The sequence below is a fragment of the Engystomops pustulosus genome, chromosome 6 (genome assembly GCF_040894005.1).
Source record: "Engystomops pustulosus chromosome 6, aEngPut4.maternal, whole genome shotgun sequence".
NCBI classification, from domain to species: Eukaryota; Metazoa; Chordata; class Amphibia; order Anura; family Leptodactylidae; genus Engystomops; species Engystomops pustulosus.
In genome coordinates, this window is record NC_092416.1 from 157,979,758 (window position 1) to 158,051,846 (window position 72,089).

Genomic DNA, 72,089 nt, shown 5'->3' on the forward strand with positions numbered 1-72,089 from the left:
GCGACCAGAAGCAAAAAGTAGCCTAGACATTTGGTAATTACAGGGCTGTTTATTTACATAGATACGATTTATAGCGCTCACAAGCTGCACAGGGGAGCAGCTTGGTGGAGCTATGTTGAAGAATATCTGCCATCGGGTGGACTGCCAAGGCACCAAAGCAGGGCCGGATCAAGGGTGGTGGGGGCCCCTGGGCGCAAACTGGTGGGGGCCCTTCCAACAATGTTTTTGGAAGTATATAGACAGTCAGCCCCTGTAGTATATAGCCTGCCAGCCTCTGTATATAGCCTGCCAGCCTCTGTATATAGCCTGCCAGCCTCTGTAGTATACAGCCAGCCAGCCCCCTGTAGTATACAGCCACCAGCCCCCTGTAGTATACAGCCACCAGTAGTATACATCCAGCCTGCCCCATGTAGTATACAGCCACCAGCCCCCTGTAGAATACAGCCACCAGTAGTATACAGCCACCAGCCCCCAGTAGTATACAGCCAGCCCCCAGTAGTTTACAGACCCCAGTAGTATACAGCCGCCAGTCCCTAGTAGTATACAGCCACCAGCCTCACTGACACATCTGACATCCTAGACCCCTATGTGCGATGTGCTGAGCTGAGTCCCTGACTGTCAGAAACTGGTGGGGGCCCCTTCAAAAGTGAAAGTGGTGGGGGCCCCGGGGCTCAAGCCCCAGCAGCCCCTCCTTTAATCCGGCCCTGCACCAAAGTATGGTTGCAATTGATTCTGGCTCAAAAACAAGCTTGTCCCTTTCCTGGGAACAGCCCCTCCAGTGGGGCCTAAAGCCCTTAGGGGCGTGCTGGTCCTACAATGAGGGTCCCTGTCGCATTGCCCCCTCTTGTAAATTTAGACACAAGTGCTCTATCTCTGCTTTACAGTGTTTCCAGTGAGCTGAGACCAGAGCTAAAGGTTTCTATATTGCTCCCAAAAGTAGTTCTGTCATGTTGTAAGCTTACAATCTTAAATCCGTACGAGAGAACTTAAGTGCAGCTCGGGAAAAATTGTTGAAGGAAGTAGAGGTGGGGCGTGGTTAGCATTGGTAATTTACAGCTGTTTATGGATTCCACTGGTAGTTTTGGTTCAGAGCAATATTTGGAGACAGGTGGTATAGCAAGCCATGGCCTGACAGTTGGGCGGATTTCAAGCTAACTAAGAACTTTACTTTGCTAGAGTTGTTCCCCATAGTAGTGACGGTGGAGTTTGTTTTTGTTTTTGGTATGAAAATATGGCTGTGGTGCAGGCTGTGAATAGTTTGTCTTTGGTGCCTTTACCAGTGTCAGCATTGCTTTGACATCTGGTCCTGCATTGCTTACAACTTAACATGACGCGTGTGCCGGCATTGAGAATAAAATGGCTGATGCATTGTCACATTTTTAGTTCCCTCTCTTCAGGAGCTTGCATTCGGGGGCCCAGGGTCCGGGGGAACAAGGCCCCGAGCTGTTGTGGGAAGTGGTTATGGCCAATTGATGCCATTCGTACAGACATCCGTGGTGTAGCCATTGTATGTCATGGGAGGAGTGGTTGCAAGTTGCCGGTGGTAGTCAATCTGGCGATGTCGCAGGTAGATTCCAAGTTACAGTATCCTTTTTAGCATCCTTGCGAGAGGAACTAAAAAAATTGTCATTCAGCAAGGTTGGCTAAAGTAGTCCATGATCAAGGATAATCGGAGACATGTGTCATTTGCCCTCCTTGAGCATCTCATGGTAGCAACCCAGGCAGTTTGCAGAGACTATGAATGCCTGTTGTTGAAGATTGCTTTATCTCTGGCGTTCTATGCGACGGTTTAACTTTTCTAGTGCATGCACATGGGTCACCATTAACTACGTTTCAGTTTCAAGCAGTGTTTAAAAACTGTTTGCAGATGATTGGTTTGAAGGAAAGTGAGTTTGGCACTCATTAGTTTAGAAGCAGATCCTCTTGGTTTTGGGGAGGATGGCATCAGAAGGCTAGGAAGGTGGTGGTCTGTATGTTACAAATATTACATCCTGCCGGATTTGGTGGTTTCTTAAGTCGCTGCTTTTCTTGCTACTTCTTTTGTGCCTATTTTAATTTGTGTTTTTGATTATCTGTTTCTTCTTATATAGAGTTCAATCTGGCCACAAGTGTGGTTGTTGGGTCATTCTTTTATATTTTCAGCTGAGAGGAGAGCAGCGGCATGGCTAAGCGGATGGGATTTTGGTCTCTCAGCAACTGATTTCCATTGGTGGGCTGTTCAGGCTTTGAGGTGGGTCCAGTTGTTGGCTGAAGTAGTGGCCATAAGAAGTCGTTTGGACAGTTTTGGTTTCCCATGCAGGAGGCAATGATCTGGGCTGTACGAGAATTCATAGCATTGATCAAAATGTATCCATCCCGTTTTCAGGATTTGTTTGCGGACTGCATTATTGCATGGTCCGATGTTATGTTATGTTACGGTCTGGAGAGGAGCCAGAGGTGTAGGGGCCATTGAAAGGTCTTGGCGTCTAATGAATTTGAGATTGTCCAAGCATGTGCTGGCAATGGGCAGTGTTTCTATTCTGCACAATTTACTGGAGGGAGACAATGGCACTTCCGGATGGAGCTACAGGAAGATGGTAAGGCAATTTGGTGGGGGTGGTAGGCATCTTGTGTAGGCTCAGGCTGCTTCCTCGCCGGTTGGCAGCCTAGTCTTCTTGGAAGATAGTAAGCAGCTTGGCATCACGTGCCAGAAGAGCATCAGGGCAAGCTCCTTACAGGAAGTTTCAAATTTGGTTCAAAGACAAGGTTTTACCAGCTGTACCTGCATTTTTCAGTTAAAGGTAAGTAAAATCCCTGCAGTATTCTGAAATTGATTTGGTACAGATGCGGGGCAAGCTGAGTAAATTCCTCTAGTGGGCCTGTCATTGTGGTGGTGGCCATTTTATATATTCAGCACTCAGAGCAGCAGAATGGGAATAGGGAACTAGATGTATCTAGATGTTAGATCTTCTCTTACAGTGATGGCTTCAGGGAGTTTATTGGTCTCATTGCTGAGGAGATACTATGTAACTTAGATTCATCTGATAAAATATATTAAAACTTACTGTAAGTCTAGAAGTTTGCTCAGGGTTATAATTACCAAATGTTTATATGTGCAATCAGGATGAAGATCCGGGTATCAGGAGGCAGCGTACATCAACATCTAGCCAGTGCACAAGATCTGAAGAGAGGATAAAAAGGCTATGTACATCAATATGAATGCATAAAAACCTTTGGTACCAAGAAGTAGAGCTCCGTTACTTATATTTGATAGTGACTTGATAGTCAACTTCCTCTCACTCCTTATGCAGAGGCCTCAGCTACGTATGCCAACTCCTGCCACATGGCCCCCAAAAATTTTACTGTTTCTCCCTTTTGCACATCTAACATCACTTTTTTGAAAAGTAGACGTGATGGACGTTATTTAAGAATAAAAAAGTTATAGATTTTTGAAGGTGGGGAAATGAAAAAACAAAAAAGGGTCAGGTCGTTAAGGGGTTAATACCTCAGGAGTGCTCCCTCCTATTCCATTTCTTTGGATATTCTAGGAGATATCTGACATCTGACACAAAATTGCACTCAACAATTTTTGTGATTTTGATTGAAAGTTATAACTTTTTTTTTAAAAGAAAATCATAACATTGGATTTGGGCAGTTAAAATTGTGCTCGAAGAAGAAGAAGTTGAATACATGCAGACACTTTAAATAGGACTAATTCTAGATTTATGTATCTTCAGTTTTTTTAACTTCTTGCCATAAAACAGTGAATTGTTATGTTGTGATGCAGCAAGAAATGTATGAAGAGGGATAACAGGCTTTAGCACCTTCCTACAGACCAATGGGAGAATAACCTTCATTCCATTAAAATTGTTCTGGAGTCTGGTCCAGACATCTTTTGTTCTTCTGAGGCACTTCCGGCTGGGCAGGTGGCATTGGAGATCACATAAACTTCACATGACATTCACTGAGGCCCACTGAAGCCAATGGCACATCAATCTTCCTCCCCACGTGGCTACTATGACCCATTGGGTGAGTCTGTGCAGTGGGGTGCAAAGGCGTGAACACCCGACCCGCTGTTTTTACTATAGCAGGAAAATTTTCCAGAACAGGTCTAACCTGGCGGAGATTGTGACCATATTTACTAACATGCTAGAGCCTAGTTGTAGGTGCCGGAGCACTGGCTAGGGAATTTTTAAGATTGGCGTTTAAAATTGAATTCCCCCCAATGAATGGCCTGTAAGTGCTGACACTTGTGGCCTGGTTGGTGAAGGCGACGAGAGTGATGCTAGAACCACGAGACTGAACTGGCTACCTAGGTTTCTCTTTAAAATCCTGTCTATAACCATTACAGGTACGGGCTTTATTCTCAGTTACTACCTCTTTGAATTTTTCATTTTCAGATTCACAACTTTTTGAGCGTCCAGTAACAGGTGGCATTGTATGATTTCTTGATGAAAATTCTGTGTGATGGAATCTGCAGTCTTATTTATGAGGCAGGTGGAATATCTGTGGGTAGAAAATGTGCCATGTTTCCGTTATACCCTTGAAGTCATATACAGTCACTGTGGTATTACCTATGTCTGTGCAGACAGTCCCACGCCCGTCGGGACAACACTTCTGATCATCTGCGCAATCGTCGTCTCCATCACATCCAATTATGCAGACTCCCAGCATTCCTTTTTCTTTAATAGAACAGACAGCGGTGTTGGTGTGTGATTGAGCTGACAAACCTAGAACGAATAGTAGACAATAATGGTTTTAATTTATGGGAATTGGCTGGAATGAGCTACCATGACTGGCTTGTAAATCTTCCTCAATACCTATTATTTAAAGGAATCAAAAACCTACACAGAAAGACAAGATGCAGATGCAACAAATTCAAATCTTTGCAAGTTCTGTTGGGTTGTTCAGATTGGCGCAATACTATTTAGCTTATGAGTGTTACTTGGATATGTCGCTGGTATCGAGGGGTAGTGACCTACAGCCGCCCTGTTTATTGGGTCCCTTGCTAAAAAGGATCCAATTTTAAAAGTATTATAAATGTGATACCTGCGCCAATATTGGGGTATACATGTGGCTCAAGATAATTGGTTTTGCCCAACAATAAGATGTAACAGTGTGTCCAGATACTATATAGGTGGCTATATGCAGATTGGTGGTGTATTATGCTACTATAGCTCTAATGAAAAAAACTATACCTGTATCTGGAACATTTCTGATTCAAGGCACAGTACCGGACTGTTCAAAGTCGTGGAGTGCTGGTTGGTATCTTTGAGGGGTGTTGTTTCAGCCCAATATGAAATCCACATGTAGATGTATGGTCCGACTTGATGCGACTGTTGGCACATAAAAAAGATAGAGCCCCGGCCGGTGGCTGCTACCTACGTGCACAGTTCAGTGTAGTTCCGGATGGTGACGTCACCAAACTACGATAGATCTAATGGGACAAAATTCCAACGCGTTTCAGAGACGTACGCTGTCTCCTTCGTCAGGGAATCCGATTGCTGTGCAGGTGATGTGCTTTATAGTTTTGGATCAAGTAGGTATGTGGATCGTGAGTTATCATATTGGTTGATTCTTGGGTTATTACGCGGGTTATATATTAGTGTGTCTCAGATGTTCATCTACTGATTTATTGGTTAAAAAAGGGGGAAAAAAGTTTGTGGAATTCATTCTACTTGGAGATTTGTTTTTTAATATTTAATGTCATAGTTAAAATGTGTATATAGGTATCTAGATAACGTCCAGATGCTAGGTTACCTATAAGAATGTATGTGCATTAAATTTATGTAAAAACCGTCTAAAAACATTATTTTTAGCAAGCAGTTTTCTATTGATTTTTTATTTTCTTATTATTTATTTATTTTCCATTTATTTCCATTGATTTAAAAGACAATAAAAAATATAATACAAAGCAAAATATATATATATGAAATATATGTAGTGGTTAGGATATTTCCCTACATAAATCCAAAGAGTTCAATCTCTTTATTCAGTCCAATATAAATAGCAATCTAAATGTCACGGTTGCTTACACAAACCACGTCAAACAAATAGCACAAACGTAATATATAGCAAATATTTTGTCTTAGCGATGTCTTGGCGCCATACAACCTGCTGCTTTACTTTCTGTGGACCTCCCTTGGTTTTCGAGGTTGGACTGGATGACCATGAGCACTGTCAATATTTTGTTTCAGCAATATTTTTCAGCTTTATCTTCTGTCGCCTGTTAATTCGTGAACCTCATTTGATTCTGAGGTTGGTTTTAGGCACCATCAGGCATAATTCTTTGTTTCAAGACAGACTTACCTCTTTATGGCTGTGATTGTTTGACTGCCTCTCCATATGTCTGCCCTCCTCTCTGCATCAGTTCTGTTGTTTGATAATGTATTGATACTTATTTGACCTCAAACACGATTACTTATATTTGTCATTTGTTAATTTCTAATTTAGTATATATGTTTGTCATTCTGTTATAAGATTGATTTTTACTGGGAGGTTGTATATAGTGATTTCTTGGGGCTGTCAGTTTCCTGGTGGTGGTCTGCGGGCAGGGACATTAATGCTCAGCCCACTGGATTAACGATAGTCTCCGCCAACTATAGCAGAAAACTCTGCCAGATCAGATTGGTCTAAACAGGTCTGACCTGGCAAGATTGCATCTGAATTTTCTAAGACACCAGAGCTTGGAAGCTGATGGCAATTTTAAGACTTCTAGTATTATTAAATCCCCCTCAATGAATTTCCTGTAAGTGCTTGTGGCCTAGTTGGGAATGTTGTTGAAGAGGTGACAAGAGAGCGATGCTAGACCCACCAGCCACAAGAGGCTACATACACTTTTTTCCCTTTAAAGTCCCTTTAATAACCATTACTGGCTTTATTCTCAATTACAGCATCTCCCCACTTTCAATTTATCAAATCAAGATTCCACAACTTTTTGAGAGTCCAGTAACAGTGTCTGATTGTGAGACAGGGAATCCGGTATATCTGTAGTCTCATTCATGAGATTGACAGATTGGGGCAGATTTACTTACCCGGTCCATTTGCGATCCAGCGGCGCGTTCTCTGCGGTGGATTCAGGTCCGGCCGGGATTCACTAAGGCAGTTCCTCCAACGTCCACCAGGTGGCCGGGCCGAGTGAAGGTAAGCGTGAGTCCCGCGACACTTTTTTTTTTTTAAATGCGGCGGTTTTTCCGAATCCGTCGGGTTTGCGTTCGGCTACGCCCCCCGATTTCCGTTGCGTGCATGCCAGCGCCGATGCGCCACAATCCGATCGGGTGCGTCAAAATCCCAGGGCAATTCAGGGAAAATCGTCGCAAATCGGAAATATTCGGGTAACACGTCGGGAAAACGCGAATCAGGCCCTTAGTAAATGACCCCCATTATCTGTGGATAGAAGATCTGACAATATGCTAAGTTTCAGCTATACATAGACCGTCATCGTGGTATCTTTATGCAGACGTTTGTCCCACACGCATTGGGACAGCACTTCTTGTCATCTGCGCAAGGGTAATCTTCATTGCAATCCATGGCGCAGACTGATTCTATTCCTTTCTCTATAGGAGGACAGACCGGGGCATCAGTATGTGATTGAGCTGACAAACCTAGAACAAATGGTTGATATTAAGAATAATAAAAATGTACTGTATATAAAGCAGCCATTAGCAGTAGAGGATTAAGGTTTAACATATACTCAGAATAAGCAGCAATGATCATCAATTACTCGGCCGCTCCATGTCATATGTCTATGTAAAATACTGCTAAAAATACCTATAAAATAACCAGCCTACATAATATTAATATTAGACTTCCTACATAAACTGGACCTTCATTATACCCCCCTTCCATTTTGCATGCTAAATGCCCCTCCTCTATTTATTTATCTAGTATTTATTAAATATTTAGCAAATTTAGGAAAAAATTTCTAAAGGGTAACTTTTTAAAGGTAAAATGTGTTGCCCATAGAAACCCATTACAGCACAACTTTCAATTTTTATAGAGCTTTTGAGAAATAAAAGCTTCTCTGTGATTGGCTGAGAAGAGCTACCATGACAGTCTTGTAAATGTTCCCCAATATCTATTAGTTAAAAGGATCCTGATGTATAAATGTTGCTTCAAGTAGTCTCCTATATGGTGTAATGCAATCTCTATGACCTATACTTGGGACCTATAATGGGAAGCCATGTTCACTTTCTTAATCCTAAGTGTAAATGCACACAGCGGTATTTGACAAAGATTTTCAGCTGGAAAATCTGCACATAGTAACATAGGACATTTTTTGCAAGTGGTGTTGATGACCCAACAGCTCCTCTCTGCTGGAGACTACTGCTTTATAAAACTTTATTTCAGGTTACCTGTGCAACATCCCCCATCGGGGCCTAGCCTTTTCTTGTGGGCCTGGAGGCAGCCGGGGCCCAGAATACCGGAGTGGCTTGCGGTTGCGGCCTTGGGCACGCTGTGGTCACGATGCTTGGTATGGGTACCGGAGGGCTGTCCTATAGCCTGGCAGGTCTCCAGCAGGTGGTGTGTGCAAGAAATATGGAGGGAGAGGCTGATGTACTGATTTCTCCATGAGTATCTCTAAAATAGGTACCTGCGCAGTGGATGGGGAAGCCTGTGGTGGTAGAAAGCCGTATCAGGGATCAGACGGAGGCAGCGTTGTGCAAATCAACTCAATGTTCTTTATTGAACAACAGGTAACAGGCAACGGGCCTAAACTGTCAACAGCAGATTCTGGTACTGGAGTGGTCATGGAGAGGGTCCTCAGGAGTAATGCACCAGTCTGGTAGTAAATGTAGACTGGGAGAATTGAGATGGAGCTGTGTCCAAACTGTGGAAGCTGCAGCTCTGTGTTAGAGTCTCCTGACTTTGTTCGTAGGATTGGTTTCTGTGATAGAACTGAAGGTGTGTTACACACTGACTCTCTGCTCACTCGGCCCATGTGCTAAGAGACCTTGTGGTAAGACCGTTGACAGACTTTACTCTGTGGAAAGACCATGAGGTCTGGCCCACTTGCTCCCACTACCCAGGGGTTTTATACTCCCCTGGTCAGGTGGTAGCACCTGTCCAATCACACTCCAGTTTACAATACAGGCAACTCATTGGATTAACTATTGCCTGTCCAGGCAGAGGCTACAGCTGCAGATTACCTGAGATCTCCCTGCATTATCCTTTGGGTGAGTTGATCAGGCTCACTATATGGATTCTGATAGGTAGAGGGCCTTATTCGCAACTACCCCCTTGCCTATACCATGGCAGGGATGTTGCACCTGGCTCACTGCCAACAGCATGTGGTGATTCCAAAGGTGGGGGGCAGCAGCGGCCTGTGTCTCAGTCTCCTCATGTACTCTTCCTTTCCTCCACACCATTCTCCTGTCTGCTCAATGCACATGACAGGAAGTGGGGATGATCAAGGGAGTGGCAATATTCAGAATGCTGACAAAAGCATTTGAAAACAATATAGCATAGGCTATGTATAGACTACTTTTGGTTTTAGTGATTTTCTAATAAATACATCAGGGGTCCTGCAATTTTTTAATATGGTGGAATGCAAAATAAAGGAAACACGGACATTTTATAATTATTCATTTTTGTTATCGTACAGTATAGGATATACACTCACCGTCCACTTTATTAGGTACACCATGCTAGTAGCGGGTTGGTCCCCCTTTTGCCTTCAGAACTGCCTCAATTCTTCGTGGCATAGATTCAACAAGGTGCTGGAAGATTTTGGTCCATATTGACATGATGGCATCACACAGTTGCCGCAGATTTGTCCGCTGCACATCCATGATGCGAATCTCCCGTTCCACCACATCCCAAAGATGCTCTATTGGATTGAGATCTGGTGACTGTGGAGGCCATTTGAGTACAGTGACCTCATTGTCATGTTCAAGAAACCAGTCTGAGATGATTCCAGCTTTATGACATGGCGCATTATCCTGCTGAAAGTAGCCATCAGATGTTGGGTACATTGTGGTCATAAAGGGATGGACATGGTCAGCAACAATACTCAGGTAGGCTGTGGCGTTGCAACGATGCTCAATTGGTACCAAGGGGCCCAAAGAGTGCCAAGAAAATATTCCCCACACCATGACACCACCAGCCTGAACCGTTGATACAAGGCAGGATGGATCCATGCTTTCATGTTGTTGACGCCAAATTCTGACCCTACCATCCGAATGTCGCAGCAGAAATCGAGACTCATCAGACCAGGCAACGTTTTTCCAATCTTCTACTGTCCAATTTCGATGAGCTTGTGCAAATTGTAGCCTCAGTTTCCTGTTCTTAGCTGAAAGGAGTGGCACCCGGTGTGGTCTTCTGCTGCTGTAGCCCATCTGCCTCAAAGTTTGACGTACTGTGCGTTCAGAGATGCTCTTCTGCCTACCTTGGTTGTAACGGGTGGCGATTTGAGTCACTGTTGCCTTTCTATCAGCTCGAACCAGTCTGCCCATTCTCCTCTGACCTCTGGCATCAACAAGGCATTTCCGCCCACAGAACTGCCACTCACTGGATGTTTTTTCTTTTTCGGACCATTCTCTGTAAACCCTAGAGATGGTTGTGCGTGAAAATCCCAGTAGATCAGCATTTTCTGAAATACTCAGACCAGCCCTTCTGGCACCAACAACCAGGCCACGTTCAAAGGCCTCAAATCACCTTTCTTCCCCATACTGATGCTCGGTTTGAACTGCAGGGGATTGTCTTGGCCATGTCTACATGCCTAAATGCACTGAGTTGCCGCCATGTGATTGGCTGATTAGAAATTAAGTGTTAATGAGCAGTTGGACCAGTGTACCTAATAAAGTGGCCGGTGAGTGTATAATAAGCAGAACAGGAAAGTTTTTTTAGGGGCAAAGCTGCTACATTTACATGTGTGTGTAGGAAATCTTACAAGAAGGAGGCAATAATAGAAGGGGTTAAAAGGATTTGTGTTGAGTTTAAATAAATGACAATGGCCGCAGGGAATGTTGTATAAATTAAAATGAAGGTTCAAGTAACTTCACTGTAACCTAGGTGCCTAACTCTTACATCTATGCTACATAGGTAATTATGGTTTGAATTGCTGCACAGCAGCTTGACTTATACCACACTTGTGGACTTGACATTTACTTGATGATATCTTTTTTTGCTGCTGTTACGTTTTTCCTGATTATAGCTATTACTTATTATTCTATAGGCACGGGGTCTACTGGTTTGTTTTAGAAAAATAAAACAAGATTTTGGAAACTAAAGATCAGGCTAGTTGTTCAGAAATGACGGCGCAATGAGAGAAGGGAAGGAATGGGAGTCCAGTATTCCTTATAGTCACAAATTGTCTAAGAAGCTTTTCCCTCTGCATCAACGTCTTTCAGGTATTCAATGTAGATGTGGGACAGTACCTTAAATCTGGTAAGTGATGTAATAACAAGGTAAGATCATCAGGTTCTCCATGTGTCACTGGCTCTGTGATGTTCACGTGGATCCCATGTTTCCACTTGCGGTATGCAGCGGGCGGCTGTGTGAGTTACTATTTCCTCCAGATGGAAACTCGATCGCAGCGCTTTTGGTTCCGCTTTACTCCGTAGTGGTCCGTATAGGAAAGAAAGGGATACGGAAAAAATAGTGCAGCAGAGCTTCCGACTCGAGTTTCGCCAGTAGCGGCTTCTTCCGGGATGTTTTAGCACTGGTAGTGCTTTTTAAATGTTTTTAAATGTATGTGTTTTGATATTTACCTATAATAAAGCTTTCATAATCTATGATATATTATGGGCATCCCTGCTTTTTTGTACAGTTTGCATCCAAAATAATATGTAATGTTACTAATAAATCACTGACTGGTCATTTATTTCTGCACTGTTGCATGTGATGATCATTGGGTGACACTCGACATGCTGTCCATTTCCTTCTGATCATCCTTGAGATGTTTCTACTCAAGTTCTGCTGTGTTTAATTAAACTGATTGGACTTGATTAGAAAAGGCTTACACTTGTCTATACAAGACCTGACAGCTCACAGTGCATGTCAGAGCACATGCAAATCATGAGATCTAAGGAACTGTCAGCACCTGTCCAGCAAACCGCGCAACCACAACCAGGCTTGGCGCTAGCTGTCAGACTAGGTAAGTGGTGGTGAACTCACCCTGCGACGTCCCTGCGGGCTAAGGGGCTCAGGCCCTGCCTAAAGCAGATAAACCGCCCTGATAAGGGCGAACCCACTATCAGGAACCTAACTGACGGTCCCTGAGTGACCCTACAAAGTGACAGAAAAACCTACTTCGTCTGGCAGCTGCTGGATGGTGGAGCGGACAGGTAACCGGAATACAGGAATAGACCAGTGTTCACACTGGTGCACAGAAACCAACACAGGACTGAGACAGGTAACCGGAATACAGGAATAGACCAGTGTTCACACTGGTGCACAGAATACAAAATAAGCCCTAAACCAGCTCTGTCAACCAAAAAATATTACATTATGTTATGTCTCCGAAAAGATGGCGATACAAAAATAAATGAGATTTTCTCTATATTAGTTTTTCTTCAGTAAAATTTTATATGTAATTTTTGTGGTACGTTGTATGGGCTGAAAAAAAATACAAAAAGAAAGGAAACCAAAGTTGATGATTTTCTTTCCCTATATTCATTCAAGAGTTAATAAAATCTCATCAATAAGCTACAGACCCACAAAATGAAGTATTTGTAAAGTGTATCTAATGTCACAGAAAATAAGCCCTTATATGTCCAAATTGCCAAAAAAATAAAGATTGTATATCCAATAAAAAGTGACAATGCATAATCTGCTCTGAATGGCGCAGCTTCCCTTTGATGCCCTGGCGTGTGCCCATACAGCAGTCACCACCACATATGGGGGATTGTTATACTCGGGAGAGATTAGGAGTCAAAACTTTGAGGAGCGTTTTGGTATTTTATGCACTGAGAATTTGTAAATTTTTTGAAAAACTGAGCCCTCTCCATAGCCAGTAAGTCTTTGCTGCATATTGCAGCAAAGACTTACCGGTAACACCAGCGATCTGTGCCGGCTCTTCAAAAAGATAGCGCCGCGTGGGCGCCGCCATCTTGCCTAGGTTCATTGCTCCCCGTGACATCATAGGGGAGCGGCGATCCGTCGCCATGACAGCCTCGGGTCTTCCGAAGACCCGAGGCGGTTTCGTTTTCATCCCTTCATTATAATGTGCTGATAGCAGATTGTAATGAATGAGGAGGAAAATCCCCATATACTGCCATACTGTAGTAAAATATAAAAAAAAAAAAAATCTATAAAAAGTGATCAAAAGGTTGTACAGTCCTAAAAATGATATCAGTGTAAATATTATCTAATGTCGCAAAAAAAAAATGACACCACCCACAGCTCCGTACAAGTATAAAAAAAAAGATATTCACGCCAGAAGACGGCAAAATAAAAAGAAAAAAAATTTGTACAGGAGGTTTTCATTTTTGTAAATGTATGAAAACATTATAAAACCTATACAAATTTGGTATCCCCGTGATCATACCGACCCAAAGAATAAAGTAGACATGTCATTTTGGGCGCACAGTGAAAGCCGCAATATCCAAGCCCACAAGAATATGTCGCAAATGCGTTTTTTCACCATTTTCACTGCATTTGGAATTTTTTTCCTACTTCCCAGTACACGGCATGGAATATTACATACCATTAATATGAAGTGCAATTTGTTACACAGAAAACAAGCCCTCACACAGCTCTTTATGTGTAAAAATAAAAAAGTTATAGATTTTTGAAGGTGGGGAGTGAAAAATGGAAATGAAAAAACAGGAAAGGGCCCGGTCCTTAACCGATTAAAGGAGGGAAGCAAAAAAAATGGAAACGCAAAAACAGCGGGAAAGGGTCAAGACTATTGGTCGCTATACCACCCAATACACTTCATGAGTTGTGCAATGGGAGTGATGGCTGAAATCAGTTTGTCACACCAGCCTTATATATGACAACTTATATGTAAATATAAACTTTTGCTACAAAACTACAACTCCCAGCATGCCTTGCTCCTGTCAGCAGTGCAAATACTAATGAGACCGCTGGAAACAGGACATGGCGGTGGTGACTCGCACGAGGCTTCAGTCAGGAATCAAAATAGGAATAAGAGAAAAACGCACAGCTCCGTCTTCACACGAGGAATTAGTCGTTGCGTTTGTTGCCTCCACCAACATGGCGGAGCGAGCGGGACGTCCCCGTGTAACGTCCAGGACCTCTCCCAGGATGCAGCGCGCCGCCAGCCACGTCTAGGATCAGGAGCGATGCCGGGGAGGAGGAGGTAGTAGCAGGGTCCGGGGTGTGTGACCGGCGGAGTTGTCATAGGGGCGCAGTGCAGGGGTGGACCCCGTGCTGTATTGTATTGCACCCTATGGTCATATGTTATTATCCTGTGACCGCGCTCAGAGCCTCAGCCATGGTGGACACGTCCCATCTGTTGCAGGATTGGGACTAAGAGTTTGCAATCACATCAGTCTAGTCCTCAAGACTGTCAGACGGGTAAGGGCTGCTGATAGGAAACTCGCTACTTCCCCCAAATTAAAGGGATCATTGACTTTTATCAAAGTTATGTCTAACTTATAACTGCGGCTGCAGGGAGACATTGGGGTAAGTCCTGAGTTATGGGGGTCCAGCAGATGCTGTTACTTGCAGGTGCTGATCATGGAGGGACATCACCCTCATGCTGAATGCAGAAAAATCTTGTGTTGGTGTCATTCACATCTGCTGTGACTCATTTATTTCTAATCAGGGGCTGCTCCGAAACTACAACCCCCCCAAGTGACATGCTAGGAGTTGTAGTTTTGCACATAAAATGGAGAACATCTACAACATCTTGTGATAGTATCCAGAGGGAGTGCAGTAGGAGACTTGTCATGTTTTCTTAATTTCTTCCCAGCATTGACACAGATTATGGAGTGGACCCTTAATATTAGTGGTTCAAAGTATGTGTGCCGTCTATGGCATGTAACTCATTCCGCTCTGTTGGTGGCTATTGATTATTCTTTACTGACTGTCTATAAGGCCTTTTTCAAAAATTTTATTTTTTTAAAATTGACTTACAAAATATATTAAGATTCAACTTCAAAAGTTGAAAAGGTCTTTATTTTTGGTCATTTGTATGTGATTTTTCATTCATTCCTAGCAGTCAGACCCCCCAATGCTGAGCTTGTTGTTCTCTATTTTGCGGGATAGGGGATAACCTTATTAGTTGGTACATCCTCTTTAAAGGAGTTTTCTAGGAAAGTGGTCACAAGGCCTGTTTTGGCCATTCTGTCCAGGTCTCGGTACATGACTACCACTGATGTAACAAGTGGCCCCATAGGTGAATAGACTGGGCTAAGTGCGTTCCTTTTTCTTTTGGCCCCACTCTCCGAGCCCTTTCCACTTTCAGCAAATAAATGTTATTATTTGTATAAGAAATAGATATACAATGTTCCAGTATACTTTCTGTATCAATTACTCACAGTTTTTTAGATCTCTGATTGCAGTCACTCTATAGCTTCATTGTTTACTTCCTGTGGATAAAAGAAAAACAGCACCTGGTCATGTGATGTCACACAGGTGCACGGCTCAATATATCCCTGGCCATGTGATGTCACACAGGTGCACGGCTCAATATATCCCTGGCCATGTGATGTCACACAGGCGCACGGCTCAATATATCCCTGGCCATGTGATGTCACACAGGTGCACGGCAGGTTATATCCCTGGTCGTGTGATGTCACACAGGTGCACGGCAGGTTATATCCCTGGTCGTGTGATGTCACACAGGTGCACGGCAGGTTATATCCCTGGTCGTGTGATGTCACACAGGTGCAGGGCATGTCATCATGCAGCTCTGATTTTGGAAGCAAGCCCTGTGCACCTGTGTGACATCACATGACTATGGACTGTTTTTTTTTTTTTTTTATTCACAGAAAGTAAACTATGACATTTCCTATAGAATGACAACAAGCAGAGATCTAGAAAATTGTGAGGAATTGATACAGAAAGTATAATGGAAAATAGAATAGCTTTTCATCACAGGAACAATATCAATTATTTGCTGAAAGTGGACAAACCCTTTAAGGGGTGGATTCCAATATGAGATCGGTTATTGTAGCTTTTCCGCATTTTGTTGAATTGAAAGAAAAACTGCAGCTGCTATTTATTACACTCTGCGACGATGCGTTTCCGGTCTTCCTTTCAACCATGAAGAATTTGTGACTGGATGTATCATTGCTTTTTGCTTGTATTTTAGATGGAGGTACCATGATTTTGGATCCTATACCCCCTGCTTTGTTTAGGTTTTAATTCCTTTCAACCAGCGGATGGCTTTCATTTTGTAAACGGTGCAGAAGTGAATAAGCTATGGGTGACAAGACCTGCTCAGTAATAATCTGCGTGGACACAGGCTGTCACAGTGTTACCGAATTCTTATATCCTAGTAATGTCTACATGTTTTTGATTGCAGTTTCCCTCTCAGATGCCACATCTGAAGACAGACAACAGATGGTGTTCCTGGGAAAATGGCGTTACCTTGCTGGGCCGCAATATGGAAGATTCTTCTCACTGTGGGCCTGGTCCTGTTCTACTACTCTTTCTCCATTGGCATCACCTTTTTCAACAAGTGGCTCCTGAAGGTAGGGGTAGGGGGTTCATACCGACATATGACCCAGCAGCACATCCATATGCTACGCCCAGGTTCCGGCCCAGACATAGCATACATTTGGGTGTAAGGGGCCTGAAGTCCATGATACATGAGCATGTTTGATGTGTGGTTTGGCCATATTTCCCTGACCGAAACCTATGTAAGAACCTTGACCTACAGCATCCGTAGTCATCTGTAAGTCATTGCCTATCCACAGGACTACTCCCTCCTACTAGATGTTGTGATGCCAATAGTCGCACTTGGTGGACTTGGTCCAGCAGTCTTAATATGTTGCGTTATATGTTATTTCCTTTTTTTTTACAGAAATTTCACTTCCCGCTGTTTATGACCCTTGTTCATCTCCTGATGATCTTCATTTTATCATCATTGAGTAGAACACTGATGACCTGTGTCAGTGGTCGGGCACGAGTTATCCTATCATGGTCAGACTACCTCAAGAAGGTGGCCCCCACAGGTACAGTCACATTGCTATCTCCTGATTGTTTCTAGAGCATTTATACATCTGGGGTCATGATTATACAGCCTGCTCCCTGTATATGGCTTCAGGGAGATTGTGGGTTTACATTAGCTGAGGAGTTACTGTGTAATTTAGCTTCATAAATATAATATATTAAAACACTTGAGGCCTAAAGAGAAACTTTCAGGGTGATTTGGGACACTAGGCGGTTTATTGTATTAAGTCGCCCTTCAGCCAGTCCCAATGTCCCAATATGTCTGCTATGATAATAAAAACACCTTTATACATACCTTGCTCCTGCTGATCACACAATGAAGCCGAGGTACTACACCCTGGCTTCACCTCGCATGGTTCATGGGTAAGGCTCTGGCCCAATGAAACCAGGACGTTCTTTTTCGGCTTCATTGAATTTCAGCAGAGATACAGGAAGCATCAAAGATGGGTCCACTGTGCCTCATTGGACCCATCTCTTGGTAAGCAAAAAGGTTTTTTCTTTTATAGCAGGCCAAGATGGACCTGTTGGTCGTTTAGTGTCCCAATTCACCCTACCTGAGGGGCTGCTAGTTTAGTTCGGTAAAATCTGGTGACGGGTTACCTTTAGGGGTTGTTAAGAGCTGTAATTGCTATACAGGCGACTAGGTATAAAATCGAGAAGTTTCTTTCGTGCTTATAGAACTAGAGAAAACAAAAACCACGGCTGAAGCCAAGTCTTGGGTCAGATGTCAGAGATAACCGAATTGGTTCTGGAGGAAATCTCATCTTTGTCCTATGGGAAAAGCAGCCTGCTGAGAGGGGGGAGCAATTTAGACTTCTTTGTAACATCTAGCCACAAGCGCCTTATATATAGATCTATATTGCTGGGACAATAAGACCTTCGGTAATGGTCAGTGTTTTGTATTCTCAGCACTGGCCACTGCTCTGGACATTGGACTTTCCAACTGGAGCTTCCTGTACATCACGGTGTCTCTGTGAGTTGGTGGTCAAGATCTAGTCATGGTGGGAGAATGTATAAGAACCGTAGTAACGCACCTTTTGTGTGGTCACCAGGTACACCATGACCAAGTCTTCTGCTGTGCTCTTCATCCTCTTCTTCTCACTGATATTCAAGTTGGAGGAACTGGTGAGTCTCTAATGTTCGAGTTTATTGGGTTCAACTTCTTCTTCAGTAGAATCTAAATTACCTGTTTGAAATAATCTATATATATCTGCCAGATTTATTAGTCATTCCTCCTCCTAGTATTTTGTGATGCCAATAGAGGTTTATGGTAATATATAGGAGCTCATGAGGGTGGGCATTGGGTACAACGGTTCTGGAAAAGTACCAGGAACAAAACTGTATTTGAGGGCTTGTTCTTAAAGTTCTCTGGGAATGTTTGGATAAGTTATCACTTGTTATTTATCTGGTCTTATATAGAAACCGGCTCTGATCCTTGTGGTGCTGCTGATCTCTGGAGGCCTCTTCATGTTCACATACAAGTCAACGCAGTTTGATGCCAGAGGTTTTTTCCTGGTTCTTGCTGCGTCATGCCTGGGTGGGATCAGGTGGACCCTTACCCAGATCCTCATGCAGAAAGCAGAACTAGGTGAGTGCCAACAATAGAACGTGTTACTAATATACAGCTCAATAGTAATGGCAAATATAGACATAATGTTGTTGGGGGTGTGTTGGTTGTTGTGTTTTTTTTTTTTTTTTTAAACAATGTGACCATAAAAGTTTGGGCGCTCACTGGGGTTTTTTTTGGCAATATGATTAAGAGAAAATATATCAGCTGTATATGATGGTCACGTGCAGAAGAAGTATGACACAGGGGAGGGGCATGTGCTATAAATGGTGGCATTATACAGCTGATATCTGCAATTCTCCTTGAATATATAATTTATATATATATATACACTCCTCTTTTTTTGTAAAATAAATTGAAAACATTAAAACTATTCATAATTAAAACTAAATTGCTTATGCATAAACAAATAACATTATTTATTCCATGTGTTAAAAGGCTAATCTGCTTTTTGGACCTCTTGCCGCCCCATAAATGAGTTAATCAAAAATGAATGTTTACCTCAAAATAGCAGACCTTATAATAAAATATGTTTTAAGTATTGCAAGTATTTTATATATTTAGCCCCAGGTAAATGCTCTTTAAGGCAAAACTCTTTTTCCTAATATGTTTTATGAAATTCTTTAAAAAAAAAAATATCCAGCAAAAACAACAAGCACAAGCTCTCATTAGGTTTATTAATAAATAATTGAAAATAAAGTTCTGCTTCTTGACAATCAGAAGGTATACATTGATAATTGAATTACCGTATATACTCGAGTATAAGCCGACCCGAGTATAAGCCGAGACCCCTAATTTTACCAACAAAAACTGGGAAAAACTACTGACTCGAGTATAAGCCGAGGGTGGGAAATGCATTGGTCAAACCCCCCCAGTAGTATACAGCTTGCCATCCCCCAGTAGTATACAGCTTGCCAGCCCCCAGTAGTATACAGCTTGCCAGCCCCCAGTAGTATACAGCCTGCCAGCCCCCAGTAGTATACAGCCTGCCAGCCCCCAGTAGTATACAGCCTGCCAGCCCCCAGTAGTATACAGCCTGCCAGCCCCCAGTAGTATACAGCCTGCCAGCCCCCAGTAGTATACAGCCTGCCAGCCCCCAGTAGTATACAGCCTGCCAGCCCCCAGTAGTATACAGCCTGCCAGCCCCCAGTAGTATACAGCCTGCCAGCCCCCAGTAGTATACAGCCTGCCAGCCCCCAGTAGTATACAGCCTGCCAGCCCCCAGTAGTATACAGAAGCCCACAGTAGTATACAGCCAGCCTGCCCCCACGGCCCTTAAAAAAATAAACTTTTATACTCACCCTCCGATGTCAGCGCGACTTACCGATGTCAGTGCGTCCCGTCTTCTTTCTTCTCCGCGGCTCCTCTTCTCGCTTCCGGCATGGACGCGGCCATCTCTTCTTCTAGCAGGCGCATACTATGACGCGGCCGCTGCTGACATCCTAGTATGCGTGGCCACTAAGAAGACATGGCCGCGTCCATGACGGAAGATAGAAGAAAGAAGAAGAGCCACGGAGAAGAAAGAAGACTGGACGCGCTGACATCGGGGACATCGGTAAGTCGCGCCGACATCGGGGAGCCGCGCTGACATCGGAGGGTGAGTATTTAAGTTTATTTTTTTTAAAGTGGGTAATTTTTTTTTGTTATAGAATCGTGTATAAGCCGAGGGGACGTTTTTCAGCACATTTTTTGTGCTGAAAAACTCGGCTTATACACGAGTATATACAGTACCATTCACCATTCAATGGTTGTTCTCATGGTGGTGCTACATGGGGTGTTCCACCTCTTGTTCATTATTGGTGCAGTGGTTACTAATACCTGCATGTTATCTTCTAGGTTTACAGAATCCTATAGACACCATGTTCCATCTACAGCCCCTCATGTTCCTCAGCCTGTTCCCACTGTTTGTCGGCATTGAAGGTGAGATTTGGCAACTTCTTTGCAATTGTATGTCTAGTACAATCCAAACTAATATTCACAACTACAAAAAACATTGTATTCCGGTGACATTTCTGTGTCTGTATTATTGCCAAATGTCCTGGCCCAAATATAGATTTAAAGACTCAAGAATATAATGGTAATGATCCCTATGATGGGGACAGTAAGGGGTCATTAAACCTCTTGTCGGGCAAAGACCATTGACCATCACATGGATACAAAGCAGTGCTCACAATATCGTATTGTGTACTTGGGCTTGCATGTTTTTGCTTTTGTGAGTTTCTTCGCTTTTCTATCTAAATTCTCCTAATCCAATGAAGTGCACTTCTTATTGTGGCTCTCTGTTCTTGCGTTCTCTGTTTGTTTTAGGTCTGCACGTATCCACTTCAACACAGCTTTTCCGCTATCAGGATGTTCACAGCCTGCTCATTCTATTAGCCACCCTTGGTGTAGGAGGACTACTTGCATTTGGCCTGGGATATTCCGAATTTTTACTGGTTTCTAAAACATCCAGTCTCACTCTCTCCATTGCTGGCATTTTCAAGGTACAGTTCTAGTTATCTTCCTATTGTAAGGTTGTCCATGCATAAATCCATAAATCATTGATAGTTTTCAGAGGTGGTAAATTAAATAAAAATCTAATGAGATTTATTGAGAAATCTATTGAGTGGTCAGTCCATTTCCACAGAGCAAGCGTGTTTCCTCTTTCCCTTCATGATGAGGCCGCAGCTAAAAGCTCACACAGTCAGGACATCAGATACACACTCTTCACATTACATCCAGGGGCACACCAGCCATGAGGCAAATTGAGAACCTAGCCTCAGGCGGCGCGCCTCCTTAGCCTCAGGCGGCACGCTGTATGCGTTTTATACTACATGGCGGCACGCTGTATGCGTTTTATACTACATGGCGGCACGCTGTATGCGTTTTATACTACATGGCGGCACGCTGTATGCGTTTTATACTACATGGCGGCACGCTGTATGCGTTTTATACTACATGGCGGCACGCTGTATGCGTTTTATTCTACATGGCGGCACGCTGTATGCGTTTTATTCTACATGGCGGCACGCTGTATGCGTTTTATTCTACATGGCGGCACGCTGTATGCGTTTTATTCTACATGGCGGCACGCTGTATGCGTTTTATTCTACATGGCGGCACGCTGTATGCGTTTTATTCTACATGGCGGCACGCTGTATGCGTTTTATTCTACATGGCGGCACGCTGTATGCGTTTTATTCTACATGGCGGCACGCTGTATGCGTTTTATTCTACATGGCGGCACGCTGTATGCGTTTTATTCTACATGGCGGCACGCTGTATGCGTTTTATTCTACATGGCGGCACGCTGTATGCGTTTTATTCTACATGGCGGCACGCTGTATGCGTTTTATTCTACATGGCGGCATGGTGGCACGCTGTATGCGTTTTATTCTACATGGCGGCATGGTGGCACGCTGTATGCGTTTTATTCTACATGGCGGCATGGTGGCACGCTGTATGCGTTTTATTCTACATGGCGGCACGCTGTATGCGTTTTATTCTACATGGCGGCATGGTGGCACGCTGTATGCGTTTTATTCTACATGGCGGCATGGTGGCACGCTGTATGCGTTTTATTCTACATGGCGGCATGGTGGCACGCTGTATGCGTTTCATTCTACATGGCGGCATGGTGGCACGCTGTATGCGTTTCATTCTACATGGCGCTAATGTTAGGAGGCAAAAGATTGTCACCCTGATCACATGACATGCTGAGAAGAGGCATTGGACATGGGGAAGGGTAGATGGAAGGGTCCATCTAGCTAGCAGAACACACCTTCTCTGATGCAAGCGAATATAACATAAAATTGATTTTTGTGGATGTAAGGGTAACTATTTTTAGCTAAAGAAGGGTGTCGGTTAGTTAATAGGGCTCTATAGCTGTCACTAGCTGTAATTAAAATGTGGTGACGGGGTCCCTTTAATTTACTACAGGAATTTAGTTTATAATATCAGTTTATTGATTTTTTTATTTATTGCACAAAGTTGTCCAGTACCTTAAACTCTTTGAGGAACTGCATCCTTTGGAATATAAAATAGTCTGACAATGTGATTCTCTTGTCAGGAGCTCTGCGTGCTGTTATTGGCAGCACATGTCTTTGGGGATAAATTGACCCTACTCAACTGGTCGGGATTTGGCGTCTGCATCTGTGGCATTGCCCTGCATGTTGCTTTGAGGACAACCCATACTACTAAAGGTAACTTTCCTCAGAGGGGGCAGCTACATATAACATAGAAATGTACGGTAACTAAAATATAACGTTATTCTCATTGTCTCTTTTCCCCACAGAACACAGAGTGGCTCTAAGCACAGATATGGAACTTCTACTCAGAGGAGGTGAAGATGAAGACGATGAGGAGACGTGACTGCTGGACTGATGATGGACATGGACCTTAGTCCAGATTTCCCTGAGAGAATTGATCATGTGATTGATTGACCTGTGAAGAGAGGTGAACGAACTACATGTTGTACCTCGGAGAAGACGGTTATGGAGTGTGGGAAGTTTCTGACATGATGACCCTGAGAGCTGGTTTCTCCTTCTGCTTCTCCACATTAGGGACCTGCTACCTACCTTCACCACAAAACCACTTTTCAGCTTCTTATTTATTAGGTTTACACTGATCCTTCTCCTAAGTGTTGGAGTTGAACACCAGGGGAACCACAAGTCACAATTTATGTGAAGACTGGACTTTGCTGCCTTTAGTGACAGACGCCCCCTGGTCACTGCCACATTTTTTTTATCCTTATGATCAGCCCAATTATAGATGTTTTCCATTGTAGAGGTGGATGTGCTGAGGTGACATAATCTAAGAGGTTATTGTTCCTCAGTTTACATATAGAAGTAATCTACTTGCATAGGTGAGTGGCACTGTAAGTGCATTGCATTACTTGTTTGGCATACTCCAGAGCTGTATTCATAATTCTGCCAGCTTCTGCACCTTCCTTGCTAAATGTATGTATAGAGCTTTTCTTGTTTGCTTTTATTCTTAAAATCATAACGGTAACGGATGAGCTTATCCATGATCCATGAAAATATAAAAATGTAAAAGATTTGTCCCTCAGCCCATTTTTGCTGACGTGGATCACCCCTTGAAATGAGAAAATGGACCACATGTAGAATGATTGTTGTTGTCCTCCAAAGAAAAGCAATAAAATAATACAGGCAGTCCCCAGGTTACATACAAGATAGGTTCTGTAGGTTTGTTCTTAAGTTGAAATTGTATGTAAGTCGGAACTGTATATTTTATCATTGTAATCCCAAACAGAACTTTTTTGGTCTCTGTGACAATTGGATTTTAAAAATGTTGGGAACCAGGATTAACACTAAAGCTTCATTACAGACACCTGTGATAACTGTTACAGCTGATCAATGTAGCCTAGGACTAAAGCACAATAGGTTACCAATATCCAGAGGTCTGTTTTCAACTAGGGGTCGTATGTAAGTCGAGTGTTCTTAAGTAGGGGACCGCCTGTAGTGTACTTGCCCTCTTCCGGGTCCTGGGTTGTTCCAGAACTTCTGTTTTTCAGACCTTCGTACCTTTTTCGGCCACAAACACAGAGACTGGCTTTGGCCAATGCGTAACCTCCTCAGACCTGCGGACATAAGAGAAAGTAACGTCCCATGGACCTTGGAGGCCACTTATTGGCCATAGTGGGTCCCATGTGATCACCACCACTAGGAATGAGGCTAGAGTAAAATAACTTTTCTGCCCCTCTACTCTGGTCTTGTAGAAGTTTTCCAAAATTTCTGGAAACAGAGCTAATCTGTTTGGGATGCGTATGTGTGTTGACAAACTTGTTCACTCTTTGTTATAGCATCCAGCAGAAGTGTGACTGCAGCTCTGGGGTATAACCACTCTGGACCAATTTATTAAAGGGTGAATCCATGGTTTTTGTATTGTAATATTTGTATGCGTCCATGTAACTTTATGGACATCTCTATGGCCACTGGTTTCTGGAGCCATAAATATCACTTCAGGCATTATCCTGGGAAAGAGGGAGACAGGTGGAACTTTCTAGAAATATAGACATTTAATACAGAAGACAAGGAGGGATATATTCACAGGGTTATACAATCGTTTTTTGGGGGGGTTACAGAGGGGAAGCTTCGGGGACTCAAAAATCCATACTGATTTCCAGGACAGTTCATGCCAGAGGTTTGAAAGTAATAATTTTTGATGTGAGAGATGATTTAAAGAGCAATATGAGCTTCACTTTTTTCAGCCATTTTTTTTCTCTCCAACCAGTGTGCAAACGGTCTTATCTTCAGTAAAACCGTTCTGGAGACTGGTCAAGTTTGGGTGATCCAATCAATTTTAAATCCACTTTATAGGAAACTTTATTTTTGGGTGTGTTTACTAGTACAGTACCTGTACTTCATTCACATCATTCTCAGAATATGGTATATATGATTACTGCTAATAACTGAGCTACACCTGGACTTCTAATAGAAAACATTGGGGTAACCCAACATTGCTACAGTCACCAACCAGGCCCATGCTGTGTGCACCCTAAATGTGCTATTACCCTAGTGGCAGTATCCACCAATAACAGTTGGGATTTCCCTTTAGTTGTCAGGTTGTATTCTCTAAAGGATGTACCACCAGGATAAAGGATCATGGATGTTAATGGAGGCTGGAGCCCCTCAGGCCTAAACCTTTTTTTCTTAAAAACAAGGGCATAAGAACATTATAGAAGATCCTGCCAGAGGGGGCACACACACCAGGATGTCAGTGTGCTTGGTTTAAAATCTTTCATCCTGGATGTCCTATGAAGACAAGGCCAGGACATAACCAGCATTAGCAGCCTCATTGAACATTTGTAATAGCAGTCTTCTGACAAAGGGGTTTTCTAGCGCTCTTGGAAAACTTCCAGGCAGGAACCTGCTCCCAGTTTCAGCGTTGACTATGCCCCTTTTTTAAGTCACTTCTCGTTTGGTCAGAAGTAATGGCAGTCATGTCAACTTTGTTCTAGGTCACAGAGGCTCAAGAAAGCTAACGATTGGTCTTTAAGTTGACGCTTGTGGCCTAGCATAGAGTGTCGGTGAGGAGAAGTGATGATAGAGCCCTGAGCCAGAACAGGCCCAGGCCCTAAATTACTGGAAAACTCCTTTAAAAATCATTGTGTTTCTTAGGTGTCTTCTCAATTCCTACATGATATACATTTAGTTTTTATTTTTTAGAGTCCAGTAACATGTGGCTTAATATTATTTACTGATGGTGTTATTGTGCAGGGTGGTATCCGGTATGTCAGTAGTATTTCCAGATGTTGTAGGCAGATCTGTCGATGGAATATCTGTGGGAAGAAAAAAATGTGACATTAAGTCATGTTTCCGCTATACACTTATAGCCACATCCAGTCCCCGTGGTATTACCTATCTTTGTACAGGATTTTTGTCCACACATGTCTGGACAGCACTTCATATCCCCGTCACAGTTGGAGTCTTGCTTGCATTCTTTGCCACAGATACCCAACGTTAATTCCTTTGTCGGAGGACAAGCGGGGTCATATGATGGAGCTGGCGAATCTAGAACATATGGTAGATATTTAGGGTTGTTTTCATTTATGGGATGCAAATCAGGGCATTGTTTTCTGGCTGCTACACAAAGATGAAGCAGGATCTAGAAAGCTTTGTTCGTATTGTATCGACTGGTGCAGCTCTCGTTTACCTCTAACCCCCTTGAGTATTGGATATTGCTGTAATTGGCAAAGTTACAATTGCTGTTCATAATCCATCAGGAAAGAGAGTTAATCAAACAAATACAGGCAGTACCCGGGTTACATACAAGATAGGGTCCGGAGGTTTGTTCTTAAATTGAATTTGTATGTAAGTCGAAACTGTATATTTTATAATTTAAATTTTAGACAATTTTTTTTTCTTTTGCCCCAGTGACAATTGGGAGTTTCCAAATTTTTGCTGAAATGGGACCAAGGATTATCAATAAAGCTTCATTACAGACATCTTACAGCTGATCATTGCAGTCTGGGACTATAGTAACATCCAGAGAGATCACCAGAGATCACAGTGGGCAGAGGGGTCCGTCAGTAACTATGGGTTGTCTGTAAGTCGGGTGTCCTTAAGTAGGGGACCACTTGTACTTGTAACCTATAAATGTGCCACGTGGGTTTCACATAGGATCAGAGGTCATAAGATCATGTAGATCTGTGAAGTCTTGTTCAGATATGTTAGACCTGTTACTGATTGTTAAACAGGATAGAGCCTAACATGCTGATCGGTGGAGGCTCAGTGATGAGACCCCCACAGATTACGACAACGAGGGGTCTGATGGGGTCCCAGTTACCTCAGTTGGACCCCTTGTCGCTCTTAGAGATTAATGGAGCAGACAACGTTCTGCTCCATTCATCTCTATGGAGAAATGTCCGAGCGCAGCTGAAACTGCCATTAATCCTGGGCAAATCCTTTATCATATTATTGCTTTGTTTATGCCCTAGTTGAAACATGGGCATTTTTACAATGTAAACATAACTCCCAACAGTCCCAGATTTCGGGAGGCATGAGGTATGTCCCAGGACGCTGATAGAGTTGATTACAGTGCAGGGAGCCCTCAGCGCGCTATAACTGTGTGTAGCAGAGCCGCCAGGCGCAATGTGATGGTGTCACCTGCCTGCTGGTTTCACAGGAGAAGGAGAGGAGAAGGTAAATAACTGTGGGTTTTTCATACCTCCCAACCGTCCCGTTTTTGATGGGACAGTCCCGTTTTCTGGGCACTGTACCCGCGTCACGGGCGGCTGGGGGAATGTCACGGATTCCCCCCCTCTCCCCCGCCTCCTACTGGCCCCGTAGATAAGAGCAGCAGAAGCATCGGAGCCAGGAGGAGGCGGGACCAGCCCCTGCTACCTCCTCACATGATGTCTGCTGCTGAGTCATGTGAGGAGGTAGCTCCGCCCCCGGCTGGCCCCGCCCCCTCCGCGAGTCAAGTCGGAGCCCGGGAGAGGTAAGCACCTGAGGGGACTGGGGCACAGGAGCAGGATAGAGGAGAGGGAGAGCTGGAGGACACAGGTGAAGGCTAATGCGGACAGGTGGAGGCTAGTGGGGGACAGGAGGAGGCTAGTGGGGGACAGGAGGAGGCTACTGGGGGACAGGTGAAGGCTACTGGGGGACAGGTGAAGGCTAATGGGGGACATCGGAGGAGGCTAATGGGGGACAGGTGAAGGCTAACGGGGGACAGGTGAAGGCTAATGGGGGACAAGAGGAGGCTAATGGGGGACAGGCGGAGGCTGCTGGGGGACAGGCGGAGGCTGCTGGGGGACAGGCGGAGGCTGCTGGGGGACAGGCGGAGGCTGCTGGGGGACAGGAGGAGGCTGCTGGGGGACAGGAGGAGGCTGCTGGGGGACAGGTGAAGGCTAATGGGGGACAGGTGAAGGCTAATGGGGGACAGGTGGAGGCTGCTGGGGGACAGGTGGAGGCTAATGGGGGACAGGTGGAAGCTAATGGGGGACGCTGGAGGACAGGAGGCTACAGGAGGAGGCTGGAGGACAGGAGGCTGGAGGACAGGAGGCTTCAGGAGGAGGCTGGAGGACAGGAGGCTACAGGAGGAGGCTGGAGGACAGGGGGCTACAGGAGGAGGCTGGAGGACAGGAGGCTACAGGAGGAGGCTGGAGGACAGGAGGCTACAGGAGGAGGCTGGAGGACAGGGGGCTACAGGAGGAGGCTGGAGGACAGGGGGCTACAGGAGGAGGCTGGAGGACAGGGGGCTACAGGAGGAGGCTGGAGGACAGGGGGCTACAGGAGGAGGCTGGAGGACAGGGGGCTACAGGAGGAGGCTGGAGGACAGGGGGCTACAGGAGGAGGCTGGAGGACAGGAGGAGGCTGGAGGACAGGGGGCTACAGGAGGAGGCTGGAGGACAGGGGGCTACAGGAGGAGGCTGGAGGACAGGAGGAGGCTGGAGGACAGGGGGCTACAGGAGGAGGCTGGAGGACAGGGGGCTACAGGAGGAGGCTGGAGGACAGGAGGAGGCTGGAGGACAGGGGGCTACAGGAGGAGGCTGGAGGACAAGAGGCTACAGGAGGAGGCTGGAGGACAAGAGGCTACAGGAGGAGGCTGGAGGACAGGGGGCTACAGGAGGAGGCTGGAGGACAGGAGGAGGACAGGAGGATGATGGAGGACACAGGAGGAGGCTGGAGGACAGGAGGACACAGGAGGAGGATGGAGGACAGGAGGCTACAGAATGAGGAGGATAGAGAACTGGGACCACACCATGTGAGGAGGGGTGGGGGTAGGAGTACAGATAGGATTATGTATAAATTTGGGAGATTAAATAAAAGTGGAAAGTCCATGGGGGGGGGGGGGGGGGCAAAGTAAGGGGCATTGTTCTATGTGGGGACCATCAAGGTCAATATTATACTATGCTTGTGGGTGGGACAATGGGCGTGGTTTAGAAAAAAGGGGGAAGGGCTTTTTGTCCCTCTTTCTCTCGCCCAAAAGTTGGGAGGTATGGGTTTTTATTTTTGTTATTAGGGAGCAACAAGGAAAGAAGGAGGTGGGGAGAGGCACAATAGGAAGGGGACATAATATGAGGGCAAGCTGCAGAGTGGGGAAATTATTTGAGGGGCAAAAGGGCAAAAAGCATTGATTAGGGCAAAAATTTCTGGCACATCTTATGTCTCTCCTATGAAAGTTGGGTTTCCCTATATAGCAGCCACTTAGATACAGCGGCTCAGCTCTATATGTTAGGTGGATTGAACATCTAAGCTTTATGTACCATAGATCCCTATAAAATGGCGGTTTAGATACAGCAGCTCAGCTCCAGGTATCATAGTATCATAGTATATAAGGCTGGAAGGAGACGCAAGTCCATCAAGTCCAACCTTTAAGAATTAAATAAATGTTTTATCCCCATAACCCATGATATTTTCTATCTCCAGGTCTATCCAGGCCTCTCTTGAACATGTACATAGAGTCGGCCATAACAACCTCCTGCGGCAGAGCGTTCCATAGTCTCACTGCTCTTACAGTAAAGAACCTTTGTCTATGGTGATGGTAGAATCGCCTCTCCTCTAGGCGCAGAGGATGCCCCCTTGTCCTGGTCACAGGCCGAGGTATAAAAAGATCTTTGGAGAGATCCTTGTACTGTCCGTTCAGGTATTTGTACATTGTAATGAGGTCTCCCCTCAGTCGTCTTTTTTCTAAACTGAATAATCCCAAATTTTTTAATCTGTCAGTGTATTCTAGTTCCCCCATTCCCCTAATAATCCTGGTTGCTCTCCTCTGCACCCGTTCCAGCTCTACTATATCCTTTTTATACACTGGTGCCCAAAACTGTACACAATATTCCATGTGTGGTCTGACCAGGGATTTGTATAAGGGCAAAACTATGTCTCTATCATGAGAATCTATTCCTCTCTTGATACATCCCATTATTTTATTTGCTTTAGCAGCAGCCGCCTGGCTCTGGTCACTAAAATTAAGTTTACCATCCACCAATACCCCCAAGTCCTTTTCAGCTTCAGTTTTACTAAGTAATTGACCGTTTAGAACATAATTATACTTTTTGTTTCCATGGCCCAAGTGCATAACTTTACATTTATCTACATTAAACCTCATCAACCATTTCTCTGCCCACTGCTCAAGCTTCCACAAATCCCTCTGTAATGCTAAACTATCGACCTCAGTATTTATTACTTTACACAGCTTAGTATCATCTGCAAATATTGAAACCTGACTGTGTAAACCCACTACAAGGTCATTAATAAAAATATTAAAAAGAAGTGGCCCCAATACTGACCCCTGTGGCCTCCACTGGTAACATCAACCCAATCTGAGAATGTGCCATTAATGACCACCCTCTGTTTTCTATCACTAAGCCAATTACTTACCCAAATACACAGATTTTCTCCTATTCCCAGCAGTCTCATTTTATATATATAATGTGTGGGGGCACATTAGCTACTGGGGGGGGGGCTGTGTGGGGGCACATTACCTACTGAGGGTAGCTGTGTGGGGGCACATTACCTACTGGGGGGGCTGTGTGGGGGCACATTAGCTACTGGGGGGGCTGTGTGGGGGACATTACCTACTGGGGGGGCTGTGTGGGGGACATTACCTACTGGGGGGGGCTGTGTAGGGGCACATTAGCTACTGGGGGGGCTGTGTGGGGGCACATTAGCTACTGGGGGGGCTGTGTGGGGGCACATTAGCTACTGGGGGGGCTGTGTGGGGGCACATTAGCTACTGGGGGGGCTGTGTGGGGGCACATTAGCTACTGGGGGGGCTGTGTGGGGGACATTACCTACTGGGGGGGCTGTGTGGGGGCACATTAGCTACTGGGGGGGGGCTGTGTGGGGGCACATTAGCTACTGGGGGGGGCTGTGTGGGGGCACATTACTTACTGGGGGGGCTGTGTGGGGGCACATTACTTACTGGGGGGGCTGTGTGGGGGCACATTACTTACTGGGGGGGCTGTGTGGGGGCACATTACTTACTGGGGGGCTGTGTGGGGGCACATTACTTACTGGGGGGCTGTGTGTGGGCTCATTACTTACTGGGAGGGCTGTGTGGGGCACATTAGCAACTGAGGGTAGCTGTGTGGGGGCACATTACCTACTGGGGGGCTGTGTGGGGGCACATTACCTACTGAGGGTAGCTGTGTGGGGGCACATTACCTACTGAGGGTAGCTGTGTGGGGGCACATTACCTACTGAGGGTAGCTGTGTGGGGGCACATTACCTACTGAGGGTAGCTGTGTGGGGGCACATTACCTACTGAGGGTAGCTGTGTGGGGGCACATTACCTACTGAGGGTAGCTGTGTGGGGGCACATTACCTACTGAGGGTAGCTGTGTGGGGGCACATTATTTACTGGGGGGCTGCGTGGGGGCACATTACTTACTGGGGGGCTGCGTGGGGGCACATTACTTACTGTGGGGCTGTGTGGGGGACATTACTTACTGGGGGGCTGTGTGGGGGCACATTACTTACTGTGGGGCTGTGTGGGGGACATTACTTACTGGGGGGCTGTGTGTGGGCTCATTACTTACTGGGAGGGCTGTATGGGGGCACATTACCTACTGGGGGTAGCTGTGTGGGGGTACATTACCTACTGGGGGGCTGTGTGGGGAGGATAACACTGTCCAAGATATAGGGACAATGGGGAACATAAGATGTGGTGATGTCTAATGGAGAAGATGGAGGACGCGTCACCTGCAGTCACTGGAGGGAAAAGGTAGGGATTTCTCCTGTGGTTTCTGTAGCTGTATACACCGTCAGGTTGTTATTGGCACAAGCACATGTGAGGGGGTTATGTACAGGGGGTCATTACTAAAAGTCTGATACACATGCATTGGGGCCCGTGCCCCGGATCTTTTTCCACCCTAGCAACGCCCCTGGAGGGGGCTATTTAACTGCATGGGAACCACTAAATTTCGTAATAATCTGTGTGGTGATGCTAAGGGGGCGCATTAGACTGTGTGGGGTGCCTTAGCGGTGTGGCCCTAATATGTGTCAATTTTCAAGTTCCTTTGTGGATGGAGATAAGTATCATTGGTAGCAGAACCCATTCAGTAAATGTCTGGGGCAATGTGACATGATTCCAGGATTATTCTCTCCCAGTTTAGCTCTGACCTTAGGTTTTGGGTAATCGACTTGATTTGTCCCAGTGTAATCCAGACTCCGATAATTAAAAATGTTTCCTCTTAGATTAGTGAAGAATATGAAGTATCTGAGGTAAAACTTTATATCTAGGTTAAAGGGAATCTGTCAGCAATGTAATAACATACTCACAGGAAGGTAGTGTACAAATCTAGCCCAACATACTCACCCCTATTGACCTTCATTGCAAAATAAAATTGTGACCCCAAAATAGTCCTGAACTATATTTCATTTATAGTGCCCATTATCACTATAGATGAATCCACTAATGGATCATGTGGATCTATTATTAACCCCTTTCCCTTATCTTCACATAACTGAAGTGTGACATTTAATAGGGGAAAATGTGACACTTTGGAAAACATTGGAAAAGCTAGCTGTATCCTTAACACCTCATCACCGACACTAGTTTTTAGCTCAATGACCAGACTTGATTTTTCAAATCTGACATGTATCACGATAAACTTTAGAATTTTTTTGGAAAATACATTAATTTAGGCCAAAACTGACAGTTTCATAATAAATAAAATGATGAAACGCTCTGCAACGTTTGATGCCCAATTTCTCCCGAGTTTACTGATACCCCATACTTGGTGGTAAACTGCTGTATCCGCGCACGGCCGAGCATAGGATCAAAGCAGCGCTATTCACAGCAGATTTGTATTGTCACATTGTACAAGCTATAAATTTTAATTTTTTTTGGTAATGCGAACATATGAGGGCTTATTATTTGCGTGGTAAGATACAATGTATAGATAATTCATTTTGGGGGTCTATAGCTTATTCATGAGATTTTATTAACTATTTCAAGGGCGACACAAACAAAATCATCAATTTTTATTTTGGATTTTTAGCATTTTTTTCCCCCGCTCGTCGTAACGTAAAAATAATATTTTATCTTTATTCTCTGGTTCACTACGATTGCGGTGATACCTCATTTATATCGTTTTTCTTATCTTTGCTCAATTTTCCTGAGCAAAACCAATATTGGAGAAAGTCGCATTGTTTTTACTATTGACAAATTTTCAGGGCCATAACTTTTGTATTTTTCTGTTGTCAGATCTGGTTGAGGGCTTATTTTTTGCGAAAAGAGTTGTTCTATTCAGTGGTATCATGTTAGGGAACGTAGCTTTTTTTGATCACTTTTTAGAACATTTTTTGTGATTTTGGTGTTTGATGAAAAAATTGTATATTACGGGAAGTTTTTCGTAGTTTTTTTTTCGTCGTTCACCGAGCGGGTTCAATATTGATTTAGATTTATTGTACAGATTAATACGGACGCGGTGATACCAAATATGTACATTTTTCATGTGTTTTTGTGTTTTATATACTGTATTTGCATTATATGTGTAACTGGGGAGATTATGGGACTTTTTATTTATTTAATTATTATTATAAAATGATTTAATCTTTTTTTTTACTGTCATACATTTTCCACCTTTTGGCTTGAACAAGCGATCATCCGATCACTTGTTCAAGCCTCTACACTGCAATACACTTGTATTGCAGTGTATAGTGTAAGTAACTGAGCATGCTTAGTTACATACAGCCGGGTCCTGCCAGGAAGGCAGAACCCGGCGAAAAGAGGAGCCGAGCCGGAAGCCTCGGGTCACTCGCCGGGGGGGCAGCGGTAGGAGGGATCAGATCCCCCGGTAAGCACATCGGGGGGGGGGGGGGGTCCGATCCACGTGGGACACACTTGCACGCCGCTGTCATACTGGACTGCAGCGTGTAAGGGGTTAAACACCCGGGATCTGAGTTTTTCCGATCCCGGGTGTTAGTGCCGGGTCTGGGCTGTGATATCACAGCCCAACATCGGCACTATACTGACCCGATGTCCCGAAATCTTCTTCTGACGCGGCGCCGTAGAAAGGCGTCGCGTCAGAAGAAGTACCCTTAATGACCGACGTAGATTCCCGATAGGGTGGTCATTAAGGGGTTAAGGGATGATTGTTGTTAGGAAAACCCATTTAAGAATCAACGTGCAAAAGTTGATTTTAAAGGGAACCTGGCACCACATTTTTTCAAAATACTGCTAATTAGGGGTTCCTATAGAGCTCTATTAATTAAATGCCGCCCTTCTTTTAACTAAAAATTGTTTCCCTCACGTCCCCATGAAATCAACTTTGTTATTCTATCTGGCATCAGAGGGGACATGTCCTGCTCTGCAGGCCCCCCATCTACTTTTCCCCTTGCCTTATGCCACTTCTCCATTCAGCACTTTATGTCATGTGACCAGAGTGATGTCATCTAAAGTCCTTTATCCTGTAACATTTGCAGAGTCTACCTCATGTATTGATCTGATTGCATGAAATCCCAGCAGCCTCCATTGACTTTTACTCCTCCCAATCCTCCGTGGCATGTTACAGGGTAAAGCAAACATTACTGGGTACAGGACCTTAGGACCTTAGATGACATCACCCTGGTCACATGACATGAAAACTCAATTAAGATTAATATGTCTCAGAAGTACAGATGACCTTTCACTTCCTTCAACAACTCTAATTCTCTTGATAGGTAATACCAGATTCTGATGAAGCTCTGACGGCAACCAGCGATAGTGAGCCAAAGGAAATGCTGTTTTGTGATACGACATATTTTACATGTAATATGCTGTGGTACTCAAGTCCTGTACAGGGATAGAGATTCAGGAAAGGTCCAGTGTTGGGATGAAGAGCTGAAAGAGTTCCTCAATGAATATTTAGAACCTGGGGAGGTCCTTTCTTGGGATGAGGAATTAGCTGAGATTCTTTTTATGAATTAAGAAGATAACACCTAGAATAGAGAATTGGAATGGAATTGGAATTAAAACCCGGGAGAGATCCTGTCCTATGAAGAAGAATTAGATGAGATTCTTTCTAATAATTTAGAAGATGGTGATATCTAGTATAAAAAGCACTAGGATCTAGAACCTGGAGAAATCCCATATTTTGATTTAGAAATGAGAGCAAACTAAACATTAGATTCAGAACCAGGAGAGATCCTGTGAAAAACAACTTGAACATCTAGAAGACATCCTGTACTAAGATTAAGTAAGGAAAGGTCCAGTGCTGGGATGAAGAGCTGGAAGAGGTCCTGATTTTGAACCTGGAGACTTTAGGTCCTGGGATCAAAATTTGATGAAAATTAATTCCATGGATTTTGTAAATGATGATATAAAGATCATCATTGCAGTTAGAATTGGGTGATATATCCTCACTCTATTTAGGTATGGAAGGGATTCCTTAAAGGAAACTCCAGGATTATTAAATGACAGATTAGGGCGGAGGCAGGCAGGAGTAATCTACTATCAGATCTGCTTGTGATGGGAGATTCCTCATTGTAGGTTTCCTTTTAATGAATTTACATCTGGAAATCCTCACTGGATTTGGAAACAAGGGAGAGCTCATTATTGGATTCCGAATTAGGGAAGAACCCCTCACTGGGTTCAGACATGGGATGAAGCTCTATCCTTGGATTTAGATCTGCGACAGAACCTACACATATAAACATGTGCAGGAGTTCCAGTTCCAACTTTAAGTTTAAATTAATAATAATAAAAATTCCTTTATTTATATAGCGCACACAGATTACGTAGCGCTACACAAAGCATGTCAAATCAGCCCCTGTTCCCATAGGGCTCATAATCTAATCAACCTACCAGTATGTTTTGGAGTGTGGGAGGAAACTGGAGTACCCAGAGGAAACCCACGCATACACGGAGAGAGCATACAAACTCTTTGCAGATTTAAAATATTCATGAGCACTGGTAAATTGAAAGCTGAGCTGTGATTGGTTTCCATGTGCAACTAAGAATATTCTGACTTTCAGACAGCTTGAGAAATCTGCCCCATAGACTGCTCACAAGATGTGAACAAATGCTTAGGACCAACTATCCTTAGGAGGCTCCCAATTATATTAAAGGGTTGGATCTGCCAAAGTTTGGTCCCATCCCATTACACATCTTTGATTTTTTAAAGGCACTTTTTTTACCGCCAGTTTACACATAAAAAACGATAAATTCTCCTTTAAATGTTACATATTTTCTAAAAAATCTAAATCCGATTCTACTTATATTTTCAGGATTTTCTGTAGAATAATTTTGGAGAAGACACCTTATTTGCACTTCTTTTGTGGGTTGAATTATGATGAGATGTTCCAGTAAAATCTCTCCATTCATACAAGCTTGACATTTGGTTGTTAGGATGTCTGTCTCTAACTCAATCTCCTGCTCCCCCAAAAGACTAGATTGGGTTTTAGACTCAGCAATACAATGGGGCAGATCCTGCGGTGCATTGTCCGACGAGGGTTCGGGTCTGCCACGATTTACTAAGATCGTGCGCCCGAGTTCTTGCATCCGTCGCTTCTGCACCCAGGTCCGCCGGAGTTCTTCCCGGAGCTTGTAAGTGCGTGTCTTGCGACACATTTCTAAATTTTAAATCCTGCCCATTGCTCGAATCCGTCGGGTTGTACGACGCCCTCCTCCCATTTCTGACACGAGCAAGCCGGCGCCGATGCGTGCACCAAAATCCCGGGCAAAACGGAAATCGTCGGGAAACCCAATGAAAATGCGCTCCGCGGACCCTTAGTAAATGAGCCCCAATGAGTAATATGCTTTGAGTTATATGAGTCTCAATACACAGAATTGTAGAAATAGGCGCTCATTTTGTGTTGGCCCACATACTTAATATCACTTCTTCAAAAAGTACAATCATCATCATCTCAAGGTAGTGGAGAACCCTTCAGACATCAGTGATCTGCCAAAGAATGGTGAAGCAGCACTCCACACAGACAAAATAAAACTCAACTTCTTATGATGGGATTTTTGAGATGGTTGGGGGTTCCAGAAGGCAAATGTTTAGAGTTTTTTTTTTTTGAGGAGGGAGGGAGGGCAGGGTAGAAGACCATTTTTATATCCCTCATTTCAAGAGTTTTTACCCTGGGCAAAGAAGGAAGCCAGCCACTCGCGTACCAGAGGAATGCAGCTTCCCCCACGAGAAAAGATTAGGCCCCGGAGGGAGGAACATTGCAGATGCAGAGCATAGTATGCATTAAGTGGGGCCACAATATAAGGGGACACAAAGATAGGAGGAAAAGGGAAGGGAACCACTATGGGGGTTCTACGAATGGTGGGCCACAATGAAATAGAGGAGGACCATTATGTGAGGGGTAACACGTGGTGGGCGCATCGAAAGCGGGGGCGCAATGAGATGCGAAGGGGGATTATAAAGGATGGGGGCATACATGGGAGAAATGAAAGGGTTAGCAAAGAAGGGGGACACAATTAGGGGGGAGCCCAATGAGAGGGGGGCCAGGGAGGAGGGCCATAATGAAAGAGCGGCATTGTAGGGGCCATTCAGCGGAGGATTATACTGTATGGGAATACTAGGGGACAGGATAAAGGGCATGTCAATGGGTGTAGATAAACTTTCGAAAAAACCCAAAAGTTGGTTGGTGTGAGGTACATTACTATATGATCACTATTATACCTATTTTTATTTCATTTGTTGTGAAAAGTCTCTCACATTATGGTTACATCTCAGTGTAGATTGGGGCTTGGTATGATGTGTGTGGGAATATTTGTGTATGTATAATACCGCTGTCATACCTATGTCATAACCTGCCTCACAGCTACAAAATGTCCTATATAATCACCACAGATAACCCTATTCCACATGCTACAAGTCCTCCATCCAGTTATATACTGAATAATGCAAGTTTGTAACTAGGTATTGAAGGTTTTGTACACACTATCTGTTACTCATAGCAACCTATTACTGCACAGCTTTCATTGTTTATAGTGTATCTGAAAGATGAAAGCTGCTCTGATTCGTTGCTATCATCAACAACCAAGGCAGTCTTGTAAATCTGCCCCAATACCTTTTTGTTAAGCAGGAGTTCATTTTCCCTGCAGCGCCACCGTATGTCAAGACTGAGCATAATAAAATTTTAGTTCATATTAGTTGTCTTCCAAAAGTAAATGACCCTTTCCCCAGTGGCGCGTCTGCAGGGTGTAACATAACCTCTGTGTTCTGTAAATGGAGCTCCCCTTTAAAATATTTGTGGTAAAATGAAAGGTGAGCTGCTCCCCCAGCTTTTCCTCCTCCCCCTGCCTGCTGTAATTTGATGGCAGCAGAGGACATTTTCAGTACACAGTGGGAGGGGGGAAGTGCTGAGGGAATAGGTGGAGACAGTGTAACAGCCTGTAGAGCTACAACACGGAGGGGCTCTGGTAACGCCCTCTGAGCCCTTCTAGCTCATTAGCATCATTTAAAAAGTTGATTTTATAAGGAAGGAGGCTATGGATAACAAAAATAAGAAGATTACCTGGTACATGGATCTACGAGTAAGTGCCCCTTGTAAGTGCTCCTTTAAGTTTACATTGTTATTTAAATTCCTGTGTTTCTTTCTGTGTTTATATGACTAGCCTCTTTCTGTCAAATATGCCACAGCAGCTACACGATTTTTCAAAAAGTGACGCTTATTTTAATGGGATTCTCTGGTTTGTGGAGGAGATGTGTCTATTTTTAAAAGATTTTTATTGGGTAGAAGCAGAAACATACATATAGGGGCACATTTACTAACAGGGTCACCAGAGTTCACTGAAAGTGCACACAAAAATGTGGCGCAAAGCCCTTAGTAAATGTGTCCCATAGCATTCAATGTACACTGCACAGAAATTGTATATCCAACATACAAATTGTATATGACATAGCTGGTCGTTGCTTTCTACTACCCAGCGTTATTCAGTAGTTAGCGGTTCACATAATTAAAAACGATTACAGAGACACAACGCGTGTCCCATAAGAAGAGAAGTGTCTATTTTAGAGTGCAGGATATGTGATAAGTAGGTGTTTTAGATTTTTTATGACTAAAAAACTTTTTAGGTCAGGGTTTTTATTTTTTAGGTCAAGCATTTGCATACGAGACACTCTGCACGCAGCCTTTGTTTTTGGACGTGTGCTAGCTAGAGATGAGCGAGCACTAAAATGCTCGGGTGCTCGTTATTCGGTACGAACTTTTCCCGATGCTCGAGTGCTCGTACCGAATAACGAGCCCCATTAAAGTCAATGGGAGACCCGAGCATTTTTTCACTGACAGAACACATTAAAAGAACAGTGTTACAGAACACATTACACATGTTTCCAGATGTTTTACTTGCAAGAATACATTGAAAAAACACTATTCTTCACTTTTAGTTAGGAGATGTGCACGAACATCAGCAATGTGAAGAATAGAATAAAAACAGTGAAAACAGTGAACACAGGAGCATTTAAGTGCAGAACACATTGAAAGAACGCTATTCTTCACATTCCAGATGTTCGTGCACATCTCCTAACTTAGCGGAAGACATGCGCGAACACCTGCAAAGTGAAGAATAGTGTTATTTCAATGTGTTCTTACAAGCAAACCATCTGCAAACATGTGTAATGTGTTGAAGAACAGTGTAAACACTGTTCTTCACTGTCTTTTATTAATTCACAGCTCGAACTCGAGCCAGCGAGATACGCGTCCGAGTAACGAGCCGGTCCGAGTATGCTAATACTCGGCCGAGCAGTACACTCGGACGAGTATACTCGCTCATCTCTAGTGCTAGCCATTTATTTCAGCAGCTGCTGCACATCTGCATGTTTTTAATGATAATTCTTTATTTACATAGCGAACACAGATTACGCAGCACTGCACAGAACTTGCCAAATCAGTCCCTGTCCCCAATGGGGCACACAATCTTATCAACCTACAAGTATGTTTTGGAGTGTGGGAGGAAACCAGAGGACCCCCATGCAAACAGGGAGAGTACATACAAACTGTTTGCGAATGTTGACTTGGGTGGGACTAGAACCCATAACTCCAGCGCTGCAAGGCAGAAGTTCTACCCACTCAGCCACTGTGCTTCCCTATGTATTTCTATGGGTATATACACACAGCTGTGGTTTCCGTAGCCCCCTGTATGATAAACCTTCAAGTTTTAGAGCAGGTCATTTTTCATTTTTCTACTGCCATCGTTGTATGAGTGGACCTCTCACGCCAATGACCATGGGTCCGTTTTTTTGCCGCCCATGCAAAACACACATCCATGTACTTTTAAGCTTAATCCAGATGTTTGTACAGAATCCGACATGAACGGTACCCGATGGTAAGGGGTTAAATAGATTTGTGTAGGCAGCAAAATAATTTACAGTAGCTCAGAAAATGTTGACAAAATGCAAAATAAAAACCTTTAAAAAATGTCACGCCACTGCAACACTATTCTACGGTGTCGAAATGTCAGATTTTACTTTTGCATGTCTGATGTATGTTGCAATTCCAAATTACACCTTATAAGGGTCAAGTAACTTCACTGTAACAGCAGGCTGCAGACTACAGTCACCCTGGAGCCTCCATGAAATTCTGTAACACCGAGTAGTAAAGTTTGTGAAGTTTTCCCGTACACTCACCTGTTGTCTGTGTTGTCTCTGTTGTCCTCTCCGGCACACAGAGGGAAAAGCACAGGAGGAGAGTCACGCACTTCATGGCTTTCATCCTGCCGTGTCTCGCTGTACCTGCCTCCACAACATCTGATCTGTCCCAGGTGAGGCCGGGCTAGTCATAGAGTCACCCCCTCCCACCTGCCCGAGCACCATCATCCATCATCATTATCATGCCAAGGAGCATGGAGAGACCTGGCACCCTGACAAGTTTACCAGAAGAGAATAGAAGAGTCAGAGCTGGAGAATTGCATAAGAATATTTCTATATTACCTGGGATCCATGGCCAATAAATATGAAAAAACAGAATATGGTACAGGTATCATGACAGTAACTGTGCTCCATCACCACTAAGTACTGACCATTAGGCACCTATTGGAGGGGCAGTGTTGGATCATTGAGTATTCAGAAGAGTGAGATTCTTCTCTTTAACATGACACCAGGATTATGTTTCTTGGATTTATGGAACTGAAGAATGGCGTGTCTGAAGTGACACTCTCCCTGCAGCCTCTAAATTTAACTAATTTTAGGCAAAATATGACTCTTCTATGCCAATTTGCACATGGTTTTGGAAGAGACTGTTTAGAAGTAAGCAGGTGGGATTCCACATAACAGAGGGAATTCTAGAATGGACATTACCTACTCTACCTGAGTGGGCTAGATAATAGCGAGTGGTTCTGAACCAACTTCTGGAAATATCATGGAGGTAAAGCCAGGTTGTGGCAGGATATGCCCACCTATCTTGGCCCTCCATATTTTCTTCTATTACCACCTTTTGAGATTACAACTGTAAAGCCCATCGCCAGTTTGGTCCAGCGATTTCTCTCCATGCCAAGTTTAACTCAGTGAGGCTCATTTACTAGGGGTCCGAATAGTGCATTTTCGCCTGGTTTCCCGAATATTTCCGATTTGCGCCGAATTGCCCAGGGATTTTGGCGCACGTGATCGGATTGTGCCGCATCGGTGCCGGCTTTCACGCAACAGAAATCGGAGGGCGTGGCCGTCAGAAAACCAAATGGATTCGGAAAAACCGCAGAATTTAAAAACAAATTTGTGTCACAAGAACAGCACTTACATACACTGGGAAGAAGAAGGTGAACTCCAGCGGACCCTGGCGCAGCAGCGACATCTGGTGGACATCGGGCGCACGACCTTAGTGAATCCTGGCCGGACCCAAATCCTCGTCGGAGAACGCGCTGCTGCATTGCGACAAGACCGGGTAAGTAAATAAGCCCCATTGATTCTAGTTTTGATCTGATAAATCCCACAAGCGCACAGAACAAGATTGTTGGGCCAAACGTTGGACCAAACGTGTGCCTACAGCGCTGACAGAAGTAGCTGAGTACTGTGCTTGGCTATCTCCATCAGTGCCATAGAGATGAATTGTTTGGAAGACTCATGAGTAACCAGCTTCTCTGTTCATTAGGTGCTACAATGTTCATTAGTGTTCATTAGTGGTAGCCACCACTTGGACAAGCACTGATAACAAGAGTATAGAACAAAAAGCAGACAGCACCATTCTATGATTAGTGGTCAGACCAGGTTACTTCACACTAGTTCTGTTTCATTGAATACAAGTTACACTGTAGTGACTTGATTCAGCCACTACTCTGGGACCAGCGCTGTTTGCTTCCTGCGTCAGTTCCCTGTGTACTAGTACTTCCCCAGACAATCTGATCCTGAGGACCTATGCTTAGGATAGCCTTTCAATGACCAGAGGAGATAGTAATCTGGCCCGTGTATTACATGTCACATACACGAGATGCATTACAATAAATCTGATCAGTAAACACTTTGTTATTTATAATAATTTCAATCATCTCAATTTTATCTTACTGTAAGGAGCTTTGGCTTTGGGTGATATTCACAGTCACATTCCAGTGCAGGCTATACGGTTATACAATGACAACAGGTTCATGCACTCTACTGTAATGGCAATTACCACCTTCCTATGTGAAGTCTCATCGTACATCCTCCTGTCCTCACACCCGAGATAATCATCCAGGCCTGTCATTACCTTTATTAGTTATTGTGTACGGCTCTGGCTAAACAAATTTAGATGTTCTCGTTGACACTGGTGACGTACAATGCATAGAGGAACATGTTGTGGAAATCTTATAAGGAGTGAACACTCCATAGCTTGGCCATACTGATTAGATGTATGTAGGCGAATACCCAATGAATTTAGCAGGAGCACTTTACCCCTCAATGACAGATATGGGGGTAATGAAATGTCAGGCGATTTGGCATAAATGTCAGGCATAAAGGTGTCCTATTCCTCATTCCTTTTTTGTGTGAACACATGCCTATTTAGCTAAACTGAGGGTAAATGTGTGTGAAGGAATCGGGAGACTGGCCAAACCCTTAGGACGCATTCACACCAACGTATGCCCTCCAGGCCATAGCTACGATGGAGAGAAGGAGGGGTTGACCCCTTCCCTCTCATTAGCGATGCATGGCGCTAGGGACATGTCCTATTTTTTCCCTGTGTATGGAGTCACCGTATCGATCCGTGCTCCCATTGCCGGCATATATAAGGCCGCAAGCTTGTGGGCGTCTATTCGTCCCCCAGTGGTCATGTGAATGTAGCCTTACCGACAGGAATTTTGCAGGAGCGTAACTAGGACTAGACAGGGCCACCATAGCAGACTTCTGAATTTTGTTTAAAAAAATTAGTTTATTCACACATGTGAGTTACAGTTGCACGCAGTATACACACCATATATACACACATACAGCTTATATACATATACATACAGAACCATATACACCCATGCATCATATATAAACACGTACATGATATTCACACAAAATACATACCTAATGCCCCAGATGCCGGGGCCCCCTGACACTTCAGGCCCCATAGCAGCTGCTATGGATGCTACCCATGTAGTTATGCCCCTTTTATAACCCCTGTAGTTTACTTTTCATCAATTTCCATTACCACCATGGTAAAACCCCCTGCTTCCAAATGCCCGATTATGGCGCCAACAATCCTTTATTAGTTTGTATGTCAGAAGGTTGAACTATTCTGAAGATCTCACGTCCTTGCCTAGAATCAGATCCACAGTTTCTACCACATAGAAGTTGTTTAAGGGATTGTTGGGGATTTTATCAGTTAATAGGAGGATGGCAGATAAGTAATCTTAGGTAAACATCTATATGTATTATATACAACACATGACTTACACCTATTATATATTCAGGACTACTAATACTTTAGTGATGACCTGCTAATACCCATGCTAAGGGCATAGCGTACTATAGAAGTAGGCTGTGGCAAGGGATTTAGTTAATACCCATAACAATTCATCCTGTGAACTAACCCTTGGAATCTGTCACTTTTGCATATATTAACCCGAGGTTGTGAAATATCTGAGAATCCATTCATTTTGTTATACTAAGCAATATTCCGAGTATTGTATGTCCACATGGAATCGAGTCGGAATCTTTGATGGAAACATTTATTACCTTTAGGTTACAGCCGCTACTACTGGGGCCCTGGCCTTTAAAGTAGATGGCACTAACCAAAAATGGCGTACTGTCTATGTTTACATTGTACCCATGGCACCAGGGAGATAGACAGGGATTTCTCCTTGCAGGTTAAGGCAAGCCTAAAGAGAGTTATTGGCTCATTTACAGAAGTGTATGGCAGTTCTGCAATATATGCAGAAATCAGACAACCCCTTTAATTAATGGAATGTCGAAACTCAAAGGAACCGTAATAACTCTATCCTTGTAATGTACACCTTGTTGACAATGTTGACTTCCTTCAGTATCATCTAATTAATATTGAATAATAACCATACATTATAGTCGGGGGCCTGGCACAGACTTTGCACTGGGGCCCATCAGCTTCTAGTTACGCCACTGCTCCTGATGTTTATTTTCTTTTACAACGGAAATGAATAGTACAAAGACGGGCCAATTTAAGACCACCAGGGGCCATCAGCTGTGTTAACAAGTTTCAAATCACTTCCTACATCTGGTACTAGAATCAGTTTCTTAGTGAATGCTTTCAATCTACATATTCAGGACTTTTGAAGGACCAATGAAAGGTCCTTAATGGCTCTTATGTACAAGTGTATTGTGAGCAGGAACAGATGTACGAAGATTTCATGGGTGAAGCTCTTTCTCAGTAAAAATTTGATGGGTGGTTTGGGTGGCCTTGGGCCCCTTAGAAGGCTTGGGCCCCAGACTACTGCCCAAACCGCCTTTATAGAACTGCATACATTGGACCAGAGCCTGCGCCTGCACTGGGCACACCTGGGTCCAGAGCTGCTGGGGGGAGGGGGGAAGCACATAAGTCTGTAAATAAGGAATCCATGGGGGTGAGAGGGGCTGTTTGGGATGATAAACTAGGGGATATTTAGGGAACAGGAGACTGTTTCACTTTCTGAATTTTTAATGCCCCCACGTGAGTTCACTCCAAAGGGGCCCACTGAGGCTCTGTCGCCAGGGGGCCTACTGAAGCCTGGAGCCGTCCCTGCATTGGATATAAGTCAGGTTCAGTAGTATAGATGTGGATGATGTGCTATTATACAGCCTGATATGATATTTGCCCGTAGAATAAACTACAGAGGACGTGAAGCATGATAATTGCTAATACCCGTGATCTCTTTACTTTATAGAAGTCATTTATCAGCTTAAAAACAATGTTAAATACACGGCTTAGTCAGATGAGCGGCGGAACTAGTCCTGTTTATCCGATCAGTTTCTGGCAGCACCTAGGTCTGATTATATAGTCAGGTAAGTCGAGGCCAGGACCATTGCTAGTTACTTTATTATTCATGTGACTTCATTGCGTGATCACACCCCACGTCAACTAGTGTTTAATATACATATGAGTAATGTGGGAATATTAAAAATACCTCGGTGACTTGGTAATTTATGGGTTATTTCCAGAGGGAAGAAGAATTCTCTGCTTTGTATAATGCGTTTTTGATTGGAGAATTTATTGACAGTCAGTTGATCACAAAATGCTTTGTTTACTGGATTTTAAATGAAAAAGCTTTAATTTGTAAGGAAACCTGAGGAAATTGTTAATTTTTCTTTCACTAGATGAGAGATTAAGAATTACGCACTATTTAATCATTAGGTTGTTTATGTAGGACAGGTCCTCCAGGGCAAGATCTGCTCCTCGTAGCTACTCACCACACTGCTACCAGCCTGAACGGGGTAACCCAATTGTTAAAGGGGATTTCCTAATAGACACATTTTTAATGTTGCGCACCCAACCAATAGGGCTTCTTCCTTACATTCACAGAAATAGGGGTCTCCAAATCCCCTGAAGTGCTCCAATAACCTTTTTGGGACTTAAGAAACAGCTCCTAAATCTTCAATAGTTCCATAGCAGGTGATGATCCCAGTGTTCCCACCCCAAGCAAAAAGACCCCCCCCTGTGGGTAGTGGATAATTGCCTTAAAGGGGTTATACCACGTGTGATTGTTATCCATTATCCACGGTATAAGGGATAACACAGTGGGGGTACGATTGCTGGGACCCGTAGCGATCACTAGAATGAGGGTTCCCTTCTCACTAATCGAAAAGGTGCAGCAGGTGTGAGCATGTGTCCCGCAGCTCTTTTCAATACAATGGAAGTGTCACACATGGCAGAGCACAGTGCTTAGGTATCTCCAGCATTTTCATTCACTATGAGAGTGCCGGGGATTTCCAGTGCTCTCACAGTATTGGGGCGGCAGGACAGATGCTCGATTTGCCTTCTAGAATGAGGCCTCTGTTCTTGTCATCGGTGGAAGTCTCAGTAGTCAGACGCCCTTGACCAGATAACAATATCTAACATATACAGTAAATAGTAGTGCGAAAGATACCAGAGCGCTGTGCTTTACAATTTATGACACTCCTATAGTATTGAATGGAGCAGGAGGACACATGCTCTACCTGCTGCTCCATCAGTTATCGGGAAAGGGATCGGTGGAGATTCCAACAGTTAGACCGCAACCAATCAGATTGTTATCTCCTATCCTTTGAGTAGGGGTTAATAAACAAATTCCCTTTTCAAGTTAAAATCTCTTTTAAAGGGGTTTTCTCACGGAAGAAAATTCTCATTTGCACAATAAAGATCATTTTAACCCCTTATTTTACAATTTTACTCAGTTTTATTGCTGTTTTAGCTCCTACCACTCCCTAGGCTGCTTAGTGCAAAATTCCATGGTGTGCCGGGGACTCTCTAAGCAGATACATTATTATCCATCTAGTTCTGTGGGCTGACAATGTGGTTAGATTATCAGGGTAGAGGTGTATAGGCATTTTCATCAACACATTGACACATAGAGATGTGAGACAGAATAGAGATGCATGAGAAGATTACACAGAGGCTGATAGACCATTACACAGTTACACTGTTGTCTCTGCTACATCTCACAGATCTGTGCCTGCCTTCCCCTTCTCCCAGATCACTTATCTCCTTGTAGTTTGTAATTTGCAGCCTCTCTCTCTGTTCACTATGTGCTGGCAGGATGTGAATCAGTGTCTCTGAGCTCCGTGCAGGGGGCATGGCTACAGGCACAGCAGAGACAGACAGAAACTCAGCTCCACAATCTCATCCAAGCTGGCCGCCACCCGACCCTAAGTGAGAAGTTACTTGGTTGTGTCTAGGGGTAACTGAAATTGTGTTCATCAGGACTGATAGAGACAGGTTGGAATTATATCTGTAAAATGTTGCATTTTTGTTAATAATAGTGAATTAGAGAATGTGTTATTTTGTTATCCTGAGTACATATAAGAAACTTGTCTTCGTGGGAATACCCGTTTAACCTTCTTTCACACAAATGCATGCTACCACGGGCTAGGACCTGGCCATAGCTTACGTCCGTCTGGATAGGTTTAAGGGTGAGTTCTCCTCCCCCCTCCCCTCTCTGTAAGGAGGGATGCTGCCAGGCCGTACATACTGCAAAAGATAGAGAATGTTACAGGTTACACATGTATGTGCTCAGAATACTGTGCCATGCACAATGCACTTACATGGTGGCCGTATGCTAGCTGAAGTACATATGACTAGGATACGGTTGTGTGGAATGGGTGTAGCTCAAATCTCCCTAGTAGGGTGTAGGGTACATGTTTTTTGTAGGTGAAAACCTACCACTTGCATTTAGGTTGCAGGATCACATGGAAGAGAATTACACCTGGATTGTGGGGGGATATCTCAGCTTCTCACAGGCCTGACCTGTATCAAGCAATACTATGTCACAGTTATTATGTCACGGTTACCATAAATTGGCACTTAGGTGGAACTTCCTTATTCAAAAAATATCGGCAACTTTTAAAGAGAAATTCTTGTAAAATGTAATTATACAGTCATTGGACAGTTATCCTTGTATAGTTACACAATAATGACTGGTAGTTTTACATGATCTTGGAGATGGCGCAAGATATCAATTATCCAAATTATAAAAAGAGGTAACTCCTATTATGTATTAAACTTAAAGGGAATTCCCCTTCAAACAAGTCAGGTCCTATCCACGGGATAGGGCCTAACTAGTTGATCAGTGGGGTTCTCAGTGACAGATCACCCAAGCGGGGGGTTCAATGGGGCGCTCAGCAATCTCCGTCAGCTCCATAATGATGAATGGAGCAGAACAGACATGTGTGTCTGTCTGCTCTGCTCTACTCTGGGAGCTACGAGGGGTCCGACGGAGGTACCTCGGACCCTATCGGACACCTGTTCTCATGACCTGTGGGTGTCTCATCCCCTTAGCAAGTTAGGCCCTATCCACAGGAAGGATAACCCCTTTAATAATCCTCAGTTTTCTAAATCATTTGTAGTCTTGGTCCAGGACCACACAGCTTATCATTGCCACAGCGGCTGATATGAGAAGCTATGTGCAGTGATCTGCCGGGAGCGAGGAGAGAGTCATGCCCTGCTTCAGATTCAGCTTCTGGTTTGATCTGACCTCCACATATGGGATGTTCTCCTCCCAGCACTGTTTAGGCTGGTGCTCCTTTTCTTCTCAAAGCTGAAGCAGCGCAGTCTCCTCCATCCAGACAGAGCTGCACACAACTTCTCATGGCAGCCCCCGTGACATGGCAGTGACAGGCAAGGAGATCACTGCACAGATAACTCACTCCTCCACAGCGTCCTGTGAGCTAACATTGGTCACATGACCCTCCTGCCATCTTAAGGATGGGAGCGGCAGGTATTTCTGAAGGAGGGAAGAGGCTTCTGCTTTCATGAAAATGGTGCAGAATTTTATCTGGATATATATTGGTAAGTTACTTAATATCATGTCCTCAATATATAATTAAAAAAAAACATAAACTGGCCAATCCCTTTAAATGGATTATTTCATGGTACCCATGCCCATGGTCCTCCAAAGTGTGAGACACTCCTTATAACTTTTACAACAATCATGTAGGTTGATGATGTCGACTATTTTTATGATGCGTTGAGTCATTGTAGACCTTTTTTATATATTTGCATCATTTTTCGGGTTTCTACAATGACCAGAAAAATACTTCATTGTCTTTGATGTGGCCAGTGGCCGTCTGTTGACTTTGAGGTTGTGTTTTATTTTTCTAATTGTGCGAAAGAAAGATATTGAATGTTGTAATTTTTCTGCCGTTCCCATTAATAGGTCTAGACTTTCATCAATTCTGGGCTTGCCCAGCTTTCTAAAGATCGCCATAGGCAGACTCTATTCCTGTCCTATATGACTGTATTAAAGATTGTAATCTATAGCATAAAAGTCAGATGCAAAAATAATTTTCTTTTTGTAAAACTACAGTTTTGTGCACCTTCAGAATTTGTACTCCCAATAATAGCCCTACTAAGTGCCTGCAACCCTGGCAGTAATAGTGCCACATTGTGCCAACTTAGCGGATTTTGCTCTCAGTCAGAATTAGTGCATACAGAGTGTCTAGGTAGTGACCAGACAAGTGCCATAAAGTGTCCCCAAAATAACTGTAACAACCTTGCTGCCAACAATAATGTCCCTTAAAAGTAACTGTGTAATGTTCTGGAGTTGGGCCATAAATTGACGTGGTGTTCATTGTAAGTTGATCCAATGTCAGTCCCGGTGGTGGATGTTGTTACTAAATGAAAGGAATAGACGGGCACCGCCAATACATCCAGTGCCAAACTACAAAACCTACTGTTCTGAAGACCAGGCCGGTGTATACAGCAGCAGGAAAAGGGTGCTCAACTAAATACAAGAAGCAGTCATGGAGAACGAAGAAAAAGCAGTGGCACTCACCCGGTATCATCCACAATCTAGGGGGATGCCATGTTCATTGGTTTGAGCAAGCCTGAAATGGACTGTAACCTGTGCCATGTACGGAGGGGTGTCAAAATGTAACCCAGTTTCTAGACCGATTGAGGAAGACCTTTGTAAACCATACAGCCTCTGTGTTAAAACAGTGGCTCTTCGGGAAAAGGCAGAAGCCCCTATAAATCCTCTGAAACGTTGCCCTGTCTTTGCAGAAGGCTTGGAGGGCTATTGTTCATATTGAACCTAGAGAAGCAGAGGGTCAAGACCAAACCCTGCAAGAGCAAATCATTAATGGGGTCTTAGACAAGAACCATAAATGTCAACTAAAGATGTTATCTCTCCAGCATCCCAAAATCGGAGGAGGTGTTAAACTCCCTGGGTTATCAGCACAATAGACAATTTTGATTAAACTGTACTCCACTGGATCCATGGTATATGATGACTATAATTGCCTTCATCATTACCATTTCTAACTCTACCATTTACCATCTACTCTACCATTTCTAGCTATATAGTGAAGATCAGATTCCGATCTAGTGAACGTCTCCTCTTGACATACTGTGTACACGTTTCAACACGAATGGAAAGAAACTAGAATATATAATACTCCCAGTAACTTTCCTAAACTGAAATGACACACATCTAGCTAGGGCGTACTTATTCAGTGAATAAAGTTATTCATTGCTTTGTGTCATAATCTTATAGAGCCGCCCATACACAATATAGCCTGGTTGAATGGGATTGTGGTAATCCACTGGACAGCAGGTGGCAAATATGGGTGCGACCTGGTAATTCGCCATATGCTTATAGGCAACTGTGGTTTGTCCATATAGTGTATAGGCATTGCATGTAAAATTTTACCAAAACTTCAGCCTAGGTAAAGGACCCCCATCCAATCTTCCAGGACAAAAGACCTCCTGGAGGATCAGGTATAACCGTTACTGGACAGTCTACCGTCTCCCCCAAATGTTCTAAACTTCTGGCTGCATTTGGTAGAGAATTCTAAAGAATTTCCAACATATCTTTATTATTTCTGTCCATTATTTTATTTCCAAGTGTGAAAAGACCAGAGGTGAGTATGTTTCCCCTAGGTTTCTGTTTTACGCTTTCTAGGAAGCCAAAAACTGGTCTGGAGGACGTGGCTGCTGCAGTTTGGAGTGTTGGGCTTGGTCCCTACTCCGCTCAGCCACTCCAGGTAACTGAGGTGGTTGGGGCTAATCACCAGCAGCTCTGAGATGTTGCTTTAAAAAATCAGAAGGTGCGCAAGAGGAGGGCTATCTCTACTGCTGGGAAAACATGGAATGAGTTGCCAATTGCTGTGGCCGCTTCATAGTGTGTGCCTGCAGATAACATGGCTGCATCTGTGCCGGCTGTGAAAGAAGAATGAAGAAAGAAGAGGAGTTGCGCCGACATCGGGGACATTGGGAAGCCACGCTGAGCATCGTGGCAGCCAGAGGGTGGGCTGGCTATATACTACATGGGGCTGGCTGTATGCTATAGGGGCAGGCTGGCTATATACTACAGGGGGCAGGCTATATACTACTGGGGGCTTGCTGGCTATATACTGGGGGGGGGGGGCTGTGACCAATGCATTTCCCACCCTCGGCTTATACTCAAGTCAGTAGGTTTCCCCAGTTTTTGATGGGAAAATTAGGGGTCTTGGCTTATACACGAGTATATGCAGTACATCATGCAATTTATATAATCTCCATTTAAAAGATCTGGACTAGTAGATATGCTGGGCATTGACCCAGTAAAGCTCTGCAGTTCACTCCTGCACCTGTAACTGGGCCTGTAATAAGTAACAGTGGGAAACAGTAGCAAAAAAATTGAGAATGTAGTGTAGATGTTTCCAAAGGGTCTATTTTGACTTACTAGGAGATGGGTCCTAGTAAACGTCAGACAATATGTACAGTGCAATATGTACAGTACAGTAAACCAACCTGGGGTGTTCCGAAAGCTTATTTCTCGGTTTGTCCATTTTGGATTCACAAAACGGCTGCCCCAATTTTAGAATGTATACAATATGAAAGTTCCCTATATAGATGCTAGATCCTCTGATGATGTCACAATCACATATCAGCCTCCTCCAAGACATGAAGTTGACCACTTGTCCATGGCATTATTAATGTCCTCTCAGACCACCATAATTCACCACAAAAATACCATTAACATTACTGGCAGTACTGAAACATAGTGGACACAATTGGGAGCCACTTTATGTCCACAAATATAAATAGCAGGTTCTAAGGGGGCCATAAAATTGTGTGTCCTAAATTTACTATTGAGGTCGATAGAATACAGCCTGGTGGCAACCTACATCTGAGGAGCTTTCAAAGCACCTGGTCGCATGGCAGCCATTTTGTAACATGCAAAAAGATCATTGGATATGTTCATCGTACATAAGTTATGCTTAGCAGGATTTGTATTAGCTTTAAACAATTGTTTGTAGTGATGTTAAAGATCAAATTATGGTTGTAATTATATTGTCATTATAAAATCGCTATGAGTGTGATTAACTTATTATGTAGATCTTTGGTCTGGAACGTCCAGTTGAACATGCCCTGTAATGTGATATGTAGTACTGGATGGATAGTAGAGCTTTGGTTTACAACTGAATGTGAAGCATCACGATACCTTCCACAAAAAAAACTTGAAGAGCATTGGATCCAAAGGCACCTCAGGCTTCAGGGCCTAGTCCGTTTAGATATTCATATACACTGGTGTGTATCTATGGGGCCACACTGAAGGATGACACAATGATGCGCACACACACAGGTGTAACCTGGAACTTTTACTTTACTTCAACAGGGGGACAGTTTTAGTATATTTTAAAAAACTCATTCATAGTAAGGCACAAAGATTGTCTGTTCCATGTTCTATAGGGGCATCTCTATAGGGACTTAGTCAAGGGATTTCTTTTAAGACACTGGCAGTCATAGTTTTTTCACTTACATTTTTCACTCCCCATAACTTTTTTATTTTTCAACATAAAGAGCTGTGTGACAGCTTGTTTTCTGCGTAACAAATTGCACTTCATAGTGATGGTATGTAATATTCCATGCCGTGTACTGGGAAGCGGGAAAAAAATTCCAAATGCAGTGAAAATGGTGAAAAAACGCATTTGCAATGTTTTCTTGTGGGCTTAGATTTTACGGCTTTCACTGTGCACCACAAATGACAGGTCTACTTTATTCTTTGGGTTGTTGTGATTACGGGGATATCAAATTTGTATAGGTTTTATAATGTTTTCATTTTTTAAAATTTTGATATCTTCTGGCGCCAATAACTGTTTTATACTTTGGTGTACGGAGCTGTGGGTGGTGTCATTTTTTGCGACTTTTGATGGCGTTTTCATTGCTATAATTTTTAGGACTGTGCGATCTTTTGATCACTTTTTATAGATTTTTTTTCTATTTTATTGGTGTTACTATTGCTGCAATACGCAGCAAAGACTTACTGGCTATGGAGAGGGCTCGGCCCGCGAACCCTCCCCATGCACCGGGACCCCGGGAAGGGGTTAAGGCTACAGGTGAGTTACTGACCCAGACAACCTCTTGCATCACTGAGCAGTCATAGCCACCAAGATACCTACCAGGACTCCCATGTGGCCTCCCATCCTGGACCATGACCAAGGACAACATACCAAGTTATGTCCGAAACGCATAGGTCTGCCGCACGCACTTTTTAACAGTGAGCATGTATATGTATGTATATATGTGATGTACTTGATTTTTTTCTTTTTTGTTTCTTATTACCATGGATTAAAATAAAGAATATGAAGCTTTTAATTCTTTGATACGAGTGCTGGATCGAATTCACTTTTTTCTGAAGAGTCATATTTAGGGCTACAGGTGAGTTACTGACCCAGACAACCTCTTGCATCACTGGGCAGTCATAGCCACCAAGATACCTACCATGACTCCCATGTAGCCTCCCATCCTGGTCTCCTCATGTCAGGAGCCACCACTTGTAGACCACCCCTAATAGAGCTATGGCATGGTAAATCAAAAGAAAAAAGCTCACCAAAGTCTTGAGGTGCCACAAATGGAGTTCCTAATACTCCATAATATGAGAAAATGGAGTAAATGGAGTTCCTTGAGGTGCCACAAATGGAGTTCCTATTATACTCCATAATATGAGAAACATGAGAAGGCTTGGGTCCCAGGTTAGGAGAAGTGAAGAGAATTATGAGTTCGAGGGATCAACTTTTCTGGTGGCTCTTGGCCAAACTAAAGGAGGGATACAAAGATTATTTGTATCTTTGGAGAACCTGTTTAGTATTACATAGACTCCCAATTAATATGGCTTTATCTCCCCTGTGGTGGCACTGGTGAAGAATTAATGTTGACCACTGGAAGTCCTAGCAGAAGGACTCTGTGTGTAATAGAACAAGCCCTTTTAATATCTTAGGTGGTTTGCGCTATCTGGAGTCTAATATAAACATATTTTCGTGAACACAAGTGTCCTCTGAATAATCTCGGGTGATTTCACACTCAAGAATCCTTTACTACTCAAGATCTTGTTGACTTTCTGGTTTCTGGAGGGTTTCTAAGAAGTAGTGAGTCAGACATAGATGAGATCAAATATTAAGTTCTTTATTCATAGCTATGATTTTTCTTAACCCTTTCCTAACGTGAACAGCAATTAATAACTACTGTGGTGGCATCTGTTACTCACTGGGGTTGTGCCACAAAAGATACAATACTTTTGTCCTGTGCTATAATTGGGGGGACTGACTAGGGCTGTTTTAAAACAAAGGAAGGGTTACACAAATTGTCACAGGATAGGGTAGTACTACTGTGCAGAGCCTAAGTAAGTAACATAGGAGCAATAGTACAGTGCTGAGTTCATATAAACAAGATAGGAGTAGTAGTACTGTGCAGTACCTAAATATGTTACATAGGAATACTAGTACTGTACTGAGTTCAGATATGCAGGATAGGAGTAATAGTACTGTGCTGAGATCATAAATACAGAATAGGAGTAGTAGTACTGTGCCCATATATACAGGATAGGAGTAGTAGTACTGTGCAGTGCCTAAATATGTTACATAGGAGTAATAGTATTAGGATAAGTTCATATATACAGGATAGGTGTAGTAGTACTGTGCTGTGTTCATATATAAAGTGTATGAGTAAGTACTACAGTGCAGTGATTGTTTATACATGAAATGAGTAGTACCCAAATATATAGGATAGGAGCAGCACAACTTTGCAATGCCCTAATATGCAGCATAGGGGATGTACTGTACTCTGTCTATAAATACATAATAGGGGTAAGTGCCAATATATGCAGAATAAGTGTAGTAGCATTTGCTGTGCCTATATATACAGAATAGGAGTAGCAGTGTTGTGCATGCGCATATACTCATATATACAGCATAGGAGTAGTTGTAAATTTTGGAAATTGGTTAAGCTATGTGTTTAACTTGACAGAAGTGAATTTATTGGTAATTGTTTGTTATTCATTTTTTCCGGGTAATGTGTTTTGGAATTGAATTATTCATCCTATTAGTATGATGCTGTGTGTTCACACTACAAGGATGTCAGAAATCTTGTTCTTATTCCCTGCTGGGCTGACATTTTCAATTTAATGTGTTGACTATTATAAATATATAGAGCTCTGCAGCTAATAACTGGTACAAAGACTGTGGAAGATCTGCATGAAAGGTTATATTTTATGGGGCATTCTTCATTTCTCTGGAGGTGGTCATGAGTAACACCCTTTATATAACTTATAGGATGGATAATACACACAGTGATGTCACAGTACAGGGATAATACACACAGCGATGTCACAGTACAGTGATAATACACACAGTGATGTCACAGTACAGAGATAGTACACACAGTGATGTCACAGTACAGAGATAGTACACACAGTGATGTCACAGTACAGGGATAGTACACACAGTGATGTCACAGTACAGGGATAATACACACAGTGATGTCACAGTACAGGGATAATACACACAGTGATGTCACAGTACAGGGAAAATACACACAGTGATGTCACAGTACAGGGATAATACACACAGCGGCGCCTTATCTGCGGTGGATTCGGGTCCGGCCGGGATTCACTAAGGCAGTTCCTCCGCCGTCCACCAGGTGGCGCTGCTGCGCTGAAGAGCATCGGAACGCACTGAAATACACCGAGGCCGGGTGAGTGAAGGTAAGCGCAAGCTTCACGACACATTTTCCGTTTTTTTAAATGCGGCGGTTTTTCAGAATATGTCGGGTTTTCGTTCGGCCACCCCCCCCCCCCCCGATTTCCGTCGCGCGCACACAATCCGATCGCGTGCGCCAAAATCCCAGGGCAATGCAGGGAAAATCGGCGCAAATCGGAAATATTCGGGTAACACGTCAGGAAAACGTGAATCGGGCCCTTAGTAAATGACCCCCCACAGTGATGTCACAGTACAGGGATAATACACACAGTGATGTCACAGTACAGGGTTAATACACAGTGATGTCACAGTACAGGGAAAATATAAAATCACAAAGAAAAGAGGTCTGCACAACTGGTTTCAAAAGAATAAAGAATGTATGTATAGGCACATATTACAAATTTTATTTAATCCAGGCACAAATACAATTAAAAACCAATTAAAAAGTTACATGTATATGCCACAAAGACAACGTAGACAGCAAACTTTGTCAATGTGTCCACATAAGACCTAACATGCACGATACATGAGATACCAGGTACTTTCCCCGTACTGCCCTGCTGGACTTCAACAGCCAGCATGTTCTAGAGGAGAGGAGGTGTGCAGGGGAGGTCTGGAGGATTACAACTCCCAGCATGTCCTGGAAGCGAGGTGAAGGACTGGTTCCTGCAGGACTACAATTCTCAGCATGCCCTCCATAAGAGTGAGAGGTGTGACTCTTGCTGGACTACAACTCCCAGCATGTCCTGGAGGTGTGGGGAGGTCTGGCTTTGCAGGACTGCAACTTCCTCCAGGCCATGGAAAGAGGGGGAAGACCAGGGGAAAAACTATCCCCAATATGCTGCAGCCTGCAGGACTTTTACAGCTTTGGGAGCTGTAGTTTTACGTTTACAGGTATTTGGAGTTTGAGAGGAAGGATTTTGCCGAGTTATAACTACTAAAACTTTACTTACTTGTTCTCCCTCTCATTACCCGATATCTGGGATTCTCTATCGCCCTCCAGATTAGTGATGGATCGTTTGCGAACGAGCCAGCACAAAGAGCCTGCTCATTCGCGTGAACAACGTGAGCCGGCTCATGTAGGTGAGCCGATGGGTCACTAGACCCTGCTCCTAGCCGGCTTTCACGCAACAGAAATTGGGGGGCGTGGCCGTCGGCCAACCCGACAGATTCGGAAAAAACGTGGAACTTAAACAGTAATTTGTGTCGCAAGATCAGCACTCACATGCACCAGGAAGAAGAAGGTGAACTCCGGTGGACCTCGGCGCAGCAGCGACACCTGGTGGATATCGGGCGCGCGACCTTAGTGAATCCCGGCAGACCCGAATCCTCGTCGGAGAACGGGACGCTGGATCGCGACTGGACCGAGTAAGTCACATCAGCCTGGACATCAGACATCAGCCTGGATTAACACTCCAGATATGTGACAGGATCACTAGCCAATCACAGGGAAGTATTAGAGTTGTGGGTGTTTGCAGGCACCAATCAAAGTGAGCGACTGGATAGAGATTGTCAGCCCAGGTGAGGGGCTGTGTGTAGCATGAGTGCCGTGGGCCCCTCTGTCAACGATGGGCCCCAGCACTTGCCCGGGTATGCAGGGTGCTGGCGCCGGCCCTGATCGGAGAGTATCAGCCCTATAGCTCAAGATGTGCGGCAACGTGAGGTGAGAAATGGGAATGCAAAATAAGCTGACGAGTAAGAGCTGAGGTCAGGAGTGAAGTAATGGTACTGGTAAGGCTGCATTCAGATGAACCCGTACACCATGCATTTTTATGGAGAGGGGAGGGGTCACCACTTTCTCTTCTTATTTCATTACAGAGATCATAGTGTAGTGCTAGCCAGCATAATGCTGGATGCATAAGGTCACATCTGTATTACAGACCTGAGACTGGCCCAAGATGGCATCACTGATTCCTAATAAATGTATGATGTGACCACCAAGTAGTTTAATTTATTTTAAAAAAACTGAAATATCACATGGGGCTGCAAGGTGGCTCAGTGGTTCGCACTACAGCCTTGCAGCGCTGGGGATCCTGGGTTCAAGTCCAACCCAGGTCAACGTCTGCAAAGAGTTTGTATGTTCTCTCCGGATTTGCGTGGGAATTATTATTTATTATTATAGCTATAAGTATTGAGAACTTTTGCTGTGACACTCATATTTAACTCACATGTTGTCCATTTCTTCTAATCCTCCTTGAGATGGTTCTGCTCCTTCATTGGAGTCCAGCTTTGTTTAATTAAACTGATGGGGCTTGATTAGGAAAGGCACACGCCTGTCTCTATATAGGAACTCACGGCTCACAGTTAATGTCAGAGCACATGAAAATCGTTTGGCCAAGGGGCTCAGAGACAGAATTGATGCAAGGCACAGATATGGCCAACATTACAAAACAATTCCTGTAGCACTCAAGGTTTCTAAGAGCACAGTGGTCTGCATAATCCTTAAATGGAAGAAGTTTGGGAAGACCAGAACTTTTCCTCGACCTGACTGTCCAGAGAAACTTAGCAATCTTGGGAGAAGAGCCTTAGTGAGAGAGGTAAAGAAGAACCTCAAGATCACTGTGGCTATGAGAGATCCACAAAGTCACCAATCACTGCAGCCTCCACCAGTCGGGTCTGCCGACGGAAGCCTCTATTCAGTACAAAACATCTGTGCAAAAAACACATGAAGGACTCCCAAATTATGAGAAATAAGATTCTCTGGTCTGATGAGATGAAGATGAAACATTTTGGTGTTAATTCTAAGCGGTATGTGTGGAAAAAACCAGGCGCCGCTCATGACCTGCCAAATACAATCCCAGCAGTGACACATGGTGGTGGCAGCATCAGGCTATGGGGGCAGGGACAGGATCACTGGTTGTAATTGAAGGAAAGATAAATGTGGCCCAAAACATAGATATCTTGGACCTCAGACTGGGTTGGCCGTTGACCTTCCAACAAGACAATGCCCCTAAGCACACAGCCAAAATAACAAAGCAGAGGCTTCAGAACATCTCTGTGACCATTCCTGACTGGCCCAGCCAGAGCCCCGACCTAAACCTAATTGAGCAAACTTGTTGCATCATTCCCAAGAAGACTTATTAACCCCTTAAGGACGGAGGGTTTTTCGGCTAATTTCTCGCTCTCCAACTTCAAAAATCCATAACTTTTTCATTTTTACGTGTACAGACCTGTGTGAGGGCTTATTTTGTGCGTAACAAATTTTACTTTCCCGTAATGTTATTTATTTTAACATGCCGTGTACTGCGAAGCTGAAAAAAAATTCCAAATGTGGAAAAATTGAAAAAAAACCGCACGTGCGTCACGTTCTTGTGGGCTCAGTTTTTACGACTTTCACTATCCGCTCCAAATAACACACCTACTTTATTCTTTGGTTCGGTGCGATCGCGGTGATACCAAATTTATATAGGTTTTATTGTGTTTTAATACATTTTCAAAAATTAAACGAATGTGTACAAAAAAGAAAAAAATTTTTTTGCCATCTTCTGACGCTAATAACTTTTTCATACTTTGGCGCACGGAGATGTGTGAGGGGTCATTTTTTGCGAAATGAGGCGACGTTTTCATTGCTACCATTTTGAGGTCTGTGCGACATTTTGATCATTTTTTATTTCATTTTTTATGTTATGTAAAAAGGTGTAAAAGTCGCATTTCGGACATTTGGGCGCCATTTCCCGCCTCGGAGGTCACCGCCGGCCGTAACCGTTTTTATATTTTGATAGATCGGGCATTTTGGGACGCGGCGATACCTAATATGTCTGTGATTTTTACTGTTTGTTATGTTTTATATCCGTTCTAGGGAAAGGGGGGTGATTTGAACTTTTAATATTTTATTAATTTTTTTTATTTTTTAAACTTTTTTTTTTCTTTTTTTTTTCACTATCTTTTAGACCATCTAGGGTACATTAACCCTAGATGATCAGATCGCTCCTACCATATACTGCAATACTACAGTATTGCAATATATGGCGTTTTTGCAGGTCATACATTACAATGAGCCACTGGCTCATTGTAACGAACCTGCATAAACCATGTAGCCTCGTGTCAAAAGGAGACCCGAGGCTACCATGGTAACCGATCGCCGCCCCCCGATGACGTTCGGGGGCGTGGCGATCGAAAAAAAGATGGCGGCGCCCACGCGCCGCCGTCTATTAAACGCCGCCGGCGACTTTGCCGGCAGCGTTTAGAGGGTTAATAGCTGCGATCGGTGCTAGCACCGACCGCGGTTATTAGCGGTGGGGGTTTTGTGCAAAATGCAAAAACCCCCACCTCTGTATGAAGAGGACTCAGCCCGTGAGCCCTCTTCATACATCCCTTATACCTCTGCGCCGTAGAGCTACGGCGCAGAGCGTTAAGGGGTTAAAATATCTACATTCCTGTCAAGATGGGGGCAGAGTGCACATTAAAGGGCAAAAAAGAACTTTTTTTATCTTATCAATTGGAAGCAATGAAACAAAGAGTGAAAGTTTTAAAGGAGTCTGAATACTCTCCATACCGACTGTATTCTCTTGAATTCTCTACCCAGGGCCAGCTCAGAGCTACTGGGGGCCTACATAAGGCTGTACATAAGGAATCCATCGGGGGACATTATCTAAAATACCCATGAGGGGCTGTTTGCTATTATAAACTATTTTAGGGAACTGGAGACTGTTTTACTTTCTGAATTTTTAATGCTGCCACGTGAGTTAACTTCAAAGGGGTCCCCTTAGGCTCTGACGCCCAGGGGCTTACTGATACCTGGAGCCGATCCTTGCTCAACCCCAAAGTTTCAAACATGCCCTAAAACTTTTATCTATGTAGGCAGGTCTATCGCATTTCCTAACTTCATCTTACATTTATTTTCTGCACATTAACCTCCTTTTTACGGTATTCCACAGATATCATGTCATTATACGGCTATGTTCACATGTTCTTTTTATGGCGATGTTCAGCGTGTACACACATATGCAACACATATGCAACACCCCTGCAAATGCATGGGCAGAGGAATAGTTGCGAGTAAGCCCCTTGTGCCATCCAGTACATATAGAGGTAATTGTGCAGCGGTAGATACTGCCTGGATAGGCAAGGGTTAATGTTACTTAATGTTGTCGAAAAATACATACAAAGAAGTGATCTTTTTAAAACTTAACTTTTACTGAGAAGTCTCATAAAATATATAAACATTAAGTGTTACAAATTAGCTGCTGCTATGTAGAATCCTTAGTGCATGAACCCCATCTAGAAAAGAATAGACAAATGCAGGACGTGAGCTGGGTGGCCTAAATGGATAAGGTTTCACATGAAAAAATATATATATATATATTAGACACCAGGCTCACCTTGAGTGCTCAGCAGCATAAGTCATCAATGCACACTATCCAACTTCCTTGAGCGTGTCAATTTGTTCATTGGTTTTGTCTCAAGATAGAAGCGTCGGAGTGCTCGTCCGAAAAGTAGCCACAACGTGTCTTAAAAGGTGTGAAGAGGATAGGTGAGTATAAACAGGGTAAGATGGGACTTACGGATGTCAAGAATGGGGTCAAGATGACAATGTCACTCTCCCTGGTACACCCTGAGTCCAGCTTCTCTGATACCCTGAGAACCTAACCTCGGAGTCGTGGTCCTATTTGGCCACAACCCCGACAGGAACCTGTCCCTGGCTGGATGGCCCTATTAAACAAGCCTATACCACCGGAGTGGTTCCCGTAAAAAGATTGAAAAGAGTCTGGTATACAGTTATGGACAGTATATAGTCCTATGGAAATTCAATACACAACGTAGGGATCAGAGCGACCGAATCCCGACAGGACCTGTTTCACCCTTCCAGGGCTCATCAGGGGAAAGTTGCGGTGCCCCAAAAGGTGTCCCTAATAAATATAACCATACAACATTGTTTCAGTCAAAGCAACAAGTGGGTGGTGCGTTTAACAGAGAAAAGCTTGAAAAGTCCTACCTTTACTGTGGGTAAGGGAAACACAGGGGTAATCCGTCCCTATTATAAAGGAGGGAAGGAGTATACTAATGGTCAATCCTGAAAATCTAATAAGGGCTAAAGTTTCAACGGTGGGCGCCCCAAAAAATTGTGTTCTTACCTTAGTCTAAATTGTTGGTACGGACTGGTGGTAAGGTGGGGGCTGTGGGGGCCCAGTTACAGCGTCCCCGTGCACAGCCTTGCAGGACCAGTGGGTCTGTGTGTGGGTTTCTACTGCACAGGTTAAATAGCGCGCCCTGTACTATATAGCCACGCCCCCCCCACGCCCCGCCCGTCACATGATCGGTCCGTCAAAAAAAAAAAAAAAAAAAGTTTTTTGACGAAACAGACCGATGGCGGGGCTGGGCGTGCGCATGCGTATATCAGCACAGGGATGCCATGCCCGCGCCTGGTCGCCCGCAGCCCGGACACCCGCTGTGCGCATAATCTGTCGCACGGGGAGGCCGCCGATGCGCACGACCCGCGCATGCGCAAAAAAACTCACCGCTCAGAGTCTGGCAAAAGTGCCAGGACTCCAGCGGAATGAGTGTCCCCGGGGGGGGGGGGGGGGGGGTGGGGGGGTGGAGAAGAGCAGCGAAATGTGGTTAGATGAATAATGCGCCATAGAGTCCCTCAATTTAAAGGTTAGGGACAAAAGTTAATGGATCAGGTGTACATTAGGTGAATGTCTGACCCTGATGAAAAAATACATACTAAAACGGGATTTAGGTCAAAGTCTCCCTGGTAGTAGAGGCTAGTGGAGTATATGCATCTAAAGCTGTCCGAATAAGAAGAAGAAAATATAAATAACAGGATGTTATAGTGATCTGGTTAACTTAATATGCTTGATATGGGCAAAAAATAGGGACTAGAGAAAACAAGTAAAGCTTAACTGTTCATTCAGCCCTCTTGGGGCTTCTGTCTTGAGTCTGAATATCCAGCGTGTCTCCTTCTGTCTGAGAGTGCGATCCCAGTCCCCTCCTCTTTCTGGTGGTTTTACCAGGTCTATGCCGACAAAGGAGAGCCCATGTAGGCTGCCTCCATGTTGGTCATGTATATGTCTTGAGAGGGGTTTGTCCCTATTGTGCCTAATGTCACCCAAATGTTCCCCAACACGGCGTCGGAATTCCCTAAATGTTTTTCCCACGTACTGTTTGCCACATCCACATGTGGCTAGATAAATAACCCCAAGGGATTTGCAGTTTATATAGTGTCTGATAGTATATGTGGCCCCTGTGGTAGAACTGTTAAAGGTTTTTTCTTCTTCTTATTCGGACAGCTTTTGGCCTCTTCCACACTAGCGTTGCGTTTCACGTCAGGGTGCAATGCGTGAAAAACTGACGTTTTTGGCTGCGTTTTTGTTCCATTTTTCCTTGGAGTAGCGTTGTTGCGTTTTTCACGCGCGTGTTGTTAGCGTTTTTTGCGTTTTCGGCGCATTTTTCACGCGCGATTCAATGGGAGACTCGAGCATTTTTCAAAGGGACCATGGTTTGGGATTAAAATGTGTTATTTAATTGAAAAATAATGTCTTCTGATAATTTGCAAACATCTGCGATCTATTCTTCACTGTTCCGCGCGTATATTATCTCCCGACAAGTTAGCAGATGTGAAGAACAGTGAAGAATAGAATAAAAACAGTGAACACAGTGAACACAGTGAACACAGGATCATTTAAGAGAAAAACACAGTGCAGAACACAGTGCAGAATAGATTACAGATGTTCGGCACATCTGCTTACTTGTTGGGAGATACGCGCGGAACGGCGCGAACAAAATAGCATGTGAAGAACAATATATATGTGTGTGAAGAACACATTGCAGATGTTTAAATACATCTGCAATGTGTTCTTCACACATATATATTGCGACAGATTATGCGCACGGCGGGTGTCCGGGCTGCGGGCGACCAGGCGCGGGCATGGCATCCCTGTGCTGATATACGCATGCGCACGCCCAGCCCCGCCATCGGTCTGTTTCGTCAAAAAACTTTTTTTTTTTTTTTTTGACGGACCGATCATGTGACGGGCGGGGCGTCGGGGGGGGCGTGGCTATATAGTACAGGGCGCGCTATTTAACCTGTGCAGTAGAAACCCACACACAGACCCACTGGTCCTGCAAGGCTGTGCACGGGGACGCTGTAACTGGGCCCCCACAGCCCCCACCTGACCACCAGTCCGTACCAACAATTTAGACTAAGGTAAGAACACAATTTTTTTGGGCGCCCACCGTTGAAACTTTAGCCCTTATTAGATTTTCAGGATTGACCATTAGTATACTCCTTCCCTCCTTTATAATAGGGACGGATTACCCCTGTGTTTCCCTTACCCACAGTAAAGGTAGGACTTTTCAAGCTTTTCTCTGTTAAACGCACCACCCACTTGTTGCTTTGACTGAAACAATGTTGTATGGTTATATTTATTAGGGACACCTTTTGGCGCACCGCAATTTTCCCCTGATGAGCCCTGGAAGGGTGAAACAGGTCCTGTCGGGATTCGGTCGCTCTGATCCCTACGTTGTGTATTGAATTTCCATAGGACTATATACTGTCCATAACTGTATACCAGACTCTTTTCAATCTTTTTACGGGAACCACTCCGGTGGTATAGGCTTGTTTAATAGGGCCATCCAGCCAGGGACAGGTTCCTGTCGGGGTTGTGGCCAAATAGGACCACGACTCCGAGGTTAGGTTCTCAGGGTATCAGAGAAGCTGGACTCAGGGTGTACCAGGGAGAGTGACATTGTCATCTTGACCCCATTCTTGACATCCGTAAGTCCCATCTTACCCTGTTTATACTCACCTATCCTCTTCACACCTTTTAAGACACGTTGGGGGTCATTTACTAAGGGCCCGATTCGCGTTTTCCCGACGTGTTACCCGAATATTTCCGATTTGCGCCGATTGTACCTGAATTGCCCCGGGTTTTTGGCGCACGCGATCGGAATTTGGCGCATCGGCGCCGGTATGCACGCGACGGAAATCGGGGGGCGTGGCCGAACGAAAACCCGACGTATTCGGAAAAACCGCCGCATTTAAAAAAAAATTTGTGTCGCGAAAATTTCACTCACCTTCATCTTGGATAGGCCGGTGTATTTCGAGGCATTCCAGCGGACTTCAGCGCAGCAGCGCCACCTGGTGGACGTCAGAGGAACTGCTTTGATGAATCCCGGCCGGACCCGAATCCAGTGCAGAAAACGCGCCGCTGGATCGCGAACGGACCGGGTAAGTAAATGTGCCCCGTTGTGTCTACTTTTCGGACGAGCACTCCGACGCTCAAGGAAGTTGGATAGTGTACATTGATGACTTATGCTGCTGAGCACTCAAGGTGAGCCTGGTGTCTAATATATATATATATTTTTTTTTCATGTGAAACCTTATCCATTTAGGCCACCCAGCTCACGTCCTGCATTTGTCTATTCTTTTCTAGATGGGGTTCATGCACTAAGGATTCTACATAGCAGCAGCTAATTTGTAACACTTAATGTTTATATATTTTATGAGACTTCTCAGTAAAAGTTAAGTTTTAAAAAGATCACTTCTTTGTATGTATTTTTCTGCCTTAAGAATATAAGTGATCACGGGTCATTAACCGTTGTTGACCACGTTCTTTGGATTATTCTTTTTGTACTTAATGTTGTCATTCAATAATGTTCCACTATTGTACCTGAAATGTGATTGAAGAAGGAGATCACCTGACCAGGGATTAACTAAACCCTTAGTCAGGGGAGGAGTTAGCGCTCTTTAGGCCCAGCTCTCACCACATGAGGAGCTCTCTTAGGATTCAGCTTCTGACAGAGAAGCACCAGCTCAGAGCCCTTGTTACAGGCCTCCTAGGCCTCGGCATATCAACTACACACTGAGTGACAGAGATAGCGTGTGCCTCACACATCAAGTGAGCTCACATAGAACAACCAGGACAAAGCTGCAGCTTCCAGCATTGGACACAGCTACATTCCAAGCGTTTTGTAAGTTGCATCACTAAGAATATGGTCAAGATTGTGGTTCCATCCACAAAAATGTCTCTTTGGACGTTCACATAACTGTCTATATGTATTCTTTGTGGACAGATTCTTAATTGGAATAGCATATACCATAAGAACATAATATGTAACGTGTAATATGAGAATAATTATTTCCCGAGACAGTCACCTGCTGGTATCATGGAGTATTGCAGCCTTTGTGCATCAACTGCTGACACCTGCAGGCAGTAAGGGATATACACATCCAGCTTTACAGCACCCATGACTTGGTTCCCGTGAGTATTTCCTATTATGGGTCCTTCTTCATGTCTTCTCTTTCCAGAATTTACAGGAGTAAAAAAAAAAGTTGTTCCTTCATATCTTCATGTCTACCAACCACAGCCTGTCTTTACCATTCAGCAACATCATGACACCCACTAATGCAATATCAAGTTCGTTGTGGTACAAAGTTTTGCAAGCTCAAAGCCATAAAAAACAATAAAAGTCCATCTTCTTTAGAGTCTATGGATTTGTATATCAGCACATAAAAAATCTCTCATTTCAATCATTGTTGTTCTAATGCAACTGTGTAAACATAAGACGTGCTGCCGTATTCTGTTTAGGAGGAAGAGGCTTTCTCCTTATCTCTCTTCCTTTGGCATTGTGTAACACATGCCTAACTGCTCCATTACAGCAAACTGCTAAAACTTCTGCTTTCATAGAGAGGTGGTTACACTTTCTGATGATCAATGAATCAAGAGCATTTGATTAGCAGCAGGGTGACTACATACATTCAAAGGGGGGAATTTATTAAGATCTATTAAGATACGTCAGATATTGATTAAAATTTCTAGCAGGTTGGGCCTGCACGGCTTGCCCAGTGCCCTGTACCGCCATGCCCACTTTTCAAAGAAGTGTCAGGAAGGTGGTAAGAGGGGATAAGGTCATAATTGTGTGGCCATACAAGGCATGAAAAATAGCCCCCTAATTTCTATGGCATAGTTAAGATTATAATTAATTTTTCACTCGCTGTTTCTGCAAAGTTGTCCAAAAAAATTACACATTGGGGCTCATTTACTAAGGGTCCGTTGGACGCATTTTCGTAGGGTTTCCCGATGATTTCAGTTTTGCACTGAATTGCCCCAGGATCGGATCGGATCGGATTTTGGCATATCGGCGCCGGCTTGCACACAACAGAAATGGGGGGGAGGGGGGGGGGGGTGTTTGGGTGGGCCGCAAGACACGCACTTACAAGCACCGGGAAGAAGCAGGTGAACTCCGGCGGACCTCGGCACAGAAGCGACGGATGCAGGAACTCGGGCGCACTAGCTTAGTGAATCTCGTCAGACCCGAATCCTCAGCGGACAACGCACCGGGGGATAGCGACATTGTATCATGTTGGGTGTTACTATATATCAAATAAACCAATCTACGAGATTTGTACTCTAATTTAGTATTTTGATGTTAACATTTTTAAATTTTATTAACATTTTGGTTTTAAAAGTTTTATAATCGCATGACAGGAGAAGGAGATTCGTCTAACCAGCTATTAATCATAAATCTCAGTGCATAGAGCGAACGTAGGGGAGTCATGATACTTAACCCACCAGACATTAATGAAATGTGTAATGAAAATGATGTCAAAATGGCCTTATCTCAACTGTAACTACCAATGCTATAACTATACCACTGTGAGTATCTGGCCTTACAGTGTTGATGTATGTCATAATATAAGATTACATTCTTCATTTTTTATTGAGTCATACAGTATTGAGAATTCTCATTTATTATTTTGCGGTGTACATAGTTCAAACTGTGTAAAAAGGAAGCAACCACCCAGATGTAGTTGTATATATCCACAGTGGCAATAAGGGTCCATTCAGATCGCCGGATGCTTGCCCAAACAAGATCCAAGGTGATCACAGGGCTGGGAGGAGGAGATGGGAGGGGTTAGCGCTCTTGACCCCTCCTCCTTCCATAGGTAGACGAGCAGCCGCACCGTCACCCGGAGCCATAGAAGTCCAGATCACGGCCTCCATAACGGCCATTTGAATGAGTCCTAAAGCCATATACATCATATATTAAATAAAGCACCGCCTCCTGTGGCTGTAAACATGAATATATTGCTCTGTAAACAGGAGGCAAAGCTAAAGCCATCACAAGTATAAAAGGATATGACCCCTAGGACAACACACAGGCAGCACCGAGTGTATACACATATCTATATATACAATAGGACATGTGCGGCTCTTCATCTTCCTCCTCCATTGATGTATATTGTAGCAGTGGAATTATGTATGAGGGTAGGAACTGGAATAGAAGACAGGAGACAAATATTAACCTTCCGTATCTGAACCCGTCCGGTCATTACAAATGTCACCTATTTATCTGACTTCATTAAGCTATTATATAAGTGCGTGCTCTACATCTAAAAATGATTATTATATGACTATTATTATGCATTGCGTAATAGCAGATTCATTCATATAAAGGTATAATTAGAACCTTGAATAGTAGGAGCAGCCCTGGAAATCATCTGGTATAGATGGGAAGTGTCTGAACTCCCCTACTGGTGATTCACGGTACTGTCATTTTGCTGTTGACTTTTTATAAAGACGACCTGTCACGTATCCTATCTATTCTACGAAAAAAACCTATATTTCCCATAAAATAACAATTCCTCTGCATTGCACAGTTTTCCATAAATTATGGCACCTCTGGATTAAGGTGTCTACAAGAGAAGACTAACTAACGAGGCAGTTGCATGGATACTTAGTCTATTTCCATTACTTGAGCTGAATACATTGGTGATGCAGGGATTCATCGGCTCCCCACTTCACCATGGAGCCTCTGCCGCTGCTGTGTACGGCGCGATGTGATGAAGTCATCACACCTGATGGCAATTTAGGCTTGTAAGGGGACATTATTAGCATAAGGGTTACGATGGGGGCATTATAGATGGGGTGCTACAGGAAAGGGGGCATAAATCGGGTGGTGACAGAAAGGGGGGCATAAAAAAGAGGTGGACAGAGAAAAGGCAGCAATTTCAATGGAGGCCAAAAGAAAAAGGGGCATCACAAATTGGCGACTAAATGCACTAGGTTTAATAAGATGGGATTCATATAGTATGGGACCAGTTAGAAGAGTGTTATGCTCTGTGAGCACACTAGAGGGTGAATTTAGGGGTGAGGTAAGAGTGGGGCTCACAAACTGGAATTGTTTAGCACCGCCTCCCCTTCAACCAGTCTTGTGTGTGGGCAGTACCAAGTTTGGGAACCACTGATACAATCATTGGACTGAAGATGGTTGATCACCAGGGATTGATAAGGACAATGGGGAGGGGATATGGGCATTTATATTAGTTACTGTCACTCTGACGACAACTATAGTATAAGGCACATAAGTCTATATCCTGTTCGTGATGCCACTTGCAACATCCCGCACGGGGGCCTAGCCTTTTCTTGGAGTCTGGAGGAAGCCGGGCCCAGAATACCAGAGTGGCTGGCAATTGCAGCCTAAGCGTGCTGGTGTCATGGTGCTTGGTATGGGGACCGGAGGGCTGACCTACAGCCTGGCAGGTCTCCAGAGGGTGGTGTGTTCAAGAAATATAGAGGGAAAGGCTGATGAACTGGTTCTTCCTGGGGCAGCCCCTGAGTGTCTGTAGTATGAGTCCCTAGGTAATGGATGGTTACTTTAGTAAGCAGCTCCTAGTGCCGTTTTTAAGGGTGACAGGTCCTCTTTAAAGGGTCTGAAATCCATTTTAAACCCAGGTCCCATAGATCATTTGTCCCACTTTGAAACTTCAAAATCTTTTAAAAGTTCTGCCATAATTGCATCTCTTACTGTTCACTGCCATGACACATCTGTTCCCACAGGAGGCGCAGCACTTGTATAAGGGTTGGCAATCGTGGTCAGATGTGCAGGACTTGCTCTCACTGGCAGGAGGACACTTGGCACTTGCAGGACATTCACCAACTTTTTCTATAAATAATAAATGAAAATAAAATCAACCTATGGGCAATAAATACAATAAAAACAATAAAACAGTTATCATACATATACTGAATGCCGTTTTTAGATGAGGAGAGATGACAGCCATCTTCTTTTTGGCCAGGTTTATAGATGTATTTTTTATGTCTATACTGCCCCAGGGTTATCTTTGAGAAGTAATGCCTCCATCATTGTGTGTATTATCCCTGCACTGTGACATCACTGTGTGCGATATCTCTGTACTATGACATTACTGTGTGTATTATCCCTGTACTATGACATCACTGTGTGTATTATCCCTGTACAGTGACATCAGTGTGTGTAATATCCCTGTACTGTGACATCACTGTGTATTATCCCTGTACTGTGACATCACTGTGTGTATTATTCTTGTACTGTGACATCACTGTGTGTATTATCCCTGTACTGTGACATCACTGTGTGTATTATCCCTGTACTGTGACATCACTGTGTGTATTATCCCTGTACTGTGACATCACTGTGCGTATTATCCCTGTACTGTGACATCACTATGTGTATTATTCCTGTAGTGTGACATCACTGTGTGTATTATCCATGTACTGTGACATCACTTTGTGTATTATTCCTGTACTGTGACATCACTGTGTGTATTTATCCCTGTTCTGTGACATCAATGTGTGTATTATCTCTGTACTGTGACATCACTGTGTGTATTATCTCTGTTCTGTGACATCACTGTGTGTATTATCCCTGTACTGTGACATCCCATCAACTAAAATATTTCCTAGTTTATCATTCTCAGGCAGCTTTGTCATGGTTATTTTATATACAACCCCATTATGGTTCTATGATATACATCCCCCCATGAATTCATTATATACAGCCTCCTCACCCGGCACTGCCGAGCTTCTGGGGACTGAGATTTGGCCGTCTGGGCCCCCTGGCATCTCTGGGCCCTGGCACGTGCCTGAGTATGCCTGGTGCTGGTGCCAGCCCTTGGTGCTGTGTCTGGTAGATGGCTGATCAATGGGAATAGCATATGTCTGACACCCAGTGATAATACCTCATGTACCGAGCGCTGTCACCCTTCTATGTGGTTGGGTCTATATTTTGGATTTCTTTGTTCTGGTGGTGGTCTACGTTCTTCTAGTGATACTACTAGATCCATTAGATATTTTTCTGTGTTTTTCTTGTTTCCCCCACCATGTCCTTCATTATTTCTCACAGAAGTGTCTCCTAATGCTGACCTGGAATGGTTTTCTGACATTCCCATCTGCAGAGGACGGGGCAGCATTTGTAGCCGTCAGTGCAGGAAGCGTCATCACAAAATTTATCTTCCTTTATGAGACATGTAGCCGGCAGTTCTTGACGACAGAAGCCTTTATCTAGAAAAAACAAAATGGTATCACTTACTATGTCATATACCAAGCCATATATCACTTATTGCTTATTAGCCTGGCACTAGTGTAAGATCTATGAAACATACATAAACCTGTATCCCCATGTATTGGGTGGTTCTAACTGTGCATGTAATCAATACATGATAGATGTGTTCCATCCTCTTGTACCCGCGGACCCCCTACCTGCAGATGGGCCACATGCAGGACCACTCTGAAAATTTTTAAAAGCAACAAAACTAGCCAAACACTATCCACTTGCCATTTTTGAGTGCCCATAGACCTTAAAAGACATCTAGCATCAGTTTAGTGATGGTGGATGTGCCCTAATAAGAAGTTCCTTTGGAGCATCGTTCTCCGGGACTTTTTATTATAACTCTATAAGCACTATTGCACAAATATAGAGTTATACAATTTATGCTAATTACCCTCATGGAGCCTTGTTTTTTTAATATAAGAACACCCCCCCCCCTTCCCCGTTGTGCAAGCACAGCACATAGATAGGTGACGTTGTCCCCCACAGCACATAGATAGGTGAAGCGCATGACCATGCTAGTGCAAAAGGGGGGGTGCATAAATTAATATACGAGGATACGAGGAGGGTTAATAGCTTTTATAACTCTATACTTCCACAACCACGGGATATAGAGTTCTAATAAAATATCCTCAAGAACTTCTTATTAGGACACATCAGTTAGCTGATACCGGACGACCTGTAATGGAGAGTGGTAGCGCATGCGCA

At 43.9% G+C, this 72,089-nt stretch overlaps 2 protein-coding genes across 5 annotated transcripts in view; one reads left to right on the forward strand and one right to left on the reverse strand.

The window, feature by feature from the left end:
- Positions 1-14,007: 14,007 nt before the first annotated feature.
- Positions 14,008-25,356, forward strand: SLC35C2 (solute carrier family 35 member C2). Of its 4 annotated transcripts, none has more exons than XM_072112047.1 (10): positions 14,008-14,571; positions 16,430-16,586; positions 16,919-17,069; positions 17,977-18,040; positions 18,120-18,192; positions 18,487-18,655; positions 20,471-20,554; positions 20,942-21,117; positions 22,683-22,815; positions 22,908-25,356. In XM_072112047.1, the coding sequence occupies exons 2-10, from the start codon at positions 16,473-16,475 to the stop codon at positions 22,982-22,984; spliced, it is 1,041 nt and encodes a 346-aa protein (XP_071968148.1). In that variant the 5' UTR covers positions 14,008-14,571; positions 16,430-16,472; the 3' UTR covers positions 22,985-25,356. The 4 variants fall into 4 exon arrangements, with proteins under 4 accessions (XP_071968148.1, XP_071968146.1, XP_071968147.1 ...); XM_072112045.1 differs by having other exon boundaries at positions 14,009-14,463; positions 16,418-16,586; XM_072112046.1 differs by having other exon boundaries at positions 14,009-14,245; positions 16,418-16,586.
- A 42,390-nt stretch (positions 25,357-67,746) lies between these two features.
- LOC140064807 (uncharacterized) overlaps positions 67,747-72,089 on the reverse strand; it is a 10,923-nt gene continuing 6,580 nt past the window's right edge. Inside the window, exons 4-6 of the mRNA XM_072112050.1 lie at positions 71,198-71,335; positions 69,822-69,959; positions 67,747-68,288 (exon numbers count right to left, since the gene is read on the reverse strand). Of these exons, the coding sequence (XP_071968151.1) occupies positions 68,230-68,288; positions 69,822-69,959; positions 71,198-71,335 (335 nt within the window). The 3' untranslated portion in view covers positions 67,747-68,229. The remainder of the gene's footprint in view (positions 68,289-69,821; positions 69,960-71,197; positions 71,336-72,089) is intronic.

Coding starts and splice junctions, on each gene's coding strand:
- SLC35C2 (XM_072112047.1), top strand. CDS start 16,473: ATGGCGTTACCTTGCTGGGCCGCAATATGGAAGATTCTTCTCACTGTG. Junction 16,587..16,918: donor TCAACAAGTGGCTCCTGAAG/GTAGGGGTAGGG, acceptor TTTTTTTTACAG/AAATTTCACTTCCCGCTGTT. Junction 18,656..20,470: donor CATGCAGAAAGCAGAACTAG/GTGAGTGCCAAC, acceptor GTTATCTTCTAG/GTTTACAGAATCCTATAGAC.